The 61978-nt window shown below is 44.1% G+C and overlaps 1 protein-coding gene across 1 annotated transcript; it reads right to left on the reverse strand.

Moving 5' to 3' along the window:
• Positions 1–4503: 4503 nt before the first annotated feature.
• Positions 4504–50592, reverse strand: cib2 (calcium and integrin binding family member 2). The gene is made up of 6 exons (XM_045712056.1): positions 50285–50592; positions 34288–34322; positions 23553–23664; positions 18034–18181; positions 14008–14203; positions 4504–7779 (listed from the first exon to the last, which is right to left on the reverse strand). Exons 1-6 carry the CDS (start codon positions 50333–50335, stop codon positions 7758–7760), a joined length of 564 nt encoding a protein of 187 aa, XP_045568012.1. The 5' UTR covers positions 50336–50592; the 3' UTR covers positions 4504–7757.
• Between the last annotated feature and the right edge of the window lie 11386 nt (positions 50593–61978).

Consider the following 61978-nt stretch of genomic DNA (forward strand, 5'->3'; position numbering starts at 1 on the left):
CCTAACTCCGCCGCATTTTGGTCCACTTCTTCCATAGACAGCCGTTACAGAATTACCCACCAAACAAGGACCAAGCAGTGGAAGAGGAAGGAGCAGCGACAGGAGAGAAAAAGGGAGGAATGGACATGGGAGGACGTCCTGGATGGCAAGGGAGCCTACACCTGGGAAGAGATCCTGGCCGGAAGGGATCGCCTCCCATGGGAACAGGTGGAGGCACTCAGGAGAGTGGAGGCAGCTGGACAGAGGAACCATCGGGAACGTTACGCTGGAACACGGTTGGCTAGGAAACCCGAGAGGCAGCCCCAAGATTTGTTTGGGGGGGGGCACACGGGTAGCTTGGCCAGGCCAGGGAAGAGCCGTAAGCCAGCTACCCGTGACTACAGGGAGGTGCATAGGAGGTGGAGGGCATCATGTTACGCTGAGGTATGCACAATCTCGCCTATACGGACTCACAGCCCAGTTCGCCCAGTACCAGCGCCCCGCAGGTGCCAGGGCAAGGTGAGCATCGAGCCGGAAGGGGGGATGCCAACCCTGCAATCAAGACCGCCAGCGCGCCCTTTCGGTCCGGTGTTTCCCGCCAGACGCACTAGCATGGAGGTGCGTGTCTCCAGGCTGGCACGTCCTATACCAGCCCCACGCATCAGGAGTCTAGTGTGTCAACCCAGCCTCGCCAGTCAACAGTCACCAGAGCTGCCCGCCAGTCAACAGTCGTCAGAGCTGCCCGCCAGTCAACAGTCGTCAGAGCTGCCCGCCAGTCAACAGTCGTCAGAGCTGCCCGCCAGTCAACAGTCGTCAGAGCTGCCCGCCAGTCAACAGTCGTCAGACTGCCCTGAACTGCCGGAGTGGCCAGACTGCCCTGAACTGCCGGAGTGGCCAGACTGCCCTGAACTGCCGGAGTGGCCAGACTGCCCTGAACTGCCGGAGCTGCCCCGACTGCCCCGGGCCGCCGGAGCTGCCCCGAGCCGCCGGAGCTGCCCCGACTGCCCCGAGCCGCCGGAGCTGCCCCGACTGCCCCGAGCCGCCGGAGCTGCCCCGACTGCCCCGAGCCGCCGGAGCTGCCCCGACTGCCCCGAGCCGCCGGAGCTGCCCCGACTGCCCCGAGCCGCCGGACTGCCCCGACTGCCCCGAGCTGCCGGACTGCCCCGAGCTGCCAGACTGCCCCGAGCGGCCAGACTGCCCCGAGCGGCCAGACTGCCCCGAGCGGCCAGAATGGCCCGACTGCCCCGAGCGGCCAGAGTGGCCCGACTGCCCGGAACGGCCTGCACCTGAGCCACCTCCAGGATAGGTGGGTTGGGGAGGGAGGGTGTAGCACAGTGCCGTCGGTGACGGCAGCCACCCTCCCTTCCCTCCCTTATTGTTTAGGTGTTCCTTTTTGTTGGGGATTTTCTTGTGTTTTCCTTTTTTAGGTGCATCCCGGGGTCTGCACCTTGAGGGGGGGGTACTGTCACGTCCTGACCAGTAGAGGGTGTAGTTGGGTCAGGACGTGGCAGAAGGGAGTGTGAGTGTTTTATTGTTTCATTGATTTTTGGCCGTGTGACTTCCAATCAGGCACAGCTGTAGAGGGTTGTGGTTGATTGGGAGTCACACATAAGTTGCCTACGTTTCCTTTGTGTGGTGTGGGTAATTGTGCTTGTCAATGTGGTTGCACCTGACAGGACTGTGTTGGCTGTCAGTTTTTGTTGTTTTTGTAAATGCATAGTGTTCGTGACATTAAATATGATGAACCCTAACTCCGCCGCATTTTGGTCCACTTCTTCCATAGACAGCCGTTACAGAATTACCCACCAAACAAGGACCAAGCAGCGGAAGAGGAAGGAGCAGCGACAGTAGAGAAAAAGGGAGGAATGGACATGGGAGGACATCCTGGATGGCAAGGGAGCCTACACCTGGGAAGAGATCCTGGCCGGAAGGGATTGCCTCCCATGGGAACAGGTGGAGGCACTCAGGAGAGTGGAGGCAGCTGGACAGAGGAACCATCGGGAACGTTACGCTGGAACACGGTTGGCTAGGAAACCCGAGAGGCAGCCCCAAGATTTGTTTGGGGGGGGGCACACGGGCAGCTTGGCCAGGCCAGGGAAGAGCCGTAAGCCAGCTACCCGTGACTACAGGGAGGTGCATAGGAGGTGGAGGGCATCATGTTACGCTGAGGTATGCACCATCTCGCCTATACGGACTCACAGCCCAGTTCGCCCAGTACCAGCGCCCCGCAGGTGCCAGGGCAAGGTGAGCATCGAGCCGGAAGGGGGGATGCCAACCCTGCAATCAAGACCACCAGCGCGCCCTTTCGGTCCGGTGTTTCCCGCCAGACGCACTAGCATGGAGGTGCGTGTCTCCAGGCTGGCACGTCCTATACCAGCCCCACGCATCAGGAGTCTAGTGTGTCAACCCAGCCTCGCCAGTCAACAGTCACCAGAGCTGCCCGCCAGTCAACAGTCGTCAGAGCTGCCCGCCAGTCAACAGTCGTCAGAGCTGCCCGCCAGTCAACAGTCGTCAGAGCTGCCCGCCAGTCAACAGTCGTCAGAGCTGCCCGCCAGTCAACAGTGGCCAGACTGCCCTGAACTGCCGGAGTGGCCAGACTGCCCTGAACTGCCGGAGTGGCTAGACTGCCCTGAACTGCCGGAGTGGCCAGACTGCCCTGAACTGCCGGAGTGGCCAGACTGCCCCGAACTGCCGGAGTGGCCAGACTGCCCCGAACTGCCGGAGCTGCCCCGACTGCCCCGGGCCGCCGGAGCTGCCCCGACTGCCCCGGGCCGCCGGAGCTGCCCCGACTGCCCCGGGCCGCCGGAGCTGCCCCGACTGCCCGGGCCGCGGAGCTGCCCGAGCCGCGGAGCTGCCCCGACTGCCCCGAGCCGCCGGAGCTGCCCCGACTGCCCCGAGCCGCCGGAGCTGCCCCGACTGCCCCGTGCCGCCGGAGCTGCCCCGACTGCCTCGAGCCGCCGGAGCTGCCCCGACTGCCCCGGGCCGCCGGAGCTGCCCCGACTGCCCCGGGCCGCCGGAGCTGCCCCGAGCCGCCGGAGCTGCCCCGACTGCCCCGAGCGGCCTGAGTGGCCCGACTGCCCGGAACGGCCTGCACCTGAGCCACCTCCAGGATAGGTGGGTTGGGGAGGGAGGGTGTAGCACAGTGCCGTCGGTGACGGCAGCCACCCTCCGTTCCCTCCCTTATTGTTTAGGTGTTCCTTTTTGTTGGGGATTTTCTTGTGTTTTCCTTTTTTAGGTGCACCCCGGGGTCTGCACCTTGAGGGGGGGGTACTGTCACGTCCTGACCAGTAGAGGGTGTAGTTGGGTCAGGACGTGGCAGAAGGGAGTGTGAGTGTTTTATTGTTTCATTGATTTTTGGTCGTGTGACTTCCAATCAGGCACAGATGTAGAGGTTTGTGGTTGATTGGGAGTCACACATAAGTTGCCTACGTTTCCTTTGTGTTTCGTGGGTAATTGTGCTTGTCAATGTGGTTGCACCTGACAGGACTGTGTTGGCTGTCAGTTTTTGTTGTTTTTGTAAATGCATAGTGTTCGTGACATTAAATATGACGAACCCTAACTCCGCCGCATTTTGGTCCACTTCTTCCATAGACAGCCGTTACTATATATATATATATATATTTAAAAAATCCAAAAGTTTACTAAGGGTTGGGAACAGGCTGATTGGTCGGCTATTTGAGCCAGTAAAGAGGGCTTTACTATTCTTGGGTAGCGGAATGACTTTAGCTTCCCTCCAGGCCTGAGGGCACACACTTTCTAGTAGGCTTAAATTGAAGATGTGGAAAATAGGAGTGGCAATATCGTCCACTACTATCCTCAGTAATTGTCCATCCAGATTTTCATACCCAGGTGGCTTTTCATTGTTGATAAATTATTGTTGTCTTTCAGGTCTTCCACAGTGACTTTACGTATGTCACATTGTATACATGATTGGAGACAGGCGCAGGAATATGTAATAGGGGTTTTTAAAACACGCAGCACGAAAGCCGAAACAACAACACATGTACTTACATGGTTCATTGGATCAGTCTAATACTTAGCATATTGCACATACACGCACAAATCTAAATTACACCTGCGCTGGAATAATACATTTAGGCATTTCTCTTGCATTTCAAACATGATAGTTCAAAAAAATGCATGGTTTTTTTCTTTGTATTATCTTTTACCAGATCTAATGTGTTATATTCTCCTACATTCATTTCACATTTCCACAAACTTCAAAGTGTTTCCTTTCAAATGGTATCAAAAATAGGTCCTGAGCTACAGGCAGTTAGATTTGGGTATGTCATTTTAGGTGAAAATTGAAAAAAGGGGCGGATCCTTTTAATGGCTGTGTGCTTATTACTAATTTCAATAAGCAATTTCATAAATGTGTCAAGTGCAGCATCTGGTTGCTCCTCATTACACACCACAGACCAGCAAATATTCTTTACATCATCAACATATGAATCTGTAAGGGGTGCGTAGTGGCGGCAGAGAAGTCAGGCACAGGAGAGCAAAACTGATTTACAACGGCGCAGTTTAATAAATAACACCACCGTAAACAGTACAAAAATCAATGGGTAAAACCCGTCACACACCAGCATAACGTGCACAAGCACTACAATAAACAATACCGGACAAGGACATGGGGGGAACAGAGGATTAAATACACAACAATTGAACAATTGAATTGAAACCAGTGTGGGAAGACAAGACAAAACAAATGGAAAATGAAAGGTGGATCGGTGATGGCTAGAAGACCAGTGACGTCGACCGCCGAACGTCGCCCGAACAAGGAGAGGGACTGACTTTGGAGGAAGTCGTGACAGAATCACTACAAAACGTATTGTATGACCTCTTATACACTATATTAGGCCCAGCCTTTGGAACTTTGGTTTTCCTAGATAAATGAAATCAAAGTTTATTTGTCACGTGCACCACAGGGTAAAACATCATTCACAGTTGAGGGTTCCAGATCATAGCTGATGCTGAACATTATATTATAAATTATATGGTTTGGGCTTTTCATGCAATAATCGTTTAGCTGTCATATATTTATTGATGACTAAGTATAAAAAACATACATGTTATAGTGCTAGCCATTAAAATGTAATTTCCAATAGAGCCGACATATACGACATTTACCGTGAATGTAGTCTCCGCGAATACGGGAACATTGCCTTTAAAGGGTTCTGAAAAAGGGCCGATCAGATTGAATCCCGGTCAAGGTATGATGATTACCATACATCACTCCTTATTGGTCACCTCAAGAAAGTACCATGAACGGTAACACTCTTAGAAGCTGAGAGAATTGATGGCTGTCAGAAGTCAAACCATCCAGTCAACAAGCCACAGAAAATGTGTGTATTAAAAGTTAAGTCAAATGCCCCACATTCACATCAAATACTGAAAAATGTTTTATTGAAGAGACAGTAACGAGGAGTTTAAATACAGGAACATTTGTATTAATCAGAGAATCACTGTATAAAGATGTGAATGGTGGATGGCTTGATAAAGAGGCTAAGACAGGGGTTCTCAAACCTCTCCTGAGACCCCAGCTGTTCCTCTCCTCGGGGACACCCATCTGTTCCTCTCCTCGGGGACCCCCATCTGTTCCTCTCGTCGGGGACCCCCAGCTGTTCCTCTCCTCGGGGACCCCCAGCTGTTCCTCTCCTCGGGGACCCCCAGCTGTTCCTCTCCTCGGGGACCCCCAGCTGTTCCTCTCCTCGGGGACCCCCAGCTGTTCCTCTCCTCGGGGACCCCCAGCTGTTCCTCTCCTCGGGGACCCCCAGCTGTTCCTCTCCTCGGAGGCCCCTGGTCATTCAATGTATTTTACCTTTACCACAGCTAGCACACCTGATTCAACGTGTCAACTAATCATCAGCCCTTATAGGTGAATCAGGTGAGCTAGTTCAGGGCTATTTCAACACTGAGGAGAGGGGTAAGAGACAGTAGAGATGTCTTAGGGTCCCCTGAGGAGAGGGGTAAGAGACTGGTAGCAGTAGAGATGTCTGAGGGTCCCCAGAGGAGAGGGGTAAGAGACAGTAGAGATGTCTTAGGGTCCCCTGAGGAGAGGGGTAAGAGACTGGTAGCAGTAGAGATGTCTGAGGGTCCCCTGAGGAGAGCGGTAAGAGACAGTAGAGATGTCTTAGGGTCCCCTGAGGAGAGGGGTAAGAGACAGTAGAGATGTCTGAGGGTCCTCAGAGGAGAGGGGTAAGAGACTGGTAGCAGTAGAGATGTCTGAGGGTCCCCTGAGGAGAGGGGTAAGAGACTGGTAGCAGTAGAGATGTCTGAGGGTCCACTGAGGAGAGGGGTAAGAGACAGTAGAGATGTCTGAGGGTCCCCAGAGGAGAGCGGTAAGAGACAGTAGAGATGTCTGAGGGTCCCCAGAGGAGAGCGGTAAGAGACAGTAGAGATGTCTGAGGGTCCCCTGAGGAGAGGGGTAAGAGACAGTAGAGATGTCTGAGGGTCCTCAGAGGAGAGGGGTAAGAGACTGGTAGCAGTAGAGATGTCTGAGGGTCCCCAGAGGAGAGCGGTAAGAGACAGTAGAGATGTCTGAGGGTCCCCTGAGGAGAGGGGTAAGAGACTGGTAGCAGTAGAGATGTCTGAGGGTATGGTAGAGATGGTAGAGATGGTAGAGATGTCTGAGGGTATGGTAGAGATGGTAGAGATGGTAGAGATGGGTACATGTCTTCATTAGAACTAGAGAACAGTCAGGTATGATGTCATCATCATTAATTATAGCAACAACAGAACATAGAAATGTCCAGAGCAATTCATCAAGAGCAGGAGGGAGTTCCAAACGTCACCCTATTCACTAGATAGTGCACTACTGGCCCGGGTCAAAAGTAGTGCACTATCTAGGGACTAGGTTGCCATTTTGGACAAGTCTTAGAAATGACCCAACAATTCATTAACAGCAGGAGAAACAGAATATTATGCTTTATACGTGTGATGAGTAAATAGTGCATTGCTGTCATAAAACTGTCCATCTGTCTGTGTGACCTTGGTGATGCAGCGCTGTGCTCTCTGTCTCCCCTCTGTCTGTCCCCTCTGTCTGTCCCCTCTGTCTGTCCCCTCTGTCTGTCCCCTCTGTCTGTCCCCTCTGTCTGTCCCCTCTCTTTGTCCTCTCTCTTTGTCCTCAGGTCTGGTCTTGTATAATGTCCACCAGGCAGGTTCCAGGTCCTGACCCCTCTCAGGGCTGTATCCCCATCAGTTCATTAAGGAGACCTGAGTGTCCTTCAGTGACAGGAGAGGTCAGTATGGAGGTCTGAGGCACAAGGGGAAAGGGGAATGTGATATTTCTGTGGACCTGCTAGTACTCCAGTATTCCTCCAAGGCCAGGGCTGGTCTGGGTTTGAGTGAGGAGGAACAGCTTATAAAAGGTTCCCATTTCATCTTCCTGTTTCTCTGTCGTTTTAAGAGAACATACAAAGCATCATTGTTCCATCAGTGGTTGTGATAATAATATTACTATGACATATAATAGTCAACAAAAAACAAAAAAACATCCTCAAACCAAACAGATGAAAACCAAGTAGAGAATGTGGGTGTGTGTAAGAGAGGACAACCAAACTGAAGAGATCCAGGATCATAATGAGAACGAAGCCAGTCTGTTCCTGTTTCAGCTGACATCTCTACAGACAGACGTCCAGGGAGAGTTATGTCTGTAGCCACAGAAAGGCACCGTGCTGTGGTGAGGGTGTGGGCAGGGTGTGGGCAGTGTTTTTTGTATGGTCAGGATCTCTGCCATAAAATCAGATTATAGAATATAGACTTTCCATGGAGCCCTTTCAGATTCTTATGTGGAAGGTACTGCAAAACAGAGACAGAACCGACAGAAACACATGTTAAGGAACAACACACTGACCTACTATCATGACCTGAACAACACACTGATCTACTATCATGACCTGAACAACACACTGATCTACTATCATGACATGAACAACACACTGATCTACTATCATGACCTGAATAGCACACTGATCTACTATCATGACATGAACAACACACTGATCTACTATCATGAACTGAAAAACACACTGATCTACTATCATGACCTGAATAACACACTGATCTACTATCATGACATGAACAACACATTGACCTACTATCATAACCTGAATAACACACTGATCTACTATCATGACCTGAATAACACACTGATCTATTATCATGACCTGAATAACACACTGATCTACTATCATGACCTGAATAACACACTGATCTACTATCATGACATGATCAACACACTGACCTACTATCATGACCTGAACAACACACTGATCTACTATCATGACCTGAATAACACACTGATCTACTATCATGACCTGAATAACACACTGATCTACTATCATGACCTGAATAACACACTGACCTACTATCATGACCTGAACAACACACTGATCTACTATCATGACCTGAATAACACACTGATCTACTATCATGACCTGAATAACACACTGATCTACTATCATGACCTGAATAACACACTGACCTACTATCATTACCTGAATAACACACTGATCTACTATCATGACCTGAATAACACACTGATCTACTATCATGACCTGAATAACACACGGATCTACTATCATGACCTGAATAACACACTGATCTACTATCATGACCTGAATAACACACTGATCTACTATCATGACCTGAATAACACACTGATCTACTATCATGACCTGAATAACACACTGATCTACTATCATGACCTCACACACTGATCTACTATCATGACCTGAATAACACACTGATCTACTATCATGACCTGAATAACACACTGACCTACTATCATGACCTGAATAACACACTGACCTACTATCATGACCTCACACACTGATCTACTATCATGACCTTAATAACTCACTGATCTACTATCATGACATGAACAACACACTGAATTACTATCATGACATGAATAACACACTGATCTACTATCATGACCTGAATAACACACTGATCTACTATCATGACCTGAATAACACTCTGATCTACTATCATGACCTGAATAACACACTGATCTACTATCATGACCTGAACAACACACTGATCTACTATCATAACCTGAATAACACACTAACCTACTATCATGACCTGAATAACACACTGACCTACTATCATGACCTGAATAACACACTGATCAACTATCATGACCTGAATAACACACTGATCTACTATCATGACCTGAATAACACACTGACCTACTATCATGACCTGAATAACACACTGATCTACTATCATGACCGGAATAACACACTGATCTACTATCATGACCTGAATAACACACTGATCTACTATCATGACCTGAATAACACACTGACCTACTATCATGACCTGAATAACACACTGACCTACTATCATGACCTCACACACTGATCTACTATCATGACCTGAATAACACACTGATCTACTATCATGACCGGAATAACACACTGATCTACTATCATGACCTGAATAACACACTGACCTACTATCATGACCTGAATAACACACTGATCTACTATCATGACCTGAATAACACACTGATCTACTATCATGACCTCACACACTGATCTACTATCATGACCTGAATAACACACTGATCTACTATCATGACCTGAATAACACACTGATCTACTATCATGACCTCACACACTGACCTACTATCATGACCTGAACAACACACTGATCTACTATCATGACCTGAATAACACACTGACCTACTATCATGACCTCACACACTGATCTACTATCATGACCTGAATAACACACTGATCTACTATCATGACCTCACACACTGATCTACTATCATGACCTGAACAACACACTGATCTACTATCATGACCTGAATAACACACTGATCTACTATCATGACCTGAATAACACACTGATCTACTATCATGACCTGAACAACACACTGACCTACTATCATGACCTGAATAACACACTGACCTACTATCATGACCTGAATAACACACTGATCTACTATCATGACCTGAATAACACACTGATCTGCTATCATGACCTGAATAACACACTGACCTACTATCATGACCTGAATAACACACTGATCTACTATCATGACCGGAATAACACACTGATCTACTATCATGACCTGAATAACACACTGATCTACTATCATGACCTGAATAACACACTGATCTACTATCATGACCTGAATAACACACTGATCTACTATCATGACCTGAATAACACACTGATCTACTATCATGACCTGAATAACACACTGACCTACTATCATGACCTCACACACTGATCTACTATCATGACCTGAATAACACACTGATCTACTATCATGACCGGAATAACACACTGATCTACTATCATGACCTGAATAACACACTGACCTACTATCATGACCTCACACACTGACCTACTATCATGACCTGAATAACACACTGATCTACTATCATGACCTGAATAACACACTGACCTACTATCATGACCTGAATAACACACTGATCTACTATCATGACCTGAATAACACACTGACCTACTATCATGACCTGAATAACACACTGATCTACTATCATGACCTGAATAACACACTGATCTACTATCATGACCTGAATAACACACTGACCTACTATCATGACCTGAATAACACACTGACCTACTATCATGACCTCACACACTGATCTACTATCATGACCTTAATAACTCACTGATCTACTATCATGACATGAACAACACACTGAATTACTATCATGACCTGAATAACACACTGATCTACTATCATGACCTGAATAACACACTGATCTACTATCATGACCTGAATAACACTCTGATCTACTATCATGACCTGAATAACACACTGATCTACTATCATGACCTGAACAACACACTGATCTACTATCATAACCTGAATTACACACTGATCTACTATCATTACCTGAATAACACACTGATCTACTATCATGACCTGAATAACACACTGATCTACTATCATGACCTATAACACACTGATCTACTATCATGACCTGAACAACACACTGATCTACTATCATGACCTGAATAACACACTGACCTACTATCATGACCGATAACACACTGATCTACTATCATGACCTGAATAACACACTGATCTACTATCATGACCTGAATAACACACTGACCTACTATCATGACCTGAATAACACACTGACCTACTATCATGACCTCACACACTGATCTACTATCATGACCTGAATAACACACTGATCTACTATCATGACCGGAATAACACACTGATCTACTATCATGACCTGAATAACACACTGACCTACTATCATGACCTCACACACTGACCTACTATCATGACCTGAATAACACACTGATCTACTATCATGACCTGAATAACACACTGATCTACTATCATGACCTCACACACTGATCTACTATCATGACCTGAATAACACACTGATCTACTATCATGACCTGAATAACACACTGATCTACTATCATGACCTCACACACTGACCTACTATCATGACCTGAACAACACACTGATCTACTATCATGACCTGAATAACACACTGACCTACTATCATGACCTCACACACTGATCTACTATCATGACCTGAATAACACACTGATCTACTATCATGACCTCACACACTGATCTACTATCATGACCTGAACAACACACTGATCTACTATCATGACCTGAATAACACACTGATCTACTATCATGACCTGAATAACACACTGATCTACTATCATGACCTGAATAACACACTGACCTACTATCATGACCTGAATAACACACTGATCTACTATCATGACCGGAATAACACACTGATCTACTATCATGACCTGAATAACACACTGATCTACTATCATGACCTGAATAACACACTGACCTACTATCATGACCTGAATAACACACTGACCTACTATCATGACCTCACACACTGATCTACTATCATGACCTGAATAACACACTGATCTACTATCATGACCGGAATAACACACTGATCTACTATCATGACCTGAATAACACACTGACCTACTATCATGACCTCACACACTGATCTACTATCATGACCTGAATAACACACTGATCTACTATCATGACCTGAATAACACACTGACCTACTATCATGACCTGAATAACACACTGATCTACTATCATGACCTGAATAACACACTGACCTACTATCATGACCTGAATAACACACTGATCTACTATCATGACCTGAATAACACACTGATCTACTATCATGACCTGAATAACACACTGACATACTATCATGACCTGAATAACACACTGACCTACTATCATGACCTCACACACTGATCTACTATCATGACCTGAATAACACACTGATCTACTATCATGACATGAACAACACATCTACTATCATGACTCATGACATCAGTACCATTAGATGATGCTGGATTCAGACAGACAGTACTGTACTGTAGGCTAATATACCACATGTTAGATTATGCTGGATACAATACCCCAAAATGACAAATTAAAAACAGGTTTTTATCAATAACTGAAATATCACAGTTATATAAGTATTGACCCTTTACTCAGTACTTTGTTGAAGCACATTTGGCAGCGATTACAGCCTTGAGTCTTCTTGGGCATGACGCTACAAGCTTGGCACACCTGTATCTGGGTAGTTTCTACCATTCTTCTCTGCAGATATCCCGAGTGGCGCAGTGGTCTAAGACACTGCATCTTAGTGCTAGAGGTGTCACTACAGACCCTGGTTTGATTCCAGGCTGTATCACATATCTGCCGTGAGAGGGAGACCCATAAGTGGCGCACAATTTGCCCAGCGTCGTCCGGGTAAGGGTTTGGCCGGTGTAGGCCGTCATTTTAAATAAGAATTTGTTCTTAACTGACTTGCCTAGTTAAAGGTTAAATAAAAAAAGTATTCTCAAGCTCTGTCAGGTCGGATGGGGAGCGTCGCTGCACAGCTATTTTCTGGTCTCTCCAGAGATGTTCGATTGGGTTCAAGTCCGGGTTCTGGCTGGGCCACTCAAGGACATTCAGAGACTTGTCCCGAAGCCACTCTTGCATTGTCCTGGCTGTGTGTTTAGGGTCGTTGTCCTGTTGGAAGGTGAACCATCGGCCCAGTCTGAAGTCATGAGCGCTCTAGAGCAGGTTTTCATCAAGGATCTCTCTGAACTTTGCTCCGCTCATCTTTCCATCGATCCTGACTAGTCTCCAAGTTTTTGCCGCTGAAAAACATCCCCTCAGCATGATGCTGCCACCGCTATGCTTCACCGTAGGAATGGTGCCATGTTTCCAACAGACACGCTTGGCATTCAAGCCAAATACTTTAATCTTGGTTTCATCAGACCAGAGCATCTTGTTTCTCATGGTCTGAGAGTTTTTAGGTGCCTTTTGGCAAACTCCAAGCGGGCTGTCATGTGCCTTTTACTGAGGAGTGGCTTCCGTCTGGCCACTCTACCATAAAGGCCTGATTGGTGGAGTGCTACAGAGATGGTTGTCCTTCTGGAAGGTTCTCCCATTTCCGCAGATGAACTCTGGACCACCAAGGCATTTCTCCCCTGATTGCTCAGTTTGGTCGGGCGGCCACCTCTAGGAAGAGTATTGGTTGTTCCAAACTTGTTCCATTTGAGAATCATGGAGGCCACTGTGTTCTTGGGGACCTTCAATGCTGCAGAAATATTTTGGTACCCTTCCCCAGATCTGTGCCTCAACACAATCCTGTCTCGGAGCTCTACGGACAATTCCTTCGACCTCATGGCTTGGTTTTTGCTCTGGCATGCGCTGTCAACTGTGGGACCTTATATAGACAGTTGTGTACCTGTCTATATCATGTCCAATCAACTGAATGTACCACAGGTGGACTCCAATCAAGTTTTAGAAACATCTCAAGGATGATCAATGGAAACAGGATGCTTTGTCATTATGGGATACTGTGTGTAGATTGATGAGGATTGTTTTTTATTTAATCCATTTTAGAATAAGGCTGTAATGTAACAAGATGTGGAAAAAATCAAGTGGTCTGAATACTTTCCGAATGCATTTCATGTACAGTATTACACTGACTAAAATAATACTGTTACCTTAAAAAGTCAGGAGCCCTGGTGATCATGTTTTCAAAGTCAGCGAAGGACAGTTTGCTATCTCCGTCTAGGTCAGCCTCTTCGATGGCCTTCTCACAGACCAGGGTGACCTCTTCAGGGCTCAACTCCTCCCTTGTTAGCTTGTTCAACGTTTTCTCCAGATCCTCCTTACACAGGAAGTTATCCACATTGAAATCTAACACACACACACACACACACACACACACACACACACACAGGATGTTATCCACGTTCAAATCTAACACAGAAAGTTACATAGGTGATGAATCCCAAACCAGCTCCTCACCCCTACCAACTCGCTCGGAAGGCCATCTGTTGTAATGTGTTAGTGATGAAGCTCAGAGGGTGACTTCAAGAGTGGTGAGGGGATCAAATAAACCCATCAATTTCGGGACAGACTGGTCACTTGAATGATGCAATTCATGCTCCACATTTAAATAACAGAACGAGCATGAAATTCAAATAAAAAAATTCCCCCTGTAGTTTAACAAGATGTGAACCTCAGTAACAGTTAAACATTTAATTTGGAGTTATTTCATGTTACACGTGTCAAGACTCAAAGTTAGACACAAACAGATACAGGTGGCTCATAATTAGGCACCTCAATTATTTTGTGTGAAATTGCACTAATTAAAAACTAACGCAGTGCATTATGGGATACCTCTATCTGGTGTACGTGACAATAAAACAAATTCTATTATTTTTGTGCTGGCAACTGACTCGGTCGAAGTGACTATCAAAGGTTCTAATTACACCGTCCATCATTTTTACGCCCTCAGCTTTGGGACACTTAATGTCATCAGGTAGGGTTAACTTTATAACTATAGTTTTTTTCTACAAAATTTAGAAATGTGCCATTTTCACATATGTATACACTGGCATTGTGCTGGGATATTGAAAATGAAGTTGGCAAGTGGTAGATTTACCCTTTTAACAGAGATTAATGTAGGATTAAATGTCATTATCATATACAATGCCTTCAGCAAGTATTCACAGCCCTTGACTTGTTCCACATTTTGTTGTGTTACAAAGTGAAATTAAAATGGATTTAATTGTAATGTTTGGTCGACGATCTACACAATACTCCGTCATGTGAACATGGAAGAAAAATTCAAACATTTTTTTTTTTAAATGAAAAATAAAACACTAATATATCTTGATTAGATTAGCATTCACCCCCCTAAAACAATACATATTGGGAACACATTTGGCAGCGACTACAGCTGTGAGTCTTTTGGGATTAGTCTCTAAGAGCTTTGCACACCCGGATTGTACAATATTTATTAATTTGTATTTATTTATTTAACCTTTATTTAACTAGGCAAGTTGCCCATTATTCTTTAAAAAATTCTTCAAACTCGGTCAAATTGGTTGTTAATCATTGCTAGAAAGACATTTTCAAGTCTTGCCATAGATTTTCAAGCCAAGTTAAGTCAAAACTGTAACTACGCCACTCAGGAACATTTAATATAATCTTGGTAAGCAACTCCAGTGTATATTTGGCCTTGTGTTTTAGGTCATTGTCCTGCTAAAAGGTGAATTTGTCTCCCAGTGTCTCTTGTAAAGAAGATTGAACTAAGTTTTCCTCTAGGTTTTGTCTTTTCTTAGCTCTTTCTTTATATTATAAAAAACTCCCTAGTCCTTGCCAATGACAACCATACCCATAACATGATGCAGTCACCACTATGCTTAAAAAATATGAAGAGTGGTACTCAATGATGTGTTTCCCCAAACATAATGCCTTGTATTTAGGAAAAAAAGTTCATTTCTTTGCCACATTTTTTGCAGTATTACTAACCTGTTGGGGCTCGGGGGCAGTATTGAGACATTTTGAAAAAAATATGTGCCCATTTTTAACTGCCTCCTACACCAACTCAGAAGCTAGGATATGCATATTATTAACACATTCGGATAGAAAACACTCTGAATTTTCTAAAACAGTTTGAATGGTGTCTGTAAGTATAACAAAACTCATATTGCAGGCAAAAACCTGTGAAAAATAGATTAAAAAAAATGTGAATTTTGTGACTGTACTATTTAGTGTCATTGTTTTATAGATACCATAGTGAGAAAGGATTCATTTCGCAACACCTACGGCTTCCACTAGATGTCAACGATCTTTATAAAGTTGTTTGAAGCGTCTATGATAAACAGAGAGCAAATTAGAATCCAAGGAAGTTGACATGTCATCACTTCATTTTTTGCGCCTGCGCATAAATCTGAGAAACGTGAGTTTTGTCTTCATTGTTTATCTCGACATAGGATAGGTTGTGTGAAAATATTACTGATGTTTAACGTTAAAAATGGACCAAAAGATTAATGCTAAACAACATTTGACATGTTTGAACGAACATAAATAGATTATTTACTAGGTTTTTGTAGCTTTTCGGCGTGATTTTACAGTCCCCCACCACGTTTTGTGGGAGCATAATGAACGCTAAGTACTTGGTGTTATTTGGACATAAATTATGAACTTTGTCAAAAGAAACCACATTTGTTCCGGACCTGTGATGCCTTCCGGACCTGGGATGCCAGTCTTCTGATGGAGATAATCAAAGGTAAGGGGATATTTACAATGTTATTATCGATTTTAGATGATGCTAACTGTATAGCATAGCCTGTTGTTCTTAGCATAGCACCCCGTTTATTGCAAAATGTGATTTCCCAGTAAAGTTATTTTGAGATCTGGCCATTCGGTAGCAATTACGAGATGATAATATATTATTCTTTGAATGACAATATTATAATTTACCAATGTTTTCGAATAGTAATTTTGTTATGTTCACCGGAAGCATTTCAGAGAAGAAAAAATCTGAATTTCACGCTACTGTAAAATGCTGTTTTTGGATATAAATATGAACTTGATGGAACAAAAAATGCATGTATTGTATAACATAATGTCCTAGGAGTGTCATCTGATGGAGATTGACAAAAGTTAGTGCATAATTCAAGCTGGTTTCTGCTTTTGGTGACGCCTGACCTTGAATTGAAAATGGATGTTTGTACTTTTGTGGCTATGTACTGTCCTAACATAATCTAACTTTATGCTTTTGCCGTAAAGCCTCTTTGAAAATCGAACAATGTGGTTAGATTAAGGAGATGTTTATCATTTAAATTGTGTAAAATAGTTGATTGTTTGAGAAATTGAAATTATTAGATTTTTGATGTTTTGAATTTCCAGCCTTGTTAGCAATCCCGGCTCGGGGTTCATTGCTAACCTGTAGCCCCAACAGGTTTTAAGTACCTTGTTCCAAACAGGACGCATGTTTTGGAATATTTGTATTATGTACAGGCTTCCTTCTTTTCACTCTGTCATTTATGTTAGTATTGTGGAGTAACTACAATGTTGTTGATCCATCCTCAGTGTTCTCCTGTCACAGCCATTAAACTATGTAACTGTTTTAAAGTCACCATTGGCCTCATGATGCAGTTTCCTTCCTCTCTGGCAACTGAGTTAGGAAGGACACCTGTATCTTTGTAGTGACTGGGTATATTGATACGCCATCCAAAGTGTATCTAATAACTTCACCATGCTCAAAGGGATATTCAGCGTCTGTACCCTTCTTTGCAAGGCATTGGTTGAATCTGTGCTTGAAATTCACTACTCAATTGAGTTACCTTACATGTAATTGTATGTGTGGGGTACAGCGATGGGGTAGTCATTCAAAAATCATGTTAAACACTATTATTGAACACAGAATGAGTCCATATAACTTATTATGTGATTTGTTAAGCACATTTTTACTCTTGAATTTATGTAGGCTTGCCATAACAAAAGGGTTGAATATTTGTTGATTCAAGACATTTCAGCTTTTCATTTTTTATTAATTTAGAAAATGTTCTACAAACAAAATTCCATTTTGAAATGATGCAGTATTGTGTGTAGATCAGTTACGCAACATCTCAATGTAATATATTTTTAATTCAGGCTGTAACACAACAAAATGTGGAAAAGGTTAAGGGGTGTGAATACTTTCTGAAGGCGCTGTATATCAGCATACTCACCATATATTTTGAAGGCGTATATGGCCTTGAGCTCCCTGGGGGCCGTCTCACTGAGGACAGAGAACATATCCACAAAGTCGTTGAAGCTCAGGTTCCCTGCTCCGTCCTCAGAGAAGGACTCCACGATCCTGTTTCTGAACGGGTTCTCCTACAGGACACACAGTGAGAGGGGGAGACAAGGCAAGGCTGTCATTACTCATACATCACTGTCTATCAAGGCTATCATCAGTATGTCACTGATACAATAAGGGTTTTAATCTACAAGAAACAGAGAGACAAGGGGACAAGGCTAACATCACTGATAGAAGACAATGAGCCAGTGGTCAGACAATGACTTATTTACTATGTGTAAATGGAATTTAATGAGGAAAGCAAATAAGTGTCATTATCTGTATTTATTATGATTAAACAAAGCCTGTGTGTCTATGTATGATGATTATTCAACAATATGCAGGTCAGCAACCACAGCTAATGAAGTCACTGAAGCCCTTAAAACTTATTCGGGATCGGTGTCCCTTCCATGGGACGGTTGAGCTAACGTAGGCTAATGCGATTAGCATGAGGTTGTAAGTAACAAGAACATTTCCCAGGACATTGTCACGGTCGTCGTATGAATGAGACCAAGGCGCAGCGTGTGTATCGTTCCACATCTTTATTTATCTGTGAAACTATGCAAGACATACAATAAACTAATAAACAAAAACAACAAATGGTGACGAAGAGGAGCAACATACACTAGCTCAAAATATGATCCCCAATTAGAGACAACGATGACTAGCTGCCTCTAATTGGGAATCATTCGTAAAACCCCAACCTAGAAAAAAGAACCTAGAACACAACATAGAAAATTTCAACTAGACAAAAACCCCAACATAGAAAAAATAAACTAGAACCAACATAGAAATAAATAAACTAGACAAAACCCCCCAGTCACACCCTGACCTACTCTACCATAGAAAAATACAAGCTCTCTATGGTCAGGATGTGACAGTACCCCCCCCAAAGGTGCAGACTCCGGCCGCTAAACCTGAAACCAAAAGGGAGGGTTAGGGGGGGGGTCTAATGTTGGTGGGGGCTTTGGTGCAGGATGAAGAACCTTCTCATCCCGCGGATCCTCCCGCATCGGAGGCGGTTCTGTTGCGGGACGAAGAACCCTCTCATCCTGTTAACCCGCCATCATAGGAGGCGGCTCTGATGCAGGACGAAGACCCCTCTCATCCTGCGAACCCGCCAGCATCGGTGGAGGCTCCGGACTGTGGGCCTTCCCAGGAGGTTCCAGACTGTGGGCCGTCTCGGGAGGTTCCGGGCCGTGGACCGTCTCGGGAGGCTCCGGGCCGTGGACCGTCTCAGGAGGCTCCGGACCGTGGACCGTCGCCGGAAGCTCTGGACCGGGAACTGTCGCCGGAAGCTCTGGACTGGGAACTGTCGCCGGAAGCTCTGGACTGGGAACTGTCACCGGAAGCTCTGGACTGGGAATTGTCACCGGAAGCTCTGGACTGGAAACTGTCGCCGGACTGGGTAGGCGCACTGGAGGCCTAGTGCGTGGAGCTGGGACAGGTGGCACCAGACTGGTGACACGCACTTCAGGGCGAGTGTGAGGAGCAGGCACAGGACGTACTAGACTGGGGAGGCGCACTGGAGACCTGGTGCGTAGAACCGGTGCAGGATATACTGGACCGTGAAGGCGCACTGGAGGTCTGGAGCGTAGAGCCGGCACAACTCGTCCTGGCTGAATGCTCACTTTAGCCCGGCAAGTGCGGGGTTCTGGTACAGGATGCACTGGGCTGTGAAGGCGCACTGGCGACACTGGCGCAGCGTGTGTATCGTTCCACATCTTTATTTATCTGTGAAACTATACAAGATATACAATAAACTAATAAACAAAAACAACAAATGGTAACGAAGAGGTGCAACATACACTAGCTCAAAATAATCTCCCACAAACACTAGTGGGAAAAACAACAACTTAAATATGATCCCCAATTAGAGACAACGATGACCAGCTGCCTCTAATTGGGAATCATACCAAAACCCCAACATAGAAAAAATAACCTAGAACACAACATAGAAAATCCTAACTAGACAAAAACCCCAACATAGAAAAAAGAAACTAAAACCAACATAGAAATGAATAAACTAGACAAAACCTCCCAGTCACGCCCTGACCTACTCTACCATAGAAAAATACAAGCTCTCTAATGTCAGGACGTGACAGACAGACAAATCTGATATTGGCAGAAAGCTAAAATTATTGTTAATCTAACTGCACTATCCAATTTACAGTAGCTATTACAGTGAAATCATGCCATGCTATTGTTTGAGGAGAGAGCACAATTTTGAACATGAAAAGTTATTAAAAAACAAATAAGGCACATTTGGGCAGTCTTGATACAACATTTTGAACAGACATGCAATAGTTCATTGGATCAGTCTAAAACTTTGCACATACAGGGATGTCATCTAGTGGCCAAAATCTAAATTACACCTGGGCTGGAATAATACATTATGGCCTTTCTCTTGCATTTCAATGATGATGGTACAAAGAAAATACAAAAGAACGGTTGGTTTTTTCTTTGTATTATCTTTTACCAGATCTATTATGTTATATTCTACTACATTCCTTTCACATTTCCATAAACTTCAAAGTGTTTCCTTTCAAACGGTACCAAGAACATGCATATCCTTGCTTCAGTTTTGAGCTACAGGCAGTTAGATTTGGGTATGTCATTTCAGGCAAACATTGAAAAAAAGGGGCTAATCCTTAACAAGGTGTTGCAGTCAGTTTTGGAAGGTGTGGCCAGCAATAAACTGGTCCTGAACATCTCTAAAACTAAGAACATTGTATTTGGTACAAATTGTTCCCTAAGTTCTAGACCTCAGCTGAATCTGGTAATGAATGGTGTGGCTCTTGAACAAGTTGAGGAGACTAAATTACTTGGCTTTACCTTAGATTGTAAACTGTCCTGGTTAAAACATATACTGTTAGTAGACACACAGGCTTTACTCAGAACAAGTGGCAGATCATTAGTAAAGATTGAAAGAAGTAAAAAGGGGCCTAGACATCTGCCCTGGGGAATGCTTGATTCTACCTGGATTATGTTGGAGAGGCTTCCATTAAAGAACCCCCTCTGTGTTCTGTTAGACAGGTAACTCTTTATCCACATTATAGCAGGGGGTGTAAAGCCATAACATATACGTTTTTCCATCAGCAGACTATGATCGATAATGTCAAAAGATGCACTGACGTCTAACAGACAGCCCCACAATCATTTTATCATCAATTTCTGCCAACCAATCATCAGTCATTTGTGTAAGTATCGTACATGTTGAATGCCCTTCCCTATAAAAAAGTGCCAAAAATCTGTTAATTTGTTTACTTTGAGAGAGCATTGTATCTGGTCAAACACACTTGTTCCCCAAAATGTACTAAGGGTTGGTAACAGGCTGATTGGTCGGCTGTAAAGAGGGCTTTACTATTCTTAGGTAGCGGAATGACTTTAGCTTCCCTCCAGGCCTGAGGGCACACGCTTTCTAGTAGGTTACCTGTGTGTGTTGATTACCAGTGTGAATACCAGTGTGATTACCAGTGTGAATACCAGTGTGATTACCAGTGTGATTACCAGTGTGTGTTGATTACCAGTGTGATTACCAGTGTGATTACCTGTGTGATTACCAGTGTGTGTTGATTACCAGTGTGAATACCAGTGTGATTACCAGTGTGTGTTGATTACCAGTGTGAATACCAGTGTGAATACCAGTGTGTGTTGATTACCAGTGTGATTACCAGTGTGTGTTGATTACCAGTGTGATTACCAGTGTGTGTTGATTACCAGTGTGAATACCAGTGTGAATACCAGTGTGTGTTGATTACCAGTGTGAATACCAGTGTGAATACCAGTGTGTGTTGATTACCAGTGTGAATACCAGTGTGATTACCAGTGTGGTGATAGATACCAGTGTGATTACCAGTGTGTGTTGATTACCAGTGTGATTGCCAGTGTGATTACCTGTGTGATTACCAGTGTGTGTTGATTACCAGTGTGAATACCAGTGTGATTACCAGTGTGTGTTGATTACCAGTGTGATTACCAGTGGTGTGTGATTACCAGTGTGTGTTGATTACCAGTGTGAATTACCAGTGTGATTACCAGTGTGTGTTGATTACCAGTGTGATTACCAGTGTGTGTGAATACCAGTGTGATTACCAGTGTGATTACCAGTGTGATTACCAGTGTGTGTTGATTACCAGTGTGATTACCAGTGTGTGTTGATTACCAGTGTGAATACCAGTGTGTGTTGATTACCAGTGTGAATACCAGTGTGAATACCAGTGTGTGTTGATTACCAGTGTGATTACCAGTGTGATTACCAGTGTGTGTTGATTACCAGTGTGATTACCAGTGTGTGATTACCAGTGTGTGTTGATTACCAGTGTGAATACCAGTGTGTGTTGATTACCAGTGTGATTACCAGTGTGTGTTGATTACCAGTGTGATTACCAGTGTGTGTTGATTACCAGTGTGATTACCAGTGTGAATACCAGTGTGAATACCAGTGTGTGTTGATTACCAGTGTGAATACCAGTGTGTGTTGATTACCAGTGTGATTACCAGTGTGTGTTGATTACCAGTGTGATTACCAGTGTGATTACCAGTGTGATTACCAGTGTGTGTTGATTACCAGTGTGAATTACCAGTGTGTGTTGATTACCAGTGTTGATTACCAGTGTGATTACCAGTGTGATTACCAGTGTGTGTTGATTACCAGTGTTGATTACCAGTGTGATTACCAGTGTGATTACCAGTGTGTGTTGATTACCAGTGTTGATTACCAGTGTGTGTTGATTACCAGTGTTGATTACCAGTGTGATTACCAGTGTGTGTTGATTACCAGTGTGAATACCAGTGTGATTACCAGTGTGATTACCAGTGTGTGTTGATTACCAGTGTGATTACCTGTGTGTGTTGATTACCTGTGTGATTGCCAGTGTGATTACCTGTGTGATTACCAGTGTGTGTTGATTACCAGTGTGATTACCAGTGTGTGTTGATTACCAGTGTGATTACCAGTGTGATTACCAGTGTGATTACCAGTGTGATTACCAGTGTGTGTTGATTACCAGTGTGATTGCCAGTGTGTGTTGATTACCAGTGTGATTACCAGTGTGATTACCAGTGTGTGTTGATTACCAGTGTGATTGCCAGTGTGTGTTGATTACCAGTGTGATTACCAGTGTGATTACCAGTGTTGATTACCAGTGTGATTACCAGTGTGTGTTGATTACCAGTGTGAATACCAGTGTGATTACCAGTGTGTGTTGATTACCAGTGTGATTGCCAGTGTGTGTTGATTACCAGTGTGATTACCTGTGTGATTACCAGTGTGATTACCTGTGTGATTACCAGTGTGTTGATTACCAGTGTGATTACCTGTGTGATTACCAGTGTGATTACCTGTGTGATTACCAGTGTGTGTTGATTACCAGTGTGAATACCAGTTTGAATACCAGTGTTACCTACATTTAGTTCCGGCATGCTGACTATAAGAGCTAAGGGTATTGTAACATCAGGCTCGTTGGTGTAGTCCATGGGGACTAGGTGTGGAGCCAGCTCATGGTATCGCCCATGTAACCTAGAACACAAGACAATAACGACTATTAGTAGTGGTATCAACACATTGACTTTCATATCTTCTTTCATTCCTACAATAAGAAAACAAACAATGTTACTGAATAAAGATACCGGATGAGATGAAACATGCTGTTAACATGGGGATGTGGATGAGCTGAAAACATGCTGTTTACATGGGGATGTGGATGAGCTGAAAACATGCTGTTTACACGCCAGCAGCACACCACCCTGCATCCCACTGTTGGCATGTCTCTGAAGTTAAGCAGGGTTGGTCCTGGATGGGAGACCAGATGCTGCTGGAAGTGGTGTTGGAGGAGAAGGAGGCACTCTTTCTTCTGGTCTAAAAGAATATCCCAGGGCAGTAATTGTGGACATTGACCTGTGTAGGTTGCTGTCTTCCAGATGGAATTTAAACAGGTGTTCTGACTCTCTGTGGTCACTAACGGTGGTGTCCTGGCTAAATACCGAATCTACAATCATGGCAACCTAATCATCCCCAGCTTCCAATTTGCTCATTCATCCCCGTCCTCTCCCCTTCAACTATTCCCCAGGTCGTTGCTGTAAATGAGAATGTGTTCTCAGTCAACTTACCTTGTAAAATAAGGGTAAAAACAATGTTTACACACTCCGCTCTGCAAGGTAACATAAACAGAGTCATGATGACACTGGCCATTAAAACCAATCTGATCTATGTTGTTAAACAGAAGAAGAACAGTTGTTATTTGAACAGTCAGCAGTGTTGTTCTGTTCTCTGGACAGGCAGGGATGTCAGAGCTAAACCTCTGACCCTTGACCCTGGAACAACCCCTTCCAGGTGCCATCTCAGTTGCCATGGCAGCACTATGCATCTGGAAGGCCATTGGTCTCTGATTACGAGCTCACTGAGGTAGCATAATATAAACCTGTCAGGACGTGCCTGTGTTTGAGATCGTGTTACATACAGGACAGATTAAACACCTCCTGATGACCTTGACCTCTGATTGATTGATCAGATAATACACCTTCTTACCTCCTTCCATTGGCTCACTAGCTCCAACTGTCCTAATGGATGAGATTTCTGTGAAAGACCAAATTGTCTATTCCCTTCTCCTTCCATGACTAACACTGTTCAAAATGCCATCTCCATCCTCCAACGGAACCGGGATCAAATACCTAATGATTGGTGATGATAATCCTTACATCATACTGTCCCAATCTACAGTCGTGGCCAAAAGTTTTGAGAATGACACAAATATTAATTTCCACAAAGTTTGCTGCTTCAGTGTCTTTAGATATTTTTGTCAGATGTTACTATGGAATACTGAAGTATAATTACAAGCATTTCATAAGTGTCAAAGGCTTTTATTGACAATTACATGAAGTTGATGCAAAGAGTCAATATTTGCAGTGTTGACCCTTCTATTTCAAGACCTCTGCAATCCGCCCTGGCATGCTGTCAATGAACTTCTGGGCCACATCCTGACTGATGGCAGCCCACTCTTGCATAATCAATGCTTGGAGTTCGTCAGAATTTGTGGGGTTTTGTTTGTCCAACAATTCCAAGTTCTCAATGGGATTAAGGTCTGGTGAGTTTCCTGACCATGGACCCAAAATATTGATGTTTTGTTCCCCGAGCCACTTAGTTATCACTTTTGCCTTATGGCAAGGTGCTCCATCATGCTGGAAGAGGAATTGTTCGTCACCAAACTGTTCCTGGATGGTTGGGAGAAGTTGCTCTCGGAGGATGTGTTTTCATGGCTGTGTTCTTAGGCAAAATTGTGAGTGAGTCCACTCCCTTGGCTGAGAAGCAACCCCACACATGAATGGTCTCAGGATGCTTTACTGTTGGCATGACACAGGACTGATGGTAGCGCTCACCTTGCCTTCTCTGGACAAGCTTTTTCCGGATGCCCCAAACAATCGGAAAGGGGATTCATCAGAGAAAATGCCTTTAGCCCAGTCCTCAGCAGTCCAATCCCTGTACCTTTTGCAGAATATCAGTCTGTCCCTGATGTTTTTCCTGGAGAGAAGTGGCTTCTTTGCTGCCCCTCTTGACACCAGGCCAACCTCCAAAAGTCTTCGCCTCACTGTGCGTGCAGATGCACTCACACTTGCCTGCTGCCATTCCTGAGCAAGCTCTGTATTGGTGGTGCCCTGATCCCGCAGCTGAATCAACTTTAGGAGACGGTCCTGACGCTTGCTGGACTTTCTTGGGCACCCTGAAGCCTTCTTCACAACAATTGAACCACTCTCCTTGAAGTTCTTGATGATCCGATAAATGGTTGATTTATGTGCAATCTTACTGGCAGCAATATCCTTGCCTGTGAAGTCCTTTTTGTGCAAAGCAATGATGACGGCACGTGTTTCCTTGCAGGTAACCATGGTTGACAGAGGAAGAACAATGATTCCAAGCACCACCCTCCTTTTGAAGCTTCCAGTCTGTTATTCGAACTCAATTAGCATGACAGAGTGATCTCCAGCCTTGTCCTCGTCAACACTCACACCTGTGTTAACGAGAGAATCACTGACATGATGTCAGCTGGTCCTTTTCTGGCAGGGCTGAAATGCAGTGGAAATGTTTTTTGGGGATTTAGTTCATTTGCATGGCAAAGAGGGACTTTGCAATTAATTGCAATTAATCTGATCACTCTTCATAACATTCTGGAGTATATGCAAATTGCCTTCATACAATCTGAGGCAGCAGACTTTGTGGAAATTAATATTTGCGTCATTCTCAAAAATGTTGGCCATGACTGTACAGTATGCTGGTACAGCTGTGTGGAGACAGAACCTGTGGTGTTTTATTGAGGTCATAAAGACCAGGAGTCCATTAGGTTCCAGCTGATTGTCCATTTGGTTTCCAGAGCTCTGCTGCTGGCCCTGTTATCACTGTGTTGTCACAGCCCATCTCCGTCTCAATGTCATCGTGGACCCATTCATCCACAGCACAGTGCTCCGAGCATGATATCTATTACATAAGAGTACGAGGTGAGCTGAGCTGGGCCGTCAATGATCAGTAAGGATTCAGACAGTGGAGTAGAAGGAAGAAGTGTATTATCACTGTTTTGACGACCATGGAGAAATAATTTCACAAGATCCAGTGGATCAAGAAAACCTTCTTTCCTTCGTGTGTGTAAATTGAGTAAAGGGCCGTATGCTCTCAACCATCTAAAAGCACAACCAAATTCCAATGGAAAAACAATGTCTGATTTTTGGTTTAGTTGTAATTGCGTTTGGTTGTCAACAAATGAATAATTGATATGTTGGATTCAGACTAAGACCTGGACTGGCCTGGTGTATTACAGAACTCTGTCTGTCTGCCTGTCGGTCTGACCCTGGTACCTAGTCCCAATATATCCAGCTGCTCTTCCCATTAGAAATTAAACAATCCTCTGAAATGCCAAGAAACCACTGACAGAAGACAGTAGATCACCATTAAGTAACACAGATGACAACATGTTGAGCAGATTCATCAAAACCACAGATGTGGAATGTTTGATCCTCTCTACCTGTCGCCAAAAAGCCATAAAACAGGTCTGGATCAATACCAGTGAAGAAGCCTACACTGTTAAAATGAAGTGCTTTGGAACACTAAAACGAGTAGCAACTGAGCTGCCACCACCTTATAGGAAACGAAACCTTAACTTTGCTGGAGTATTGAAACATGGTGGTGAGGGTATTGGGACAGATTTAAGTATTGGAACATTCATCCTGGTGTTCTGAATCATGACATGGTGTGTTGTAACATCACATAATCAAGAGTTGTGCAACACCTTGCCAGAGACCTGGAGCACTAACCAGGAAAAGGTTGAAAACACTATGGTGGTGTTTCAGATCCCTTCTTCTGGAGTCCCTCCTATTGTGTAGCTGCTCTTACACGGTGTGCTGATTAGCTTCTCATTGGTCCAAAAGGTCAAACAAAAGTATTGTGTTCAAACAAAAGACACAAGAAAAGATAGTTTGGTGAAAATCCAAGTTTGTATTTTAAAGTTTGTCCGGTATAATAATTACTGAGTACAACATGACTTTTGGAGCTTCAAAAGTTTTCTTTTCTTAGCAAATTATCAAACGATAACAAAACATGAACTGGGTAATATTCATTATTCCAATTCTGTTGCAAAACTTTTCTTAAACTGAAGCAAACGGAACGTGGAGGGACCTGAATTTGTCCAATAGAAACTCTTATTTTGCTCGGTTTGCTTCCGTTTGGTTCTTAAACGGTAAACGGTTTCCGTAACGAATACACCCCAGGTCTTTCACATTTTTATATTGACAAAGTAAAACAGTTCACAGATCTGTAAGGTAGTTACCATACAGTGGCTTGCGAAAGTATTCCACCCCTTGGCATTTTTCTTATTTTATTGCCTTACAACGTGGAATTAAAATAGATTTTTGGGGGTTTGGTATCATTTGATTTACACAACATGCCTACCGCTTTGAAGATACACATTTTTTTTCTTGTGAAACAAACAAGAAATAACACAAAAAAACTGAAAACTTGAGGATGTGTAACTATTCACCACCCCAAAGTCAATACTTTGTAGAGGCACCTTTTGCAGCAATTACAGCTGCAAGTCTCTTGGGATATGTCTCTATAAGCTTGGCACATCTAGCCACTGGGATTTTTGCCCATTCTTCAAGGCAAAACTGCTCCAGCTCCTTCAAGTTGGATGGGTTCCGCTGGTGTACAGCAATCTTTAAGTCATACCACAGATTCTCAATTGGATTGAGGTCTGGGCTTTGACTAGGCCATTCCAAGACATTTAAATGTTTCCCCTTAAACCACTCACGTGTTGCTTTAGCAGTATGCTTAGGGTCATTGTCCTGCAGGAAGGTGAACCTCCATCCCAGTCTCAAATCTCTAAATGACCGAAACAGGTTTTCTCTCAAGAATTTCCCTGTATATAGCGCCATCCATCATTCCTTCAATTCTGACCAGTTTCCCAGTCCCTGCCGATGAAAAACATCCCGACAGCATGATGTTGCCACCACAATGCTTCACTGTTGGGATGGTGTTCTTGGTGTAATGAGGTGGTGTTGGGTTTGCGCCAGACATAAGACAAAATAACTGAAAACTTGAGCATGCATAACTATTCACCCCCCAAAGTCAATACTTTGTAGAGCCACCTTTTGCAGCAATTACAGCAATTACAGCAATTGGATCTTTTTTTATAACCCAACCCTGATCTGTACTTCTCCACAACTTTGTCCCTGACCTGTTTGGAGAGCTATTTTGTCTTCATGGTGCCGCTTGCTTGGTGGTGACCCTTGCTTAGTGGTGTTGCAGACTCTGGGGCCTTTCAGAACAGGTGTATATACAGTTGAAGTAAGAAGTTTACATACACCTTAGCCAAATACATTTCAACTCAGTTTTTCACAATTCCTGACATTTAATCCTGATAAAAATGCCCTGTCTTAGGTCAGTTAGGATCACCACTTTATTTTAAGAATGTGAAATGTCAGAATAATAGAGAGAATTATTTATTTCAGCTTTTATTTCTTTCATCACATTCTCAGTGGGTCAGAAGTTTACATACACTCAATTAGTATTTGGTAGCATTGCCTTTAAATTGTTTAACTTGGGTCAAACGTTTCAGGTAGCCTTCCATGAGCTTCCCACAATAAGTATGGTGAATTATGGCCCATTCCTCCTGACAGAGCTGGTGTAACCTAGTCAGGTTTATAGGCCTCCTTGTTTGCACACGCTTTTTCAGTTCTGCCCACAAATTTTCTATGGGATTGAGGTCAGGGCTTTGTGAGGGCCACTCCAATACATTGACTATGTTGTCCTTAAGCCATTTTGCCACAACTTTGGAAGTATGTTTGGGGTCATTGTCCATTTGGAAGACCCATTTGCGAGCAAGTTTCAACTTCCTGACTGATGTCTTGAGATGTTGCTTCAATATATCCACATAATTTTCTTTCCTCATGATGCCATCTATTTTGTGAAGTGTACCAGTCCCTCATGCAGCAAAGCACCCCCACAACATGATGCTGCCGCCCCCGTGCTTCACGGTTGGGATGGTGATCTTCAGCTTGCAAGCATCCCCTTTTTTCTCCAAACATAATGATGGTCATTATGGCCAAACAGTTCTATTTTTGTTTCATCAGACCAAAGGACATTTCTCCAAAAAGTACGATCTTTGTCCCCATGTGCAGTTGCAAACCGTGGTCTGGCTTTTTTTTATGGCGGTTTTGGAGCAGTGGCTTCTTCCTTGCTGTCAATATAGGACTCGTTTTACTGTGGATATAGATACATTTGTACCTGTTTCCTCCAGCATCTTCACAAGGGCCTTTGCTTTTGTTCTGGAATTGATTTGCGCTTGTCACACCAAATTACGTTCATCTCTAGGAGACAGAACGCGTTGCCTTCCTGAGCGGTATGACGGCTGCGTGATCCCATGGTGTTTATACTTGGGTACTATTGTTTTTACAGATGAACATGGTACCTTCAGGCATTTGGAAATTGCTCCCAAGGATGAACCAGACTTGTTGAGGTCAATAATTATTTTTCTGAGGTCTTGGCTGATTTCTTTTGATTTTCCTATGATGTCAAGCAAAGAGACACTGAGTTTGAAGGTAGGCCTTACATCCACAGGTACACCTCCAATTAACTCAAATTATATCAATTAGCCTATCAGAAGCTTCTAATGCCATGACATTTTCTGGAATTTTCCAAGCTGTTTAAATGCACAGTCAACTTAATGACCGCTCTCGTTGGCTGGCCCTCGCTTCATACTCGTCGCCAAACCCACTGGCTACAGGTTATCTACAAGTGTCTGCTAGGTAAAGCCCCGCCTTATCTCAGTTCACTGGTCACCATAGCAGCACCCACTCGTAGCATGCGCTCCAGCAGGTATATCTCACTGGTCACCCCCAAAGCCAATTCCTCCTTTGGCCCGCCTTTCCTTCCAGTTCTCTGCTGCCAATGACTGGAACGAACTGCAAAAATCTCTGAAGCTGGAGACTCATATCTCCCTCACTAGCTTTAAGCACCAGCTGTCAGAGCAGCTCACAGATCACTGCACCTGTACATAGCCCATCTGTAAACAGCCCATCTATCTACCTACCTCATCCCCATACTGTATTTATTTATTTATCTTGCTCCTTTGCACCCCAGTATCTCTACTTGCACATTCATCTTCTGCACATCTACCATTCTAGTGTTTAATTGCTATTTTGTAATTACTTCACCACCCTGGCCTATTTATTGCCTTAACTTACCTCATTTGCACTCACTGTATATAGACTTTTTGTTTTATTTTGTTCTACTGTATTATTGACTGTATGTTTTGTTTATTCCATGTGTAACTCTGTGTTGTTGTATGTGTCGAACTGCTTTGCTTTATCTTGGTCAGGTCGCAGTTTCAAATGAGAACTTGTTCTCAACTAGCCTACCTGGTTAAATAAAGGTGAAATAAAATAAAAACTTAAACTTCTGACCCACTGGAATTGTGATACAGTGAATTATAAGTGAAATAATCTGTCTGTAAACAATTGTTGGAAAAATTACTTGTGTCATGCACAAAGTATATGTCCTAAACGACTTGCCAAAACTATAGTTAACAAGAAATGTGTTGAGTGATTGAAAAACGAGTTTTAATGACTCCAACCTAAGTGTATGTAAACTTCCGACTTCAACTGTATTCTGAGATCATGTGACACTTAGATTGCATACAGGTGGACTTTATTTAACTAATTATGTGACTTCTGAAGGCAATTGGTTGCATCAGATCTTATTTAGGGGCTTCATAGCAAAGGGGGTGAATACATATGCACACACTACTTTTCCGCTAATCTTTTTTCTCGAATTTGTTGAAACAACTTATTCTTTTCATTTCACTTCACCAATTTGGACTATTTTGTGTTTGTCCATTGCATGAAATCCAAATAAAAATCCATTTATATTACAGGTTGTAATGCAACAAAATAGGAAAAACGCCAAGGGGGATGAATACTTTTGCAAGGCACTGTACGAATCTTCTTTAAAATCAATGGAAATATGGCATTATATTTCATGGGAAAAGAATACAGGCTATGACTGCTAATTTTAGCAGTAGCACTCCTGCAAAACTTCAGCCCAGGGCTCAACTTCAGCCCAGGGCTCATCTTCAGCCCAGGGCTCATCTTCAGCCCAGGGCTCATCTTCAGCCCAGGGCTCATCTTCAGCCCAGGGCTCAACTTCAGCGCAGGGCTCAACTTCAGCCCAGGGCTCATCTTCATCCCAGGGCTCATCTTCAGCCCAGGGCTCATCTTCAGCCCAGGGCTCAACTTCAGCGCAGGGCTCAACTTCAGCCCAGGGCTCATCTTCAGCCCAGGGCTCATCCATTGGGCTGCAGTAACATGCAGTGTGGTAGTCCAGCGCTAGAGCAGGTTAAAATAAGTGGCTATATAGTGTATCATACATCAAACAATAGATGAAGCTCATAAAGTTAGTTGGCTTTCCAGCAGTATCAACTGAAAAGTGCCTTAATTTGCATAAAAAACTAGTTCACGGCAGGTGCAAACAATGACATGTCAATTACCAACTACATGTAGCTTCACAAAAAACTGATCAATGAATCAAAATGGCTGTCCAAACTATTAGCATTAGTGGCTGAAATGCTACACCAAACAAATGTTGTTATTGAGTGAATTCCTTTTCCGTTTCCTTCTTCAATGTGATGATCACTGCAATAAACCATTCACACATACTTGCAGGGATTGTTTTGGAGAGTTGCATCTGAATGTTTGCTCTCACCTGTCTGGCTTTGTGAAGGATCCAAATACAGGGGAGGTGCCTGCAAACTAGCCTGTTTTTATACTTGGTTTGCTAGAGAGAACACCTGCCACAAATACACTCTCTCCACCTCCATGCCTCAGACTGGGAGAATTCTGAACAGTATGGCAGCACAATGTTTGAAGTTCACATTTTGCCTTTATTCTTAACATTTGTCTTCTGATATGGGGCCCAGTTCCTCACATGGTACATGGCTGTGTGGCTGAGTGGGTCAGATTCCAAATACATGTTTTACAGGCATTTAATTCCAGTTTCCACCTGTCCAACTCTCTCCTTCTCTGTCTCCTCCTGATTGTAATGTGTCTTATCTGTCTAAACAAAGCACTTTAAAAAGTTGTCCTCTGAATCATTCAGATGTTCATTGGCAAACTTCATACGGGCATGTAGATGTGCTTTCTTGAGCAGGGGGACCTTGCGGGCGCTGCAGGATTTCAGTCCTTCACGGCGTAATGTGTTACCAATTGTTTTCTTGGTGACTATGGTCCCAGCTGCCTTGAGATCATTGACAAGATCCTCCCGTGTAGTTCTGGGCTGATTCCTCACCGTTCTCATGATCATTGCAACTCCACGAGGTGAGTACTTGCATGGAGCCCCAGGCTGAGGGAGATTGACAGTTATTTTGTGTTTCTTCCATTTGCGAATAATCACACCAACTGTTGTCACCTTCTCACCAAGCTGCTTGGCGATGGTCTCGTAGCCCATTCCAGCCTTGTGTAGGTCTACAATCTTGTCCCTGATATCCTTGGAGAGCTCTTTGGTCTTGGGAGGAGAGTTTGGAATCTGATTCATTGATTGCTTCTGTGGACAGGTGTCTTTTATACAGGTAACAAACTGAGATTAGGAGCACTCCCTTTAAGAGTGTGCTCCTAATCTCAGCTCATTACCTGTATAAAAGACACCTGGGAGCCAGAAATCTTTCTGATTGAGAGGGGGTCAAATACTTATTTCCCTCATTAAAATGCAAATCAATTTATAACATCTTTGACATGTGTTTTTATGGATTTTTTTGTTGTTATTCTGTCTCTCACTGTTCAAATAAACCTACCATTAAAATTATAGACTGATCATTTCTTTGTCAGTGGGAAACGTACAAAATCAGCAGGGGATCAAATACTTTTTTCCCTCACTGTACCTATCAGCTATCTATCTAGATAATAAATACCTCAGATTACTATACCTACATATCAGCTATCTATCTAGATAATAAATACCTCAGATTACTATACCTACCTATCAGCTATCTATCTAGATAATAAATACCTCAGATTACTATACCTACCTATCAGCTATCTATCTAGATAATAAATACCTGAGATTACTAATATATCAGCTATTATCTACATAATACATACCTCAGATTACTATACCTACCTATCAGCTATCTATCTAGATAATAAATACCTCAGATTACTATACCTACCTATCAGCTATCTATCTAGATAATAAATACCTCAGATTACTATACCTACCTATCAGCTATCTATCTAGATAATAAATACCTCAGATTACTATACCTACCTATCACTATTATCTAGATAATAAATACCTCAGATTACTATACCTACCTATCAGCTATCTATCTAGATAATAAATACCTCAGATTACTATACCTACCTATCAGCTATCTATCTAGATAATAAATACCTCAGATTACTATACCTACCTATCAGCTATCTATCTAGATAAACAATACCTTCTCTGAACAAGTCTGTCTGACAGCAGTAAGGAACAAGAATGGAATAGGGGAGAGAGAGGGAGATATATGATCTGTGGACAGGTGGTTAATGTGAGGCTGGACTGGAGTAGCTCGTAGAGAGAGGAAGAGCGATAGGACAGCAGCAGCAGAATGCCAGAAGCTCCACTTACCGGAGAATCTCTTTCCGTGTGAAGAAGGTACAATCCTATGAGGAAAAGAAGAAAACATTATTTTTCATTGGTCTACACGACATTGAGGTCAAATATTGTTACATGCAGCACATATGTGAGAATGTATTTAGAATACAGAACGAATGCATTTATTTGACATAAATCAAACCTAAAGCCTTAAGGAGGGTTAGATCTGAAACATTGTCTACTGGACTCCCAACAGTGTGACCTCAATCACCCCCTGCAGTGACAGGACTCATGTTTCTCTGATGTCACTATAGAGCTATAGGTTGTCAGCTGTCTCTCGCCACACAGAAAGGTGAGTTGAGCCAGCGAGGGGAAGGAACATGATCAGCTGGTGTCTGTGACCATGGCGCAAGACAGATCCAGACACCGTACCATCACCTACTAGTCCAGACACACTGTACCATCACCTACTAGTCCAGACACACTGGACCATCACCTACTAGTCCAGACACACTGAACCATCACCTACTAGTCCAGACACACTGAACCATCACCTACTAGTCCAGACACACTGTACCATCACCTACTAGTCCAGACACTGGACCATCACCTACTAGTCCAGACACACTGTACCATCACCTACTAGTCCAGACACACTGAACCATCACCTACTAGTCCAGACACACTGGACCATCACCTACTAGTCCAGACACACTGAACCATCACCTACTAGTCCAGACACTGTACCATCACCTACTAGTCCAGACACTGTACCATCACCTACTAGTCCAGACACACTGAACCATCACCTACTAGTCCAGACACTGGACCATCACCTACTAGTCCAGACACACTGAACCATCACCTACTAGTCCAGACACTGGACCATCACCTACTAGTCCAGACACACTGAACCATCACCTACTAGTCCAGACACTGGACCATCACCTACTAGTCCAGCACACTGGACCATCACCTACTAGTCCAGACACACTGTACCATCACCTACTAGTCCAGACACTGGACCATCACCTACTAGTCCAGACACTGGACCATCACCTACTAGTCCAGACACTGTACCATCACCTACTAGTCCAGACACTGGACCATCACCTACTAGTCCAGACACACTGAACCATCACCTACTAGTCCAGACACACTGGACCATCACCTACTAGTCCAGACACTGTACCATCACCTACTAGTCCAGACACTGGACCATCACCTACTAGTCCAGACACTGGACCATCACCTACTAGTCCAGACACTGGACCATCACCTACTAGTCCAGACACACTGAACCATCACCTACTAGTCCAGACACACTGGACCATCACCTACTAGTCCAGACACACTGAACCATCACCTACTAGTCCAGACACACTGAACCATCACCTACTAGTCCAGACACACTGGACCATCACCTACTAGTCCAGACACTGGACCATCACCTACTAGTCCAGACACACTGAACCATCACCTACTAGTCCAGACACACTGGACCATCACCTACTAGTCCAGACACACTGGACCATCACCTACTAGTCCAGACACACTGAACCATCACCTACTAGTCCAGACACTGGACCATCACCTACTAGTCCAGACACACTGGACCATCACCTACTAGTCCAGACACACTGTACCATCACCTACTAGTCCAGACACACTGTACCATCACCTACTAGTCCAGACACACTGTACCATCACCTACTAGTCCAGACACACTGAACCATCACCTACTAGTCCAGACACACTGGACCATCACCTACTAGTCCAGACACACTGAACCATCACCTACTAGTCCAGACACACTGTACCATCACCTACTAGTCCAGACACACTGAACCATCACCTACTAGTACAGACACTGTACCATCACCTACTAGTCCAGACACACTGAACCATCACCTACTAGTCCAGACACACTGGACCATCACCTACTAGTCCAGACACACTGGACCATCACCTACTAGTCCAGACACACTGTACCATCACCTACTAGTCCAGACACTGGACCATCACCTACTAGTCCAGACACTGTACCATCACCTACTAGTCCAGACACTGGACCATCACCTACTAGTACAGACACTGTACCATCACCTACTAGTCCAGACACTGGACCATCACCTACTAGTCCAGACACACTGGACCATCACCTACTAGTCCAGACACACTGAACCATCACCTACTAGTCCAGACACACTGGACCATCACCTACTAGTCCAGACACACTGAACCATCACCTACTAGTCCAGACACTGGACCATCACCTACTAGTCCAGACACACTGTACCATCACCTACTAGTCCAGACACACTGTACCATCACCTACTAGTCCAGACACTGGACCATCACCTACTAGTACAGACACTGGACCATCACCTACTAGTCCAGACACACTGAACCATCACCTACTAGTCCAGACACTGAACCATCACCTACTAGTCCAGACACTGGACCATCACCTACTAGTCCAGACACTGGACCATCACCTACTAGTCCAGACACACTGGACCATCACCTACTAGTCCAGACACACTGGACCATCACCTACTAGTCCAGACACACTGGACCATCACCTACTAGTCCAGACACACTGAACCATCACCTACTAGTCCAGACACACTGAACCATCACCTGCTAGTCCAGACACACTGGACCATCACCTACTAGTCCAGACACACTGAACCATCACCTACTAGTCCAGACACACTGAACCATCACCTACTAGTCCAGACACTGGACCATCACCTACTAGTCCAGACACACTGAACCATCACCTACTCGTCCCTACCCCTTCATCCCTGCCACCCTTCCTTCTCCTTCAACCCGTTCCTCCCTCCCTACCCCTTCAACCCTGCCACTATCCCTACCCCTTCAACCCTTCAACCCTGCCACCCTCCCTCACTGCCAGCCTTAATGGCAGCCTCTCAGCACCCTGAATAACACAGTCAGTCAGTCTCTCAGCTTCTGAAGACAGAGCAATTTGAAATCTTAGCCAGTTCATAGTCTGACCCAGTTCATAGTCTGACCCAGTTCATAGTCTGACCCAGTTGATAGTCTGACCCAGTTTATAGTCTGACCCAGTTTATAGTCTGACCCAGTTTATAGTCTGACCCAGTTCATAGTCTGACCCAGTTCATAGTCTGACCCAGTTCATAGTCTGACCCAGTTTATAGTCTGACCCAGTTTATAGTCTGAACCTGTTCACACTTTCTTTTTCTCTCTCTGTCACATGGTGCCAGCTCTATTGGGCTGGTAGAGCTGTGTTGCTCTCTACCAGGCCAACACAGCTCTACCAGGCCAATACAGCTCTACCAACACAGCTCTACCAGCCCAACACAGCTCAACCAACACAGCTCTACCAGCCCAACACAGCTCTACCAGCCCAACACAGCTCTACCAACACAGCTCTACCAGGCCAACACAGCTCTACCAGGCCAACACAGCTCTACCAGGCCAACACAGCTCTACCAGGCCAACACAGCTCTACCAACACAGCTCTACCAGCCCAACACAGCTCTACCAACACAGCTCTACCAGCCCAACACAGCTCTACCAGGCCAACACAGCTCTACCAGCCCAACACAGCTCTACCAACACAGCTCTACCAGCCCAACACAGCTCTACCAGGCCAACACAGCTCTACCAGCCCAACACAGCTCTACCAACACAGCTCTACCAGCCCAACACAGCTCTACCAACACATTACCAGGCCAACACAGCTCTACCAGCCCAACACAGCTCTAAGAGCCCAACACAGCTCTACCAGCCCAACACAGCTCTACCAGGCCAACACAGCTCTACCAGCCCAACACAGCTCTACCAGCCAACACAGCTCTACCAGCCCAACACAGCTCTACCAACACAGCTCTACCAGCCCAACACAGCTCTACCAGCCCAACACAGCTCTACCAACACAGCTCTACCAGGACAACACAGCTCTACCAGCCCAACACAGCTCTACCAGGCCAATACAGCTCTACCAGGCCAACACAGCTCTACCAGCCCAATACAGCTCTACCAGGCCAACACAGCTCTACCAGGCCAACACAGCTCTACCAACACAGCTCTACCAACACAGCTCTACCAGCCCAACCAGCCCAACACAGCTCTACCAGGCCAACACAGCTCTACCAGCCCAACACAGCTCTACCAGCCCAACACAGCTCTACCAGCCCAACACAGCTCTACCAGCCCAACACAGCTCTACCAGCCCAACACAGCTCTACCAGCCCAACACAGCTCTACCAACACAGCTCTACCAGCCCAACACAGCTCTACCAACACAGCTCTACCAGGCCAACACAGCTCTACCAGCCCAACACAGCTCTACCAGGCCAACACAGCTCTACCAGCCCAACACAGCTCTACCAGCCCAACACAGCTCTACCAGGCCAACACAGCTCTACCAGGCCAACACAGCTCTACCAGGCCAACACAGCTCTACCAGCCCAATACAGCTCTACCAGGCCAACACAGCTCTACCAGCCCAATACAGCTCTACCAGGCCAACACAGCTCTACCAGGCCAACACAGCTCTACCAACACAGCTCTACCAGGCCAACACAGCTCTACCAGGCTAACACAGCTCTACCAGCCCAACACAGCTCTACCAGCCCAACACAGCGCTACCAACACAGCTCTACCAGCCCAACACAGCTCTACCAGGCCAACACAGCTCTACCAGGCCAACACAGCTCTGTTCAGTGTCTGAACAGTAGATGTACTGTACTGTAGATGTACTGTAGATGTACCATAGATTAGATGAACTGTACATGTACTGTAGATGAACTGTACTGTACATGTACTGTCCTGTACATGAATTGTACTGTAGCTGCTGTACTGTAGATTAACTGTACTGTAGATGTACTGTACTGTAGAAACTAGGAACAGTGGGTTAACTGCCTTGTTCAGGGGCAGAACGACCTTGTCAGCTTGGGGATTCAATCTTGCAACCTTCCGGTTACTAGTCCAACGCTCTAACCACTAGGCTACCTGCCGCCCCAGATTAATTGACAACATAACAACAATATATAATTCGAAGCAGCCTCAACTGTCAGGAAGAGTGTCCATGATTTAGTCTGTGAATGTAGCGATGAAGATAAAACTGTCCAGTTTGAGTGTTTGTTGTAGCTCGTTCCAGTCGCTAGCTGCAGCGAACTGAGGAGAGGAGCGACCCAGTGATGTGTGTACTTTGTGGACCTTTAAAAGGAGGATGTTGTTCAGTGTGTGAAGGGGACTGCTGGTTTGCCAGCACATTTTTTATAAAAAATGAGCTATTTATTACAATATCACCTTCTCCGTCTCATCAATTTCAGCTATCTCAGTCATTAATGTGATATATTACAATATTATGCACCTGTGTGATATAAATCTCAGACAGAGACTAAACTTGGAGTTATCGGTATACAAAGCACTGTGTTTACTGCCACTCTTGACTATGAAGTCTTCATACTATTATACATTAGAAAAACCCTGAGACAATGGTTCTGATTCAGTTGATTCAGTGAATAGAAAAACCCTGAGACAATGGTTCTGATTCAGTTGATTCAGTGTATAGAAAAACCCTGAGACAATGGTTCTGATTCAGTTGATTCAGTGTATTGAAAAACCCTGAGACAATGGAACTGATTCAGTTGATTCAGTGTATAGAAAAACCCTGAGACAATGGTTCTGATTCAGTTGACCTAAAAGACAAATGTTAATCTAAATAATAAAACATCTGTGTAATCTAAATAATTCCATCCAAACACTTTATTTATTGTGTGCCATGAAGGGACCATGTTGGTGAACTCTTCATGAAGACAGGACATAACAGAGCACTAAGAGCAGGCATGTCTACCAATGACAGATAGGAAGGGAAGAGTTCTAGAGAGATAGGAAACTAACAGGTCTAGAGAAATGGGAAGGGAACAGGTCCAGAGAGATGGGAAGGGAACAGGTCCAGAGAGATGTGAAGGGAACAGGTCCAGAGAGATGGGAAGGGAACAGGTCTAGAGAGATGGGAATGGAACAGGTCCAGAGAGATGTGAAGGGAACAGGTCTAGAGAGATGGGAATGGAACAGGTCCAGAGAGATGTGAAGGGAACAGGTCCAGAGAGATGGGAAGGGAACAGGTCCAGAGAGATGGGAAGGGAACAGGTCTAGAGAGATGGGAAGGAAACAGGTCTAGAGAGATGGGAAGGGAACAGGTCCAGAGAGATGTGAAGGGAACAGGTCCAGAGAGATGGGAAGGGAACAGGTCTAGAGAGATGGGAATGGAACAGGTCCAGAGAGATGTGAAGGGAACAGGTCCAGAGAGATGGGAAGGGAACAGGTCCAGAGAGATGGGAAGGGAACAGGTCTAGAGAGATGGGAAGGGAACAGGATTAGAGAGATGGGAAGGGAACAGGTCCAGAGAGATGGGAAGGGAACAGGTCCAGAGAGATGGGAAGGGAACAGGATTAGAGAGATGGGAAGGAAACAGGTCCAGAGAGATGGGAAGGGAACAGGATTAGAGAGATGGGAATGGAACAGGTCCAGAGAGATGGGAAGGGAACAGGTCCAGAGAGATGGGAAGGGAACAGGTCCAGAGAGATGGGAAGGGAACAGGATTAGAGAGATGGGAATGGAACAGGTCCAGAGAGATGGGAAGGGAACAGGTCTAGAGAGATGGGAATGGAACAGGTCTAGAGAGATGGGAAGGGAACAGGTCTAGAGAGATGGGAATGGAACAGGTCCAGAGAGATGGGAAGGGAACAGGTCTAGAGAGATGGGAAGGGAACAGGTCCGGAGAGATGGGAACAGGTCCAGAGAGATGGGAAGGGAACAGGATTAGAGAGATGGGAAGGGAACAGGATTAGAGAGATGGGAAGGGAACAGGTCCGGAGAGATGGGAAGGGAACAGGATTAGAGAGATGGGAAGGGAACAGGTCCAGAGAGATGGGAAGGGAACAGGATTAGAGAGATGGGAAGGGAACAGGTCCAGAGAGATGGGAAGGGAACAGGATTAGAGAGATGGGAAGGGAACAGGTCCAGAGAGATGGGAAGGGAACAGGATTAGAGAGATGGGAATGGAACAGGTCCAGAGAGATGGGAAGGGAACAGGATTAGAGAGATGGGAAGGGAACAGGTCCAGAGAGATGGGAAGGGAACAGGTCCAGAGAGATGGGAAGGGAACAGGTCCAGAGAGATGGGAAGGGAACAGGTCCAGAGAGATGGGAAGGGAACAGGTCCAGAGAGATGGGAAGGGAACAGGTCCAGAGAGATGGGAAGGGAACAGGTCCAGAGAGATGGGAAGGGAACAGGATTAGAGAGATGTGAAGGGAACAGGATTAGAGAGATGGGAAGGGAACAGGTCCAGAGAGATGGGAAGGGAACAGGATTAGAGAGATGGGAAGGGAACAGGTCTAGAGAGATGGGAATGGAACAGGTCCGGAGAGATGGGAACAGGTCCAGAGAGATGGGAAGGGAACAGGTCCAGAGAGATGGGAAGGGAACAGGATTAGAGAGATGGGAAGGGAACAGGTCCAGAGAGATGGGAAGGGAACAGGATTAGAGAGATGGGAATGGAACAGGACAGAGAGATGGGAAGGGAACAGGACAGAGAGATGGGAAGGGAACAGGATTAGAGAGATGGGAAGGGAACAGGTCCAGACAGATGTGAAGGGAACAGGACAGAGAGATGGGAAGGCAATAGGACAGAGAGATGGGAAGGGAACAGGTCCGGAGAGATGGGAACAGGTCCAGAGAGATGGGAAGGGAACAGGACAGAGAGATGGGAAGGGAACAGGATTAGAGAGATGGGAAGGGAACAGGACAGAGAGATGGGAAGGGAACAGGTCCAGAGAGATGGGAAGGGAACAGGTCCAGAGAGATGGGAAGGGAACAGGATTAGAGAGATGGGAAGGGAACAGGATCAGAGAGATGGGAAGGGAACAGGTCCAGAGAGATGGGAAGGGAACAGGATTAGAGAGATGGGAAGGGAACAGGACAGAGAGATGGGAAGGGAACAGGTCCAGAGAGATGGGAAGGGAACAGGACAGAGAGATGGGAAGGGAACAGGTCTAGAGAGATGGGAAGGGAACAGGTCCAGAGAGATGGGAAGGGAACAGGTCCAGAGAGATGGGAAGGGAACCGGATTAGAGAGATGGGAAGGGAACAGGTCCAGAGAGATGGGAAGGGAACAGGTCCAGAGAGATGGGAAGGGAACAGGTCCAGAGAGATGGGAAGGGAACAGGATTAGAGAGATGGGAAGGGAACAGGTCCAGAGAGATGGGAAGGGAACCGGATTAGAGAGATGGGAAGGGAACAGGACAGACAGATGGGAAGGGAACAGGTCCAGAGAGATGGGAAGGGAACCGGATTAGAGAGATGGGAAGGGAACAGGACAGACAGATGGGAATGGAACAGGTCCAGAGAGATGGGAAGGGAACAGGTCCAGAGAGATGGGAAGGGAACAGGATTAGAGAGATGGGAAGGGAACAGGTCTAGAGAGATGGGAAGGGAACAGGTCCAGAGAGATGGGAAGGGAACCGGATTAGAGAGATGAGAAGGGAACAGGTCCAGAGAGATGGGAAGGGAACCGGATTAGAGAGATGGGAAGGGAACAGGACAGACAGATGGGAAGGGAACAGGTCCAGAGAGATGGGAAGGGAACAGGATTAGAGAGATGGGAAGGGAACAGGACAGAGAGATGGGAATGGAACAGGTCCAGAGAGATGGGAAGGGAACAGGACAGACAGATGGGAAGGGAACAGGTCCAGAGAGATGGGAAGGGAACAGGTCTAGAGAGATGGGAAGGGAACAGGATTAGAGAGATGGGAAGGGAACAGGTCCAGAGAGATGGGAAGGGAACAGGACAGAGAGATGGGAAGGGAACAGGTCTAGAGAGATGGGAAGGGAACAGGATTAGAGAGATGTGAAGGGAACAGGATTAGAGAGATGGGAAGGGAACAGGTCCAGAGAGATGGGAAGGGAACAGGATTAGAGAGATGGGAAGGGAACAGGATTAGAGAGATGGGAAGGGAACAGGTCCAGAGAGATGGGAAGGGAACAGGTCTAGAGAGATGGGAACAGGTCCAGAGAGATGGGAAGGGAACAGGTCCGGAGAGATGGGAACAGGTCCAGAGAGATGGGAAGGGAACAGGACAGAGAGATGGGAAGGGAACAGGTCCAGAGAGATGGGAAGGGAACAGGACAGAGAGATGGGAAGGGAACAGGATTAGAGAGATGGGAAGGGAACAGGATTAGAGAGATGGGAAGGGAACAGGACAGAGAGATGGGAAGGGAACAGGTCCAGAGAGATGGGAAGGGAACAGGTCTAGAGAGATGGGAAGGGAACAGGATTAGAGAGATGGGAAGGGAACAGGTCCAGAGAGATGGGAAGGGAACAGGACAGAGAGATGGGAAGGCAACAGGACAGAGAGATGGGAAGGGAACAGGACAGAGAGATGGGAAGGGAACAGGTCCAGACAGATGGGAAGGGAACAGGTCTACCGCAGAGACGCATAAATATTATACCCCCCAAGACATGCTAACCTCTCACCATTACAATAACAGGGGAGGTTAGCATTTTATATCATACCCCCAAGACATGCTAACCTCTCACCATTACAATAACAGGGGAGGTTAGCATTTTATATCATACCCCCAAGACATGCTAACCTCTCATCATTACAATAACAGGGGAGGTTAGCATTTTATATCATACCCCCAAGACATGCTAACCTCTCACCATTACAATAACAGGGGAGGTTAGCATTTTATATCATACCCCCAAGACATGCTAACCTCTCACCATTACAATAACAGGGGAGGTTAGCATTTTATATCATAACCCCAAGACATGCTAACCTCTCACCATTACAATAACAGGGGAGGTTAGCATTTTATATCATAACCCCCAAGACATGCTAACCTCTCATCATTACAATAACAGGGGAGGTTAGCATTTTATATCATACCCCCAAGACATGCTAACCTCTCACCATTACAATAACAGGGGAGGTTAGCATTTTATATCATAACCCCCAAAACATGCTAACCTCTCACCATTACAATAACAGGGGAGGTTAGCATTTTATATCATAACCCCAAGACATGCTAACCTCTCACCATTACAATAACAGGGGAGGTTAGCATTTTATATCATACCCCCAAGACATGCTAACCTCTCATCATTACAATAACAGGGAGGTTAGCATTTTATATCATACCCCCAAGACATGCTAACCTCTCACCATTACAATAACAGGGGAGGTTAGCATTTTATATCATACCCCCAAGACATGCTAACCTCTCACCATTACAATAACAGGGGAGGTTAGCATTTTATATCATAACCCCAAGACATGCTAACCTCTCACCATTACAATAACAGGGGAGGTTAGCATTTTATATCATAACCCCCAAGACATGCTAACCTCTCACCATTACAATAACAGGGGAGGTTAGCATTTTATATCATACCCCAAGACATGCTAACCTCTCACCATTACAATAACAGGGGAGGTTAGCATTTTATATCATAACCCCCAAAACATGCTAACCTCTCACCATTACAATAACAGGGGAGGTTAGCATTTTATATCATAACCCCAAGACATGCTAACCTCTCACCATTACAATAACAGGGGAGGTTAGCATTTTATATCATAACCCCAAGACATGCTAACCTCTCACCATTACAATAACAGGGGAGGTTAGCATTTTATATCATACCCCCAAGACATGCTAACCTCTCACCATTACAATAACAGGGGAGGTTAGCATTTTTTTTTGGGGGGGGGGGGATTTGTGCGTCTTTCTCACTCATCATTATTCACGATTCATTCAGGATTATCCGTAACCGTGGTTGCATCCACATTAATGTAGAAGTGTTTAGAAACACATTATATTCTTATTTACAATAAAAACGACTCCAAAATAACACAATTCTTTATCTACCAGTCATTTCTATTGGGCACAAAATAATCGGAAACACAACCAAAACAAACAGCGAATGCATCCAACAAGTTTGTGGCGCCACAAGCTTGAAGTAGACGTTGTGTACTAAGAATATGGGACCAAGTATTACACTTCTTACTACTTTAATACACATTTAAGTGAATTTGTCCCAATGCTTTTGGTGCCCTAAAGTGAATGGACTATGTACAAAAAGTGCTGTAATTTCTAAATGGCTATGGATGAAAAAACCCTCAAATTAAAACATGACAGTCTGCACTTTAACCTCATAGTTAAGTTATCATTTCCAACCCAAAGTGTTGGAATACAGAACCAAAACAACAACACGTGTCACTGTCCCAATAATGTTGGAGCTCACTGTATTTCATGGACATCAGAACTGACTGGTGAAATGCTAAGGTAACAGTTAAGAACAGCAGCTAAGAGAAGCTTCCACAGAAGTAACCCGAGTAGGTCTTGGTTAGTGTAACCTAAGGTATCTGACGTTAGGATTAGGGTTAATGTTGAGGTATCTTCTGAGGAGGGTAAGGTTTCCAGCCATGCTGCTATCAGAATCCTCTGGCATCCATTATTAAACAGGCCAGAATCACCAGGTAAACCTGTGCAGAATAAGACTGCTTAGGGTTAATGGACAACACAGGCACCCCAGCAAACCAAAATTGTTTTTGTGAAAGTTCCCAGAACATTTGTTAAGTTGCGGCAAATGTTCTCATAAAACAAATACTGTCCAGTTGTGCTGAATATTATACAATGTTTGTATACAACATTTGCATTTTGTCCGTTCTTTAGCTGGAAACCTAATGAGAATGTTTTGGGAATGTTCTGTGGTGGTTGCTCAGCCCACTCCTGTACTCCCTGTTCACCCATGACTGACCACGCACGTCTCCGACCACGCCGACCACACCGACCACGCACGTCTCCGACCACACCGACCACGCACGTCTCCGACCACGCCGACCACGCACGTCTCCGACCACGCCGACCACGCACGTCTCCGACCACGCCGACCACACCGACCACGCACGTCTCCGACCACACCGACCACGCACGTCTCCGACCACGCCGACCACGCATGTCTCTGACCACGCCGACCACGCACGTCTCCGACCACGCCGACCACACCGACCACGCACGTCTCCGACCACACCGACCACGCACGTCTCCGACCACGCCGACCACGCATGTCTCTGACCACGCCAACTACGCACGTCTCCGACCACGCCGACCACACCGACCACGCACGTCTCCGACCACGCCGACCACGCATGTCTCTGACCACGCCAACTACGCACGTCTCCGACCACACCGACCACGCACGTCTCCGACCACACCGACCACGCACGTCTCCGACCACGCCGACCACGCATGTCTCTGACCACGCCAACTACGCACGTCTCCGACCACGCACGTCTCCGACCAATAGAATTTGATTTGATTTAACTTGTTATGAGAACATTCCAAGGATATTTCATTTAAAAAATATATATAATTGTTATCAAAATATATATATAATTGTTATAAAAAAATTGTTATCAAAAACATTTTTGGAATGTTTTGGGGTAAAACCATAGCTAATGTTTTGGGGATGTTATCACCCTGATGTTAGATAAAACCATAGCTAATGTTTTGGGGATGTTATCATCCTGACGTTAGATAAAACCATAGCTAATGTTTTGGGGATGTTATCACCCTGATGTTAGATAAAACCATAGCTAATGTTTTGGGGATGTTATCATCCTGACGTTAGATAATACCATAGCTAATGTTATGGGCATGATTATGATATGGCACATAGGATACGGCTAGATACAGTAGGATACGGCCATAGTTAAATTGTTTTAGGTCATTTAGCTCATCCAGACGTTACAGTAAATTCTTAGCTATTGTTTTGGGGATGATCACAACCCTGGTGTTGCACACACATGCTGGCTTACAAACCATGCCTACTAGAGCCACATGGAAGACTTATGATATAGGCTACATACAGTAGGATACAGGCTACATACAGTAGGATATAGGCTACATACAGTAGGATACAGGCTACATACAGTATGATATAGGCTACAAACAATATGCTATAGGCTACATAGAGCATGATATAAGCTACATACAGTATGATGTAGGCTACATACATGCTATAGGCTACATACTGTATGATATAGGCTACATACAGTATGATATAGGCTACAGTACATACAGTATGTTATAGGCTCCATACAGTATGATATAGGCTCCATACAGTATGATATAGGCTACAAATAGCATTATATAGGCTACAGTACATACAGTATGATATAGGCTACATACATGATATAGGGTACATACAGTATAATATAGGCTACATACAGTATGATACAGGCTACATACAGGATGATACAGGCTACATACAGTGCCTTCAGAAAATGTTCACACCCCTTAACGTTTTTCACATTCTGTTGTGGAATTACATTTATTTAATTGTTATTTTTTGTTAACGATTTACAGAAACTACTCTGTAAAGTCAAAATGTATTCATAGAAAATAAAACACTAATATATTTGGATTAGATAAGTATTCGATCCCCTGAGTCAATACATCTTAGAATCACCTTTGGCAGCAATTACAGATGTAAGTCTTTCTCTTTCTGGGTAAGTCCCTAAGAGCTTTACACATCTGGAATAAACAATATTTTTACATTATTGATTAAATCATTCTTCAAGCTCTGTCAAGTTGGTTGTTGATCATTGCTATACCATTTTTAAGTCTTGCCATATATTTTCAAGCTAGGCCACTCAGGAACATTTAATGTCTTCTTGGTAAGCAACTCCAGTGTATATTTGGCCTTGTATTTTAGGTTATTGTCCTCCTGAAAGGTGAATTTGTCTCCCAGTGTCTGTTGGAAGTTTTACTCTAGGATTTTGCCTGTGCTTATCTCTATTCCGTATCTTTTTATCCTAAAAAACTCCCTAGCTCTTGCCGATGAGAAGCATACCCATAACATGACACAGCCACCACCATGCTTGAAAATATGAGGAGTGGCACTCAGTGATGTGTTGTGTTGGATTTGCCCCAAACATAACGCTTTGTATTCAGGACATGAAGTTAATTTCTTTCCCATATTTTTAGCAGTTTTACTTTAGTGCATGTTTTGGAATACTTGTATTCTGTACAGGCTTCCTTCTTTTCTCTCTGTCCTTTAGGTTAGTATTTATGGAGTATCTACAATGTTGTTGATCCAGCCTCAGTTTTCTCCAATCACAGCCATTAAACTCTGTAAGTGTTTTAAAGCGATTTCCTTCCTCTCCGGAAACAGAGTTAGGAAGGGCGCCTGTATCTTTGTAAAAACTGGGTGTAATGATACACCATCCAAAGTGTAATTAATAACTTCACGATACTCAAAAGGAGATTTAATGTCTGCTTTTTTTTACCCATCTATCAATTGATGCCCTTTGCGAACCATTGAAAAACCTCCCTGGTCTTTGTGGATGAAGAAAAAATGTGCCAACGCTACAGAAGACTTAATCGGTCCTCTGATAGAGGACTAGTAAAGGCCCAGAGCACTACTTTATCATTCAGCTGATACAGGACTAGTAAAGGCCCAGAGCACTACTTTATCACTCCTCTGGTACAGGACTAGTAAAGGCCCAGAGCACTACTTTATCAGTCTGATACAGGACTAGTAAAGGCCCTGAGCACTACTTTATCAGTCCTCTGATACAGGACTAGTAAAGGCCCAGAGCACTACTTTATCATTCTGCTGATACAGGACTAGTAAAGGCCCAGAGCACTACTTTATCATTAAGCTGATACAGGACTAGTAAAGGCCCAGAGCACTACTTTATCAGTCCTCTGATACAGGACTAGTAAAGGCCCAGAGCACTACTTTATCAGTCCTCTGATACAGGACTAGTAAAGGCCCAGAGCACTACTTTATCAGTTCTCTGATACAGGACTAGTAAAGGCCCTGAGCACTACTTTATCATTAAGCTGATACAGGACTAGTAAAGGCCCAGAGCACTACTTTATCATTCTGCTGATACAGGACTAGTAAAGGCCCAGAGCACTACTGTATCATTAAGCTGATACAGGACTAGTAAAGGCCCAGAGCACTACTTTATCATTAAGCTGATACAGGACTAGTAAAGGCCCAGAGCACTACTTTATCAGTCCTCTGATACAGGACTAGTAAAGGCCCAGAGCACTACTTTATCATTCTGCTGATACAGGACTAGTAAAGGCCCAGAGCACTACTTTATCATTCTGCTGATACAGGACTAGTAAAGGCCCAGAGCACTACTTTATCATTAAGCTGATACAGGACTAGTAAAGGCCCAGAGCACTACTTTATCAGTCCTCTGGTACAGGACTAGTAAAGGCCCACTACTTTTGTGAGAACTTCTTTGGGGGATATATATATTTATTTTATTAGATGTTTCAGGGGGTTCTGCAGCACCCTATGCACCACTACTTCCCGCGGCTATTCTTCTAGCAGACAGTTATCTTAGTAAAGTCCTGTGTGTTCTTTATTAAAGAGATGGACAGAGCAAAACAGACATTTACCTGACATGAACTTGGTAAATGTAACCACTCTACCATTAAAAGATAGACTTTGCTTTTTAGCGTGGGGGACAGAGAGAGAGAGAGTTATCCAGCCTTGCAGTAGACCTAGAGATCTAAAACATACCCTGGGTAGGAAAAACTGGTAGGTAGCTTTCCCTATGCATTACAAATTAGCTAAATGGTATAATATATTTTAACATGAAGCAAACTGTCGATCTGAGCAGTGTTAACACAATATATGTATTTAAAGCTGACCTACATGTCTATATTTAAAAAATATATTTTTGTCCACAATCGAAAATAGGACTTGCTTCTTTTTTGTGTAAAATTAGCAATAATCAAGTCAATGCATTTGTGTTACGAGGCATTTTCATAAATTGTTATATATTTTTGTATTACATCATTCATTGGTCGACAATTATTCTGGAGCGACATCAACAGGTTGCTAATTGTCACCATTGATCACAGCGGAGTTTCTGAACATAAAGATGCATTGCAATGATCAAACTACAATGAATGTTAAAATACGGGCTCTTACCTGGTAAGCATCTAGCTGTTCATCAGTAAATATCGTTTGCTTATTACCCATCTTAGCCTAGTAATTTTCCTCTTGTACAGATTCATCACATTGAAACTTCGATGCGTTTTCTCAAGTCTAGTCATTTAGGGCATTTACACGACGTGGTCAAACAAGAAGTATGACTCCACATAGATGTTCAGTGTCCAAAGAATGGCAAGCTCTGAAAAAGTTGGTGATGTACACCAATGAGTGGTTGTAAAAGTATTGAACCGCAGAGGAAGAAGACAAATTAGGACACTTCTCAGTGCAGACAGTTTTTGAAGTAGCAGAAGTAGCCAACAGACAGACAAAAGTCCGAATAGGTCTGAAGCGCAGACGCTGCTGACGCCTTGGGCGGTTTCAGTTTCAGCACCGGCGGCTGTCCACAACTGATGAGAGAATCGTACCGATAATAACCGGTAGTTACCTCCAGGTGGCGTCTGCGTCACACCCACGCAAGCACTGGAATTCAGAGAACACCTTTCTTTCTCAGACGTAAATATGGCTACTGTTTCATCTGCAGAAAAGCTCAATCGTATTTTCTTCATTTATTAGTAGAATTGTATTAGTAGCCTCCTTTTTCTAGTTCCAGAATACAAGTGGCCGTGAATTGACAGCTTGGTTTGAAAAAACATTTACGATTAGCGTGAAATATCTGTGTAAACTCTTTGGAATTGTAATCTGTGAGTGTCACTGAAAAGGCTGATACCCCATTTCAATATAAAAGTCCAATACACACAATAGACTGACTGATGAGGTGATTTGCCACAGTCGAAATCCTGCAATAAGATCTATGACGCTATTTGTGTAAACTCGTTGACATTTCTAATCTGTCACTGAGTAGGCTGATACCCCATTTCATGGATGCACACTCCATAAGTAAGGCTCTACAGTGCAGTTATGCATTCCCCAAATGCTATTATGCATTCTAATACATCCACAGAGGGACAATGTGACAATGTTGATTGTCACATGTATTTATTTTTTAAGTTATGTAACATATTGACCTTGTTTAGCATTATCTAATCCAAATATGGTATTATTCCACTATGGATCCGACTGGATCCGTTTGGAACTGGGACTTTTATTTTGAAGGCGAACCGCAAATTCAACTGTTGTGGCTAATCCTTACTGTGGCTAGATTTACACAGGTCAAGACTTTTGGGCGTCATCTTTGACACAGTCAGGTCACAGAATTTCTGAATCCAGAGGGTCAACATCTTGAGACTTCCCGGAACGCTTGTGAGACAGACCTGACAGACCAGTCTGGGGTTTGAGAAGTGAAAAAATATTCCTTATAGTTGTTAATTTTTTGAAATCTAAAGGCACAACCTAGATTTGAGACAATGTCTTAAGTAGTTGAACATGTTATTACTCCAACCTCGTGAAAGTGACAAACTGTCACATTTTCGTCAAAAACAACTTTATATGGAAGGAGTGCCTTTGATTTGACGGCCTGCACATGCGCAGTTTGGCGCTAGACTACCGTTAGACGCGATGACGTGTTTCTAGGCATGACGTCGCCGACAGGTGTGATCGGGGATATCTATTGGAATTTTAGCCTGTCTTTGGTCAGGTCAACGTTTTTGATTTTGATTTCGCAAACACAATAACACAATGTATTGTGGTTTGCTTGGATTATGACTGAGTTGCTACGTATGCAGATGCCGTTGTGGTTCCGACAAGTTTCCACATAGACATTGTTAGCCACGTGCTATGCTAGAACGCTAACTAGCTAGCTGCGCTCTGCACGGGTAAGCAAGCATAACTTACCGTCAAATATTTTCTAGGATCTCTATTTGTTCTGTGATAACGTCGTCAGCTGTCCTGCAAATCAAGGACCGATGACAATTTCAATCAAAATACCCAAATAAATCACTACCCAGTTCTACAGTATGTTCAGTACATGAGCTAACTAACCCAGCTATAGAAGGATGGATTCAAAAAGAGACATGAACTTACCTTGATCTTTCATAGCTAGATGGACGGATGGCTTGCTGCTAGCGAAAAATAACAGCAACAGCAGTAGCCTCGAAGAAACTCTGTGGTAGCCTGCTCTCCAGCCACTTGTAAACGTTATGCACCATCATCAGATAAGCCAAGCAAGCTAAGGTATTTCGTTTACATTAGCTAGCTACTGTATATTTGCTGAACCATAAAACATGTTCTTGGTTAATGTTAGTTCAATATTATGCCATGAGTAATGACTCAGACTGAAGCCTTGGTTCCCCAGAATCTCAGCCTCATGCTGCTTCTACTACTGCAGTAATGATTCAGACAGAAGCCTTGGTTCCCCAGAATCTCAGCCTCATGCTGCTTCTACTACTGCAGTAATGACTCAGACAGAAGCCTTGGTTCCCCAGAATCTCAGCCTCATGCAGTAATGACTCAGAACGAAGCCTTGGTTCCCCAGAATCTCAGCCTCATGCTGCTTCTACTACTGCAGTAATGACTCAGACTGAAGCCTTGGTTCCCCAGAATCTCAGCCTCATGCAGTAATGACTCAGACTGAAGCCTTGGTTCCCCAGAATCTGTCTCATGCTGCTGCTGCTACTACTGCAGTAATGATTCAGACAGAAGCCTTGGTTCCCCAGAATCTCAGCCTCATGCTGCTGCTCTACTACTGCAGTAATGACTCAGACAGAAGCCTTGGTTCCCCAGAGTCTCAGCCTCATGCAGTAACGACTCAGACTGAAGCCTTGGTTCCCCAGAATCTCAGCCTCATGCTGCTTCTACTACTGCAGTAATGATTCAGACAGAAGCCTTGGTTCCCCAGACTCCAGGTCCAATAACAGGTCTAATAACAGGTCCAGTAAGAGGTCTAGTAACAGGTCCAATAACAGGTCTAGTAACAGGTCCAATAACAGGTCCAATAACAGGTCCAATAACAGGTCTAATAACAGGTCTAATAACAGGTCTAATAACAGGTCCAATAACAGGTCCAATAACAGGTCCAATAACAGGTCTAATAACATAATAACAGGTCCAATAACAGGTCCAATAACAGGTCCAATAACAGGTCTAATAACAGGTCTAATAACATAATAACAGGTCCAATAACAGGTCCAATAACAGGTCCAATAACAGGTCTAATAACAGGTCCAATAACAGGTCTAATAACAGGTCTAGTAACAGGTCTAATAACAGGTCTAATAACAGGTCCAATAACAGGTCTAATAACAGGTCTAGTAACAGGTCTAATAACAGGTCTAGTAACAGGTCTAATAACAGGTCTAATAACATAATAACAGGTCTAATAACAGGTCTAATAACATGTCTAATAACAGGTCTAATAACAGGTCCAATAACAGTGTAGGTCTAATAACAGGTCTAATAACAGGTCCAATAACGGGTCTAATAACAGGTCCAATAACAGGTCCAATAACAGGTCTAATAACAGGTCCAATAACAGGTCTAATAACAGGTCTAATAACAGGTCTAATAACAGGTCCAATAACGGGTCTAATAACAGGTCTAATAACAGGTCTAATAACAGGACTAATAACAGGACTAATAACGGGTCTAATAACAGGTCTAATAACAGTGTAGGTCTAATAACAGGTCTAATAACAGGTCCAATAACAGTGTAGGTCTAATAACAGGTCTAATAACAGGTCCAATAACGGGTCTAATAACAGGTCCAATAACAGGTCCAATAACAGGTCTAATAACAGGTATAATAACAGGTCCAATAACAGGTCTAATAACAGGTCTAATAACAGGTCCAATAACAGGTCTAATAACATAATAACAGGTCTAATAACAGGACTAATAACAGGTCTAATAACAGGTCTAATAACATAATAACAGGTCTAATAACAGGTCTAATAACAGGTCTAATAACAGGTCTAATAACATAATAACAGGTCTAATAACAGGACTAATAACAGGACTAATAACAGGACTAATAACGGGTCTAATAACAGGTCTAATAACAGGTCTAATAACAGGTCTAATAACAGGTCTAATAACAGGTCCAATAACAGGTCTAATAACAGGTCTAATAGCGGGTCTAATAACAGGATCAGGTGTAATAACAAGTCTAATAACAGGTCTAATAACAGGTCCAATAACAGGTCTAATAATAACTAATAATAACGAATAATGGTATATCATACACCACATTTTTGAGGACCAATGGGAAAGTAGTTCTGCTTTGAAAGTTGATAAACTTGTAAACTCACTTTTGAGAAAATGTCTCTTGAATTTTTTGGTACCTACTGGAGAGCTCTCTCCTTTGTCTACACCCATTCAACATTGTTCACACCCTCTTCAACCAGCCCCACCCATCTCTTTAAGGATTCCAATGTGAGGTCATGTAATAAACAGTGAGTAGTGTAGTAAAGATTAAGACTAAAAGTGGTAGTAGCTACAATAAGGAACAATTCCAGGTAAACAGAAAGTGTCCAGATAAAAACATTTTATGAATATTAGATGTTTACCTGACACACTGGTCTAAATTGATGGGTCATGGGAAAGAAATGCTAAAACCCCCAGCCACATCCAGTGGTACGAAAAACTAAATTGTCATACTTCAGTAAAAGTAAAGATACCTTAATAGAATATGACTCAAGCAAAAGTAAAAGTCACCCAGTAAAATACTACTTGAGTAAAAGTCCTAAAGTATTTGGTTGTAAAAATATTTAAGTATCAAAAGTAAATGGAATTTCTAAAATGTACTTAAGTATCAAAAGTAAAAGTTATAATAATTTCAAATTCCTTATATTAAACCAGATGGCCCAATTGTATTTAGAATTTTTTTATTGACAGATAGCCTGGGGCACACTAACACTCATAATTTACAAACAAAGCATTTGTGTTTAGTGAGTCTGCCAGATTGTCACTTCCTGACCATGGTAAACTGTTATTTTCTATGGTAGAGTAGGTCAGGGCGTGACAGGGGGTTTATTCTATGTGTTCTATTTCGATGTTCTTAGGTTCTAGTTTTTGTATTTCTATGTTGGTTTGTTTGGGATGATCTCCAATTAGAGGCAGCTGGTCCTCGTTGTCTCTAATTGGAGATCATACTTAAGTAGGGGTTTTTCTTCCTGGGTTTTGTGGGTGATTATTTTTGAGTAGTGTTTGTTGTTTGGTCTAGTCAGTTATTTGGTGTATTGCATAGTTTCACAGAGTAAATAAAAATGTGGAACTACACCCACGGTGCACCTTGGTCCTCTCCTTTTGATAACCGTGACAGATGAAATGCAGTAGGGATGACCAGAGATGTTCTCTTGAGAAGTGTGTGAATTGGACAATTTTCCTGTCAAAATGTAACGAGTACTTTTGGGTGTCAGGGAAAATGTATTGGAGTAAAAGGTACATTATTTTCTTTAGGAATGTAGTGAAGTAAAAGTTAAAATAAATAGAAATAGAAAAGTAATGTACAGATACCCCAAAAATGATTAAGTTCAAATCAAATGAAATGTATTTATATAGCCCTTCTTACATCAGTTGATATCACAAAGTGCTGTACAGAAACCCAGCCTAAAACCCCAAACAGCAAGCAATGCAGGTGTAGAAGCACGGTGGCTAGGAAAAACTCCCTAGAAAGGAAAAAACCTAGGAAGAAACCTAGAGAGGAACCAGGCTATGAGGGGTGGCCAGTCCTCTTCTGCATGTGGAGATTATAACAGCACATGGCCTAGATGTTCAAATGTTCATAAATGACCAGTATTGTCAAATAATAATAATCATAGTAGTTGTCGAGGGTGCAACAAGTCAGTAACACAAGAGTAAGTGTCAGTTGGCTTTTTCATAGCCGATCTTTGAGAGTATCTCTACCGCTCCTGCTGTCTCTAGAGAGTTGAAAACAGCAGGTCTGGGACAGGTAGCACGTCCGGTGAATAGGTCAGGGTTCCAGCAGGTCTGGGACAACAGGTCTGGGACAGGTAGCATGTCTGGTGAACAGGTCAGGGTTCCATAGCTGCAGGCAGAACAGTTGGAACTGGAGCAGCAGCACGGCCAGGTGAACTGGGGACAGCAAGGAGTCATCAAGCCTGGTAGTCCTGAGGCATGTTCCTAGGGCTCAGGTCCTCCGGGAGAGAGAAAGAAAGAAAGAGAAGGAGAGAATTAGAGAGAGCATATTTAAATTCACACAGGACACCGGAAAAGACAAGAGAAATACTCCAGATTTGACAGACTGACCCTAGCCCCCCGACACATAAACTACTGCAGCATAAATACTGGAGGCTGAGACAGGAGGGGTCAGAAGACACTGTGGCCCCATCCGATGAAACCCCCGGACAGGGCCAAACAGGTAGGATATAACCCCACCCATTTTGCCAAAGCACAGCCTCCACACCACTAGAGGGATGTCTCCAACCACCAACATACCATCCCGGGACAAGGCCGAGTATAGCCCACAAAGATCTCCGCCACGGCACAGCCCAAGGGGGGGGCGCCAACCCAGACAGGAAGACCACGTCAGTGACTCAACCCACTCAAGTGACGCACCCCTCCCAGGGACGGCATGGAAGAACACCAGTAAGCCAGTGACTCAGCCCCCGTAATAGGGGTAGAGGCAGAGAATCCCAGTGGAAAGAGGGGAAACCGGCCAGGCAGAGACAGCAAGGGCGGTTCGTTGCTCCAGCCTTTCCGTTCACCTTCATACCCCTGGGCCAGACTACACTTAATCATAGGACCTACTGAAGAGATATGTCTTCAGTAAAGACTTAAAGGTTGAGACTGAGTCTACGTCTCTCACATGGGTAGGCAGACTATTCCATAAAAATGGAGCTCTATAGGAGAAAGTCCTGCCTCCAGCTGTTTGCTTAGAAATTCTAGGAACAATTAGGAGGCCAGCGTCTTGTGACCGTAGCGTACGTGTAGGTATGTACGGCAGGACCAAATCGGAAAGATAGGTAGGAGCAAGCCCATGTAATGTTTTGTAGGTTAGCAGTAAAACCTTGAAATCAGCCCTTGCCGTAACAGGAAGCCAGTGTAGGGAGGCTAGCACTGGAGTAATATGATCCAATTTTTTAGTTCTAGTCAGGATTCTAGCAGCCGTATTTAGCACTAACTGAAGTTTATTTAGTGCTTTATCCGGGTAGCCGGAAAGTAGAGCATTGCAGTAGTCCAACCTAGAAGAAACAAAGGCATGGATTAATTTTCCTGCGTCATTTTGGACAGAAAGTTTCTGATTTTTGCAATGTTACGTAGATGGAAAAAAGCTGTCCTTGAAACAGTCTTGATATGTTCTTCAAAAGAGAGATCAGGGTCCAGAGTAACGCCGAGGTCCTTCACAGTTTTATTTGAGACGACTGTACAACCATCAAGATTAATTGTCAGATTCAACAGAAGATCTCTTTGTTTCTTGGGACCTAGAACAAGCATCTCTGTTTTGTCCGAGTTTAAGAGTAGAAAGTTTGCAGCCATCCACTTCCTTATGTCTGAGACACAGGCTTCTAGCGAGGGCAATTTTGGGGCTTCACCATGTTTCATTGAAATGTACAGCTGTGTGTCATCCGCATAGCAGTGAAATTTAACATTATATTTTCGAATGACATCCCCAAGAGGTAAAATATATAGTGAAAACAATAGTGGTCCTAAAACGGAACCTTGAGGAACACCGAAATTTACAGTTGATTTGTCAGAGGACAAACCATTCACAGAGACAAGCTGATATCTTTCCGACAGATAAGACCTAAACCAGGCCAGAACTTGTCCATGTAGACCAATTTGGGTTTCCAATCTCTCCAAAAGAATGTGGTGATCGATGGTATCAAAAGCAGCACTAAGATCTAGGAGCTCGAGGACAGACGCAGAACCTCGGTCTGACGTCATTAAAAGGTCATTTACCACCTTCACAAGTGCAGTCTCAGTGCTATGATGGGGTCAAAAACCAGACTGAAGTGTTTCGTGTACATTGTTTGTCTTCAGGAAGGCAGTGAGTTGCTGCGCAACAGCTTTTTCTAAAATGTTTGAGAGGAATGGAAGATTCGATATAGGCCGATAGTTTTTTATAATTTCTGGGTCAAGATTTGGCTTTTTCAAGAGAGGGTTTATTACTGCCAATTTTAGTGAGTTTGGTACACATCCGGTGGATAGAGAGCCGTTTATTATGTTCAACATAGGAGGGCCAAGCACAGAAAGCAGTTCTTTCAGTAGTTTAGTTGGAATAGGGTCTAGTATGCAGCTTGAAGGTTTAGAGGCCAATGATCATTTTCATCATTGTGTCAGGAGATATAGTACTAAAACACTTTAGTGTCTCCCTTGATCCTAGGTCCTGGCAGGGTTGTGCAGACTCAGGACAACGGAGCTTTGGAGGAATTTTCAGATTTAAAGAGGAGTCCGTAATTTGCTTTCTAATGATCATGATCTTTTCCTCAAAGAAGTTCATGAATTCATCACTGCTGAAGTGAGAGCCATCCTCTCCTGGGGAATGCTGCTTTTTAGTTAACTTTGCGACAGTATCAAAAAGAAATTTCGGATTGTTCTTATTTTCCTCAATTAAGTTGGAAAAATAGGATGATGGAGCAGCAGTGAGAGCTCTTCGATACTGCACGGTACTGTCTTTCCAAGCTAGTCGGAAGACTTCCAGTTTGGTGTGGCGCCATTTCCGTTCCAATTTTCTGGAAGCTTGCTTCAGAGCTCGTGTATTTTCTGTATACCAGGGAGCTAGTTTCTTATGACAAATGTTTTTAGTTTTTAGGGGTGCAACTGCATCTAGGGTATTGCGCAAGGTTAAATTGAGTTCCTCGGTTAGGTGGTTAACTGATTTTTGTCCTCTGACATCCTTGGGTAGGCAGAGGGAGTCTGAAAGGGCATCAAGGAATCTTTGGGTTGTCTGAGAATTTATAGCACGACTTTTAATGCTTCTTGGTTGGGGTCTGAGCAGATTATTTGTTGCGATTCCGAACGTAATAAAATGGTGGTTCGATAGTCCAGGATTATGAGGAAAAACATTAAGATCCACAACATTTATTCCATGGGACAAAACTAGGTCCAGAGTATGACTGTGGCAGTGAGTAGGTCCAGAGACATGTTGGACAAAACCCACTGAGTCGATGATGGCTCCGAAAGCCTTTTGGAGTGGGTCTGTGGACTTTTACATGTGAATATTAAAGTCACCAAAAATTAGAATATTATCTGCGATGACTACAAGGTCCGATAGGAATTCAGGGAACTCAGTGAGGAACGCTGCATATGGCCCAGGAGGCCTGTAAACAGTAGATATAATTAGTGATTGTGTAGGCTGCATAGATTTCATGACTAGAAGCTCAAAAGACGAAAACGTCGTTGTTGTTTTTTTGGGGGTAAATTTAAATTTGCTATCATAAATGTTAGCAACACCTCCGCCTTTGCGGGATGCGCGGGGGATATGGTCACTAGTGTAACCAGGGGGTGAGGCCTCATTTAACACAGTAAATTCATCAGGCTTAAGCCATGTTTCAGTCAGGCCAATCACATCAAGATTATGATCAGTGATTAGTTCATTGACTATAACTGCCTTTGAAGTGAGGGATCTAACATTAAGTAGTCCTATTTTGAGATGTATCACAATCTCTTTCAATAATGGCAGGAATGGAGGAGGTCTTTATACTAGTGAGATTGCTAAAGCGAACACCGCCATCTTTAATTTTGCCCAACCTAGATCGAGGCACAGACACGGTCTCAATGGGGATAGCTGAGCTGACTACACTGACTGTGCTAGTGGCAGACTCCACTAAGCTGGCAGGCTGGCTAACAGCCTGCTGCCTGGCCTGCACCCAATTTCATTGTGGAGCTAGAGGAGTTAGAGCCCTGTCTATGTTCGTAGATAAGATGAGAGCACCCCTTCAGCTAGGATGGAGTCCGTCACTCCTCAACAGGCCAGGCTTGGTCCTGTTTGTGGGTGAGTCCCAGAAAGAGGGCCAATTATCTACAAATTCTATCTTTTGGGAGGGGCAGAAAACAGTTTTCAACCAGCGATTGAGTTGTGAGACTCTGCTGTAGAGCTCATCACTCCCCCTAACTGGGAGGGGGCCAGAGACAATTAATCGATGCCGACACATCTTTCTAGCTGATTTACACGCTGAAGCTATGTTGCGCTTGGTGACCTCTGACTGTTTCATCCTAACATCGTTGGTGCCGACGTGGATAACAATATCTCTATACTCTCTACACTCGCCAGTTTTAGCTTTAGCCAGCACCGTCTTTAGATTAGCCTTAACGTCGGTAGCCCTGCCCCCTGGTAAACAGTGTATGATCGCTGGATGATTCGTTTTTAGTCTAATACTGCGGGTAATGGAGTCGCCAATGACTTGGGTTTTCAATTTGTCAGAGCTAATGGTGGGAGGCTTCGGCGTCTCAGACCCCACAACGGGAGGAGTAGAGACCAGAGAAGTTTCGGCCTCCGACTCCGACTCGCTTAATGGGGAGAACCGGTTGAAAGTTTCTGTCGGCTGAATAAGCGACACCGGTTGAGCATTCCTACAGCGTTTCCCTCCAGAAGCCATGAGAAAGATGTCCGGCTGCGGGGACCGTGCGAGGGGATTTATACTAACGTTACTATCTGTACTTACTGGTGGCACAGACGCCGTTTCATCCTTTCCTACACTGAAATTACCCTTGCCTAACGATCGCGTCTGAAGCTTGGCTTGCGGCACAGCTATCCTCGCCGTAAGGCGATCGTTCTCCTGTATATTATAAGTACAACGACTGCAATTAGAAGGCATCATGTTAATGTTACTTAGCTTCGGCTGTTTGAAGTCCTGACGAACCATGTCCAGATAAAACCTCCGGGGTGAAATAGTTGAATGAAAAAATTTGAGTGAGGGAAAAACAAAAAATATACGGTAATGAAAAAGTAAAAACCGTGAAGTAGTCAAGTAGCAAAGTAAGATCGGCAACAAAACGCACAGCAGCACGTAAACAAGTCTGCAAGTTGTGACCGGAAACTTTAAATTCTTTAAAGTTGTACTTTGAAGTATTTTTACTGAAGTACTTTACACCACTTCCCAAATGCCTTAACACCAGTACATTAACATTCTTTATATATTGTTACACATGCACTTATCACATAGTATTCCAAACATAAAATAGTAGCAGCAGGAGAGAGTCATTTGAATAGAGGCACTGCAGATAGTGTTGATCACTTGTCCATCCTAACCACGCATGAACAAGGGAATCTATATTCGGAGAGCCTGTTTCTGTCCTGCCCTTGACTTTGTTGCAGGGCATGTGATGTCCATAGCCTCTATGTCAAAAAACTTCCTGATCTTCTCAAAAAGATAAGTTTGTCTAGCTGTGTCCAGTCCAGGTGCTGCTTGTACAGGCAGACCATCTATGGGAGGAAGGATGTCAGCGTTGTGCAGCAGCTGAAACCTGGTCCCGACTGAGTCAGAATGCTCCTTGGTGACAACAACACCAGGCTCCAGAGCATCGAACCTGTAAAACAGGAAATAACAAAATAAAAAAGACATTACAACCTTGCACAACATAAATTCACTTCCCAAGTTTAGATAAGAAGAATAATCTCATACAATGCAAGGAAAATGACATTCACCTGAAGTGCTGGTACTGCTTGAACTGTGGCAGTGGCCTGAAGTACAGAGTCAGGTGCTGTTGCCAGCCATAGCATTCCACCAGCATCGTACCATCCTTCAGTCCAACCAGCTGTGGGATTTTGACCTTTGTCACAGTGCCGTCCTTCACAACACCAGCAATATCAGACATAGTGTTCACTCTGGTCTT

Source organism: Salmo salar, unplaced genomic scaffold, assembly GCF_905237065.1.
Source record: "Salmo salar unplaced genomic scaffold, Ssal_v3.1, whole genome shotgun sequence".
In the NCBI taxonomy this organism is placed as follows: domain Eukaryota; kingdom Metazoa; phylum Chordata; class Actinopteri; order Salmoniformes; family Salmonidae; genus Salmo; species Salmo salar.

Excerpts from the sequence above, each read along its gene's own strand:
- cib2 (XM_045712056.1), bottom strand. The coding sequence starts at position 50,335 with ATGGGTAATAAGCAAACGATATTTACTGATGAACAGCTAGATGCTTAC. Across the intron at positions 34,323-50,284 it reads AACAGCTAGATGCTTACCAG|GATTGTACCTTCTTCACACG; the intron begins GTAAGAGCCCGT and ends TTTTCCTCATAG. Across the intron at positions 18,182-23,552 it reads TCAGCATGCCGGAACTAAAT|GAGAACCCGTTCAGAAACAG; the intron begins GTAGGTAACACT and ends TGTGTCCTGTAG.